Genomic DNA, 72,089 nt, shown 5'->3' on the forward strand with positions numbered 1-72,089 from the left:
TGATTGTAGTATGATACAAGTTATCTACTCTGTCCCCATGTTGACGGTAGACAGCCGTCATGCGGTATTTTGGGGGGTTTGGCTCTCCAGTTTGCATTTGTGCATTTATCATGGTTGATACCGTTGCTTGTCGGCCCATTGTTACCATCATCATTGCTGAATTAGGCATAGATTTTGAGCAACATCGGATCCCTAATTGGCACACACAGAAAAATAGTAAAATAAAGACGATGACTGGAACAAAATTTTCATGATGCTACTGAACTAGGATGGTACCCAATTGAACATGTTGTCAAACCAGCTGCTCGGTTCTATTCCTCCTTCTTCCCGCATTTGTTCCCCCAGGCTGTGTACTGCTGAGATAACGTGAGAGAGGGTCCCATTATCTGCATCCTCAGAAGGTGCGAATGTACAGCACGCAGTCCCGATTTTTCGGGAAACACTGCCGTCCATTGTTGTGAGAAGGTCTAGGATGTACCGGTTCTGCATTGTCATTAGCCGCAAGGCACTGAGTTCTACCTTGATGACATTGAACCCCTCTTCAGTGTCCTTGGCCTGTTGGATCAGCTCCCAGCGGACGATCTGTAACCATTTGGCGTTGGTTCGTGCCTGGAGCCCTGGTGTTAGGAGGGACGCAAAGAATGACTCTGCTGAGTTGAAAAGCTTGTATTTTGCAGGCATCTCAGCTAGAAGGTTGGAGGATTCTGTAGATATGTAGTTTGATGACCTCCTTCTGCAGGATAGTCTGTCTTTCAGGTCATTTTCAGATATTATATCATATGGGTACGATTCTGTAGGTGCTGGTTGGGGCGCTCCCGATGTGCTAGCCGATTGCCCTGCTGACGATATGCCAGCTGATTTTCCTGCTGCCGATTTGCCAGCCGATTTTCCTGCTGCTGATTTGCCAGCCGAACCTTTCCCCCCTTGGATGTTGCTTTGTGGGATCACCATAAGCACGGAGTGTTAGTTGCCGGGGTGCAAGTGCCCCTCCATGATGCCGGAAGGTGCAGGTAAGCTTGTTTACCGCACACCCAATACATGTCCATGAGCGCAGCTGTACATTTTTTCATGTCTGGGATAATGATGGTTTTGTTGCACTGTTTGTTGGTACCCATTGGCACTTTCCCTTCTCCATGGAAGCAAACTTCATGTGGAATCTCTTTTTGTGTTTTGACTTGTTTTTCAAGAGCAGTAACCCATGTGAGTTTTGCAATATGTTCGGACCAGACGGAGGTGCACGTTTCCTTGACCCATCAGAGGTTTTCTTCAGTGAGTCCTCTTAGTCCTTCAGCTTTGCACTCGATTGTCTCATCCTGCCACTTATTTTCTATGATTCTCGTTCCCGTTATGACGAAAAATGGCTCTTTTATGCAGATCACTCCTTGGCGCTTGCTCGTGCACGTTTTCTCATTCTGTAGCATTTCTATTGTAACTGTGTGTGCCTGGAAGGTGCTCTGAATCCTACATAACATGAGATGAATTAAACATTGGGCGTCTTGCAATGGCACTTCCTGAGGTATAAGTATTTTAGGTGTGCCTGATGCGTGTGGTATGAGAGAGCAAATGTAGCAGCTCTCGTTAGTGGCTTGTTTTGCGGTTGCACTCCTGTCTGAATACCATTTATTAGATTGGTCAGGGTGGCGGGGGTCTTCTATTTCATCTAGTCCCAGCCCATGGTAAACATTATATCTATTCCCTCCCGCCCCCCTTTTCCGTCTTCTCCTCCCTCCCTTCTTATCATTAGTCATTTTCATTTTCCGGTAGTATATGGGAAATACCCCAGCCCATGCTGTGTTGTTGGGTTCATTGGCAGCTTCCCAGGCCTGTGGGTCTGGAGTTTCTGGCTCATTACTAGTAACAATGTTAAAGTGCATGATAGTGCTTTGCGAGGTAGGTTCTGCAGTTGTTTGTACATTAGTATCAGGTTCATTTTCCCAAAAATAATCCCCATCATACCGATTGGTCTCATTTACAGTCATTGGTAGTGGGAAGCGAGGCACGAGATTTGTACGATTCTTATGCAGCGTGGTGATATTTGTATTATCAGAGGGACTGTGTCTCCACATTGTTTTTACCCCGGCCCATATTCGTGTTGAGCCTTCTCGTATCAGGTTTACCCCACTCCCCCCTTCTTTTATATCTTCTATAATAAAAGACACAGTGTAATACCGCGCCATAAAAAATAACATTACAGAAAATAAAATAACCGAGTACTTTATTCCACACTCTTAACTGTACCACTTGTTATTCCTAATAACTACCCTATCACTAACTAAAATTGTGTTGTCCTCGGTGAGTGCAGTCCTTTCTGCCATTGTGTTACCTGAAGGAGCGATATAAATTGGTTAAGTAATCTGCATAAGAAACATTTTCATTTTTACAGTTATTATTTTCCCCCTCTATGTTACTTTATTTACTATTGTTTCTCATTTATTATTCACTTAAACCATTTAACACATAAACTTTTTATATTGACAACTTGCCTTACGGAGATAGAGAGGTAGAGAGAGAGAGAGAGATAGAGATAGATAGGTAGATAGAGGCAGAGAGAAAGAGAAAGAGAGAGAGAGAGAGAGAGAGAGAGAGGGGGGGAGAGAAAGAAAGACAGTGAGAAAGTGAGAAATATCAATTGATGAATGCATAGTTCAATTTAATTCTTGATCATTTTATGTAATTTTCATTTGCTCTTTTAAAACTTTGCCCACACTTTTTCTTACCCACTCGCAACCTCATTGCTGTTAACATGTTCAGTTTGAGGGGTTACACTATCACGTGCCTTTCTCACATCTGACAAATGCACCCAATACTTCAATCCCTTCACCTTCACCGCTGTGGGTGTGCAGTAAATGACCTCATAAGGTCCATGAAACCTTGGAGAATTCCATCTCCGTACAAAACTCTGAACATACACATTTTCACCTGGCGTTAGCTTCCCTTTTGGGCTGTCATGTGCTGGCATGGCAGTATCTGTCGCAGCATTCTCTGTGAATGGTGGTGTAATTTGTCTTGCTATGCTACGCACTGTGCAAGTCAAATTGGTGAAGTATTCCTTGAACTCATCGCCCAGCACTGTGGCAGCTCTGTGAGCATCCGAAGCTCCTCTTATCGGGGATAGTGGTGTATGAATGCGCCTGCCCATGACTATTTCATGGGGGCTTAAATGGTGGTCCTTGCTTGGTTGCTTTCTGAGTTGGAACAGTGCTAGTGGTAAGCAATATACCCAATTCTTCTTTAAAGTGTTGCACAGTTTGAAAAGTTTTCTTTTTAGGAGGCCGTTGGTCTTCTCCACCAGTCCGTTAGCCATTGGATGATAAATACAACACAGTTTGTGCTTGACCCCCAACAACATTGTCACTTCTTTGAAGAGGTCATTCACGAAGTGTGTGCCATTGTCAGATCTTATCACATCACAAATGCCCCAGTTTGAAAAGTCCTCCCATACCAAAAACCTTTGTGGCACACTTGGCGTCAGGGTGGGGACACGGTCCAGCCTCAACCCACCTTGAAAATGGGCACACGATCACAATTAAGTGCCTCGCCCCATTGCACCTTTCTCCCATGTCCGCGTAATCAATATGGAGCTCTCTAAAAGGCCCTATTGGTCGTGGCAGTGTTCCTCTTAATGTTCTCAGTGTCATTCCTGACCTGTATGTTTGACATGTAGTACACTCTATTGTGAATTTTGATAGCTGTTCTTGCAAGTTCTGGATGAACCAATGTTCCTGTATGTCTGCAGCAATATGATGTTTTGTCACATGTGTCGGGAAGTGCAACTGCTGAAATGCAATTTCTAGTAGTTCTATTGGCATCACTACTTTCCCTGTTAACTCTTGCCTCCATATCAAATCAGTCGCTGATTTGACCCTCTTTTAGCCCATAACTCCTTCTCTTCAGTGGGTGCACCCTTTTAAAGTTCTATCACTTGGGAAATTGGTGTATTGTTATATCCTTCTCCCTGTATCTCTGCTGTTGGTGTTTTTATAATACATTCTGTTGTTGGTGGCATATTGAAATACACGGCATCTTTCGCTGATGCGTCTGCTGCCGCGTTTGCCAATGAGATGAAGTCTGTATTTCCTGTGTGGGCCTGGCATTTTACCAAAGCTCCTACTGATGGTTCTGCCAGCGCGTCTATCAATTCATTTAACAAGGCGGCATGCTGCACTGGTGACCCATCTGCCCTGTGAAACCCCCTACGTCTCCATTGTGATAGCCCTGAGTGAACCGTGGTTGTAGCATATGCAGAGTCAGAATGTATTCGTACTATGCAGCCTTTAGCAGTGCGCAGCGCTTCAATTACTGCTGTCAATTCTGCTGCTTGAGCCAAGTAATGAGAGGGTAGGCGTTTCTGTACAATGATCTCATATTCTTTCTCTTCCATTCTTACAACTGCCACCCCCACATGTTTTTCTCCCGTTTCACTGTCTATCGATGCTGATCCGTGAACCAAGTATATTTCTCCCTCCTGTAGTGCATTTTCACTGGCCTTGGGAATATCATCCCCTTCACCTTCAAATGTAGCGCAATCGTGTGTTTAATGTCTTCCACTATGCAGGGCTCTGTGATGAACGTGGCTGGGTTTACTGACTTACACCTGAGGACATGTACATTGGGGCTTGATATAATTATTTCATAAGCTGTTGCTCTCTGAGTTGTCAATGTGGATTTTGATCTTTCCAAGATTGCAAATAATGAGTGTTCAGCATACAGAGTTACAGAGCACCCCATGACAATCATGGCGCTCTTTTCTATTGCGAAGGCCGCTGCAGCGAGAGCTTGTTCGCATGCGAAGTGACCCTGCATTACAGAATCAATTGTGCTGCTATAATAGGCCAGTGGCTTGTGGCCTAATGAAGTTTTTTGAGTCAGCACTGCAGTCATAAGGATGCCATTGCTGTGTGAAAAGAGATAAAATTCTCGGTCATAGTCAGAGTTTGCTAAAACTGGAGTATGTGTGATGAGGTCCTGTAATTTAAAAAATGGTGTCATCATTTCATTCGAGGATTTTATTGGGATGTTATTCTTCTGCACTTCTTTTAGGGCCTGTAACAGTGGGCGCGTGTAAGCTGCGTAGTCCAGTATCCATGCACGGCAGTAATTACATATGCCAAGACATTTTTGCATGTCTTTTACTGTTTTTGGTATGATCATGTGACCTATTGCTGCTCTGTCTTTTAAAAGTCTCTTACCATCTTTCGAAATCAATTGCCCTAGGTAAAGCACCTCTGCTAGGCAATATTGCAGCTTCCCTTTGTCCACCTTGTATCCTTTTGTGGCCAATAAATTTAGCAGTGCTCTCGAATCGGCAGTGCACTTCTCTTCACTGTCACTGCAGACAAGCAAATCGTCTACGTATTGTATTATTGTGCTCTCTACATCAATGTTGCCAAGATCTTCATGCAATATTCTGTTAAACATGCTGGGGCTCTCGCAATACCTTTGAGGTAATCTGCAATGTTTGTATCTGTTTCCCCCCAGTGTAAATGCTGTAAGGTACCAGGAGCATGGGTCAAGTGGTATTTAGAAAAAAGTGTTTTTTAAGTCCACCACTGTAAAACACGTAGCATCTTTTGGTATGCTGCACAATATTGATGCTGGATTGGGAACTAATGGGAACTCTTTCTCTATTACGTCATTAAGTGAGCCTAGGTCTTGCATCATCCTCCAAGCCCCTCCTTTCGCTTTTTTGATTGGGAAAATTGCCGTGTTACATGGTGAATTTGATGGCACTATTATACCTTGTTCCAGTAATGCATTTATTGTTTCTCGTATCCCTTCTTCTGCCTCTCTTGATAGTGGGTACTGTTTTACTCTAGGTGGTAGGGAACCTGGCTTTAGTTTTATCCTGATTGGCGTGACCTCTTGCAACAAACCAACGTCATGTGGGCCTGTTGTCCATATTTCTGGCAATACCTTCTCCATGTCTTTTTCAAATATAGTGGGTGGGATGTTAACGCTGGCCATGAGGGGGTTGTGCACCTCTCTGTGTTGAATCATGATGTCACATGGCACACTAATTTCCATTATTATCTCCCCATCACACTCATTATCAGTAAACAGCTCTTCATCAGTTAAATTGCGCAATAAATTGTTTGGGTCTATGCACAACACTGTTCTCCATTCGCATCCATGTGTGGCCACTTGCACCCCTTCCAAATCAATGGACAAAATTGTTCCCGGGACAACATCTGTGTTTAAAATTGGGTGGGAAACAAAATCTGAAGGCACCTTCCATTCCTTTCTTGTTATCTCTGGCACCACCCGTGCCAGTATTCTGATGCCATAAATAAACATGTCCATATCGATAGGTACCTCCCTTACCGCAACTTCATTTGTCGTTGTGCTAATCATCAACATTGGCTGCACGTGGCACACTCCTGGGGTGGAACAAACTATCCCCCTCTCAGTAAAGGATATGGTCATGTTCAACTTGCTCAGAAGGTCTCTTCCCAACAAACTTATCAGTGAGTCTTCATGATACAATATGGGCGCTCGCACTGTTTATCCCCCCCCCACTGTTATGTCAAGATCTTTTGTGTAAGGAACTTTTAAAATAGCCCCAGAGAACCCCTGCATTTCCGAATTTCTGCCCGAGAGCGGAAACCGGCCTTCCATGAGGCACAATTTTTCAGCTCCCAAGTCCACCATAAAGATGAACTGTTTGTTGCCTATCTCCACCCCCACTAGTGGTTCCTCTTCTGCACATAGGGTGTTGGATAGGACTGGACACGCAAGTGCTTTCTGTGGGATGTCCTAATCTGCACATGTCTCAGTTCCTGGAACAGAGAATACATTGTCCCCCACCACTGCCACACCACGGAAAGTTGCCGGTGCACCGTTTGGAGATGTTGCAAAAATATTAGTGTTTGCGTTTGCCATAGTGTTTTGTCTTGCCATTTGCTGCGGCATACCGCTCTGCTGTGCATGTTGTTGTGGTGGCTGTCTCTGCTGCATTTGTGGTTCATTATAGCATTGTTCCTGTTGTCCATTCCCTCCCATAGGTAACCCATAGGGACTACCTGGGTGAGGGTGGCCGTACTGCTGCTCATTTCCCATGGGGGGTTGCCCTTGGTAATATCCCATAGGTCTCATTCTGCACTCCCGTGAATAATGTCCCCACCTTCCGCAGTTCCAACATGATCCTTGTGGTCCTCCCCTTTCCCCAGGCCTTCCAAAATCCTCTATTTCCCATTCCTCCGAACCTACCTCTTGGTCCTCTGTGCCCACCTCGTCCTCTCGTAGGCCTCTCCTGCCATTGTGGCCCTATGTACTGCTCCTCTCCGACCCACTGCTCCTGCCCGTTTCCTGTCCATGTTGCGGCCATCCTAACTGGGCTGGTTCCTCCCCCTTCTTCTCCTTCCTCCTGTCTGGCTGTTGATGTTGTAGCTTCGTCTGCCAACCTTCGTTGCGCTATTTCCTTCTCTCTTTCTTTGATCCTCCTACAATGGTGTACAATTATCCTTTGAATCTCTGGCCAGCCTTTGGCTTCTATCCCAGCTATTTTATCCAAGGCCTTCTGCACCTCCTTCGGGAGCCCTTTTTTTAATGAAATAGAACAAGGCTGTTGATTGGTCCCATGGCGTACCAGTTACACTTCTCCACAGGTCTTGCACCCGGAGAATGAATTGCATAGGCTCCTCCTCCTCTCCCATAGTGCATTGCATCGCTAAGTGTAAATCTGGAGTGTCTGGAAATGTCCTTCGCAATTCATCCCATACTTGGGCCCTAACGTTATTAAATGCCGACCCATCATGGAGGTCGCAATTCATAGTCACTCCTGGAAACCCCACCTTGACACACACTGTGTCTGATTGATCTCCAATAGCCGACACCAACAAGCTCTTCACATCTCCTATAGCTAGAGGGACCCCTGCCGTGTGTTATTCAAATGCGTGTATCCACTTCCCAATCCCACCCGAAAGTGGGGGGAGAAGTTTTAACAAGTTATTCTTGTCCATCTGTGCCCATGGTATGGAGTGGGGACTCCCTGCCCCATTGTGTATCAGAGGTATCTGTAGCTTTGTTCCCCCCCCTCTCTTACTTACCGTTCCTTTCTTCGTTTTACTTACCAGCATGTTTCCTACTCTCTGTCTCAACCTCCCTTGCCACCTGGGTGGTGACCTAGCATCCACCTGATCAAAGTGGAATGGCAGCGGTAGTCCAGCTGCCGCCGCTCCTTCTTCATATTCGTCTAAGTCACTCCATACTTCCTCTACCTCCTCTTCTGACTCCCTTTCTCCTTGTCCCTCTCCTCGCTGGCTGTCTGGGGTTGCAGGTCGTATTATCCTAACAGGTTTGCCATTTGGATGAAACAGGAACTCTCCCGACTGCCACTCTTGTCCTTGTCCCCTTGCAATGGTCGCCGATGGTGGCTTGGAGTGTGCAGACCCCCCCGCGACACTTGCCCCTGCAACACTTGGTGGAGGTGTAAGGTCACCTGTTGTCAATGGTGGCGTTTCCCCTCCTCCCGGCAGCATTTGGCCCTGGTCACACAACACTCTCAATCATGTTATCTCCATCTGTGCATGCGCAAGCTGTCATCTAAATTCCCTGTTAATCGTCCGATGTCCACTGGAGGGGCATTGGTTGGTCCATACAGCCCTCCTGTCTCATAGGGAGGCGGGGCGGTGGGTGATGTTGCTGATCTGGGTGTGGAGGTAGTGCTCACTGGAACATACAGGGGCTCGCTATAACCTACCGCAGGCTTTGTCATTAATGGGTACATTTTTGTGCACTCGTTCTCTTTTGGTGAGTCGCACATTCTCCCCCTGCACACCCTTCTCCCCCCTCCTGTACTTCTTCCTTTTTTATAGTTTCATTCTTACTTCACTACTCGGTGCTGCCTCTTCAAACATCCGCCACAGATCTAGTACCTCCCATCTATTCTGTAACTGCTTACCTCAGTATTTCACCAGCAGATGTGTTGACACTAGATCCAGTACCCTCTTATCAAATGACCTTCCCTCTGGACATATAGGCTGTACACTGTCTCCTATTATTTCTGTCACCCGCTGATCATGATATTTTTGTATTTTTTCACTATATAGTGGGAGATGTTGACGGATGTGCGCTAACGGTGTGTTACTTCCCATTGTGCTGCGTGTATTGCTCTGGCTTGTGTTTAGCTCCTCTTTTTTCTCTTTCTCAAAATCAATGTACGTTCACAACTTTCTTTACCTCCCCCTGGAAACACTTTAACCAATCCCCTTTCACTTACACCTCTTACTCTGGAATTCAATTGCATCGACAATTACCATTAATTGCTCTTCAATTATTCAAAACGCTTTTGGTCAAAAATCACAGTTTTGTCAGCACCTTCTCCTGCTAACCGTTATATTTCTCAAACCACAGATAAAATGGCACTTACTGACAGACCAACATGTAACAGACACACAGAAAACATGTAACATAAACTATCTCCTCGTTATCCCTCTTTTTGCTAGTTTTACTTTATCGCTCCTTACCCTTGCTGTCTCACACACTCCCCCACCTCTAAGCCCCCTTGGGCTACCTTTTTCAAGAATTCTGCTCACATGGAAAAAGAATAATCTAAGTTACTACTCCGAGTCTAATCAGTATATAAGACTCCTACTCTTTTTCCACTTTATCTTCACTTATTCCCTGCACTGGACTAGACAATGCTATGCGGCGCCGCCTTCTACCCCGTTCGGGCTAGGCTTCCTTATTTCTATTGTACTTCTTTTTACCACAAAAACCTAATGGCCATGTAAAAGGATAGATAGGAGAAAGCCTCAGTAACATTCACACAGACCCTATATTTTGTCCCCACTCTGCTATATCTTTACCCAAGCCGTTATCTTGTTCCCCTCTTCCCTGACCCTTTTCCTTCCCTAAAAAGTCTCGCAGAGAGTACTCACGTGTTCAGTTGGGTGGTCTGAGAGCCACCGTTCACGGTTTATCCACAATTTGGTTTGCACCCCAAACAAGCCGTGGCCCACCTTGGCGAGCAGTTTTTAGTTGGGTATTTGGCAAATGTGAACCCTTGGACCCGCTCTTTACTGCGCACAAACTGGTCAACCGGGGAGGCGATGGTTTTGATCGGGGGCGTCCCGGATCTCGCGGCACGGCACAGGGGCCTCGGGGCATCTGTCTCGGTCACGTCGCGGGGGTCACCAAAATTGTAGGCCCACGCCCCGACCTACATGTCCAAAATACAAAGGAATAAGGCACACCCCAGCGGGGAATGAGACCAGGAGAACAGGCTGAAGAGTTTAGTCCTTTATATGAAATTGCCATCCAGAGAACTCTGCTGCCCGAGAGCGCTCTGGCAAACATTACAAATGTGGCATCTTACGAAGGTAAAAACCATCACAACTGACATCATTCTATAGGGGACTACATGGACAAAGGATTGGGTAAAACATTGGGCTACATATGTCTTTGATGACGTTGCTCCCGCTGGATTGGTTGTTCAGTTGGTGGGAGGGCACGTGCCACGAGGTCCAGTTGCCTGTGTCCAGGTGGGGTGAGGGTCTGGTCGTGATGAAGCAGAGCAGGCACTAACTAATCTAACATAACATATTGTTTTGAGCATGCACTAAATAACAGTCACTAAGGCTCCTTTGAGCAAATCATTATACTCTATAAATTCTAGGTTTATGAGAACACCATTATTCACTGGGGGATTGTGGGGTTTATCAGGACTCGGGAGTCTTGGCCGAGGTGGGATCATTGATCATGGGGCGGGTCTGAGCACTTCAGAAGAACTAGGGGGCATGCTGACATTTGTTAGTTCTAAGGTGCAATATACTGTGACAGAGTTTGGCTTTTGTTAGTTGGGGCACACTGGGGTGGGCATCACACCGAGGTTACACGTCTGGTACATCAAGAGAATACCTAGCGGGGCCATGGGGTTATATTGGCAGTAATTTTCCAACAGCGGGGGTAAGAGGGCACAGGCAGGTTTGTGGAGATGGATGGGCTGCAGGGCCTGGTTCGAGCCGGTTCATGCACAGGACAGTGATCTCAGAGGAAGGGTGAGGTGTTACATTTATTCTGTTGCAATTGCCTCTGGCTCAGGCGTGAGAATGGAGCTGCAGAGCTTTCAGGCTCAGGGAGAAAAGGTGGGGGCCTTTGAGCGCGCTGTGCGCGGCGCTGCAGAGGGGAGAGAAGCCTTGTCGTATTATCGCAGTGAGGCCTAGTCCAAAGAGGGAGTCAGGGGTGCCCAAAATAGATGCCAAGTGTCTCTGCAACAGCTCCTCCTATGTAGTCGTCAGCACAAGGGCTGGTTATGCACACAGGGGCAAAGGAAGCGTCCCCACTGTTGGTCGAGCAAGTGATGCATTTTAAACTGAATGGGTGAGAGGGGGCCCGAATGGCCCGCCATTCCCGCACAGCCTCCACCAACCAACAAACGAGGGGAGCTCAGCTGGAGCACCCTGCAATCACTGGTCACTCCACTGTTTTGTTGATTTCTTGTTTTATGATGTCATTTGGAATTGATTATTTATAACACGCTTAATACCAAGGTTTCTAAGCGTGGACCCGGGGATTGGACCTTGGTTGCTCTGCGTCGTCTTAATTCGAAGGCGAGCGCGTTGGCCCTGAGCTATCCTCCCGATGTTTTCAGGAGATGAAATCTTGTCAAAAGAAATAGAATAGAGAGAGAGAGGAGGAATCTCACTAAAACATGGGAGTCATTTTATTTAAAGTGTTCAATGCACTCAGGGGATCGGCAAAGTTTGCATTTACATGCAGTGTGGGCCCCTGTGTGTGTTTGTCAACCTTTGTAAGGCAGAATGCAAAGTGAAGAGCAGTACCTGGCACAGTCACCTTTACACGTGTGTCTTGTAAAAAAGTAAACGCCACCTGCATGTTATGTTTCTCAGATTGCATTTACCAGCAGGTTTCTATGGCACCTCTGTGCCTTCAGCAGAGGAATCCATTTGTTTTATTCCTACGTGAAAATCGAATGCAGGCGTCTCCACCTTGAAAGCAAATGAAAATAGATTGGAGAGGCAAATGGAGGCATAAAAGCCATCATGTATTGCGTCTCCCATTATAAAATGCCCCCAAAACTCAATTGAAGTCTAGGTGTGACTGGTGGTCGTACTGCCCCGGGCACCAAGAGCAGGCTCTCGGTGAGCCCGTAGAGCACTGTAAGACCAGATCATCATTCCTTGTTGTTGGAGTCCAGTGATCTGGGCGAGGCTACCTCTCCAGACATCTTTCACATAGAGGCAGGGCTCTTGTGTATGCACACCACTACCTCTCCTTGGGAGATGTGTATCAGCGAGCTTGATTGGTTCCTCAAGAGGGTATTCTGACTCCCAAGTGTTGGAAATCTGTAGCGGGCAGTGGATTTTGGGGGGGCCAGGGTGGAATGAGCAGCTTGTATGAACTCTCTTGTATCGCCACCTTCTGGCCTGTTTTTACAAGTACATTGTGTAGGCTGTAACTTCGAGCTTTATGGGTGAAAAGGTTCGATAATTGGTTCTCCAAGCTATATGTTGTGTTGGTATTGGGGCCAGGCAGGAAAATCAGGAGAACTTTAGCTTCTGCCATCTTAGCGCCTACTAACTGTCAATTCAGGTCTCCCAATTGGAGACTGGATGCCTGCTAGTATGGATGGGATGGTATTTTGGGTCTGTCTATGTTGTCTATATCTTGTATCCCACCGTTGACACCATTTCTTACATTGGGGAAGGGGATGATTGATGTGACAAACACAGAAAACTTAAGTTCAAGGTGGTTTATTAGGGAACTCAAACAGTGCATGAGTAAAATAATACACAGGGAGCACATCAAGTGCAATGGAAACGTGTGAGGATGGGGTAGCAATTTCTAACTAAAATTGCTTGGCAACTAAAAGTAAAAAATGGCTTTTGAATGTGTGGGCATTCCCTTCGGAGGTCACAAGTTCACTATAAATGATTGCCTCCTTTAAGCAAAGTCTCTGTGTTCTTGGTGCATGGACTTTGTCTTCTCCTGAGATTTGTGGGTAGTCCTCGGCAATGTTTGTGTTTCCAGGGATGTCTCCACTCTCTTGCTTCTCTGCCCCCTTGTCTCTTTCATACTAGTTGATGGTCTCCCCTTCTCTGGTATATCATCTGTACCTCTGTTGGAGTCTCCAAATCCCAAGTGCAGGATGTGTGGAGCGGGTGCTGCATGGTCCAAAGTCCTGCATTTGGGCAGGGACAGCATGTTAGGACAGGAGATCCTCTATACTTTCATTTCCACTCTTAAATATCCTCCTTGCTTTCCTCACCTATTTTCACACCCATGTTTTCACATTGCCAAATCTCTAATTGCCTACTATCTCTCCTAGGTTTGTAACCCCTCAAACACCTTTTTCCTTGTGTTAACTGTTCCCTGGGTGTTTCCCATCTCTCTTCTTCACCCCTCAGAACACCAGCTGTCTTCTCACTGCACCAAACTCAACACTATGCCTTGCAGCTTCTTCACCCATCTTGGCACCGCCCTCTCTCAGGTCCCTTTCCCATCGTTAGGCACCACTTGCTCATGCCTTACCAGAAGCCCCAGATCTCATGGCTCCTCAGTTTAGTTCCCTCAACCTGTCATTCAGCTCCCAGACTCTAGCAAGGCCCATTCTTCTGTTCTTCACTTCCAGTGTCTAGGGGTCTGCTCTCCCTCTCCTGCTCCTACTTTCAGCCGGATCTGAAGCAACTCCTGTCTTCTGTCTCCGGGGTCCTGCTCCAACCTGTTCTGCTCCCAGTCTGAGCGCTTTGGTTTGCATGGGGCTTTAGCTCTGTCTACCAGCCTTTCGCTAGTGCAAGGAGACTCTGTTGTGTCTACCGCACCGGATGACTGCTTCTAGGCCTGTTGTGGGACTTGAGATCCACTTGTTTCTGCCCCTAGGAAGTGCTCTTTCCCACTGTCACCCTCAGACCCTGCCTTCCAGCCTCTTCTGGCAAGAAGATTGAGGTGAGCAAGCTTTGTATGGGGAATTTTGGAATCGTGTTCTCCAGGACGGTTGAAACACTCTTTCAAGACACTGCCTGCCATCTTTTTGCATTCCTAGCTCCCTCGTCCTCTTTAAGTTGGAGGTTGGGGACTGGCTGGTCAGTCCCACCATTGAGGATAGTTTATAAATCTGAAGAGAGACGTCCAGCTGGCTGGCCCCTCTCGTTGGGTGGTCCTCTCACTGTTTTTTTCTCACTGAACCTGTCCTTGGGATGGAGTTGCCTTGCCTATTTGTCCTCAACAGACTGATTGAGTGCAGAATCCTTATTTCAGGGCTGTCTGACTGCCTCTGGGAATCACTGGTCTAGATATAGCAGTTGTTTCTGCACTCATGCGAGGAGAGCCAAGCAAGGAGGTGCAGCTGGCTCTGGGGGACCATTATTTCTCGATTCCCTTGTGTATCTTCAGCAGATACAATGTTTCCAGCTGGGAGTAGATACCCTCTGCTTTGGGTTCGTAGAGAACCTGATAATCGCTGATCCCATATGGTCTCTTGTCTCAGGTGTATGTCCTAAAAAGGGTTCTGTGGTGCAGTGTGGCTATCCCCCATTCTGAGGCAGGGGCTTAGTGCGGGTGACCAAGGGATCCTCACTATACAGTCTGGACCCTACATCCAGCTAGGTTGTGGGAACGGGAGAATACGGCCCCCTTGGTCACCTCACTGAATGTCATCAGATGGAGGCAGAGGACTTTGTCACAATGGTTATAAGGCACACCCACACTTTTACACTAAGCTTTAGCAGTCCAGTCCCTTTTCTTCCTTCCCTGCTACGCGCAGCTCCTCAGTGCACTACTCTTGCATAACAGCCTCCCTATGACATTCACATGTACAGCATGCGTGAGTGTACAATGGAAAGCTGATGAATGCATATCTCAACAAATATGGTTTCATGTGTTAAAATCGCAGCAAAAATGGCTGTGGACACAAAATATTGTGGCTTAAAGGCCGTGGTTTTGCCACCACAATGCATGTAAAGGATGCGGGGAACACCCCCGGATCCCCCTGCTCCCCTTAAATGGTATAATGGGGTACACCTTTACCGGGTCAAACCACGGCATTTTTGCCATGATTTTTTGTACAGGTGACATTTGTGCCGCAATTTTATCACTGCATACCACAAATATACCCAGCAGTATTCTGCATGTAAAGGATTCTATGATTTGCAAGGCATGTTGCAAGCAAATGACTTGAGAGCGAAGCTCCCATTTTCCTACTGAACTGCACATGGAGGACTCCTTCTGCGTGAGACCAATTTGGAGGTTATTGTGGCTATTCATATTGACGATTATCCCCAGGGAAGTCTGTTCCTCTGCTGGTCCATGTCCTATGCCATGTACACCGCCAGGATTGCGCTGAGTGGGTGGGTGGGCAGCGAGTGTGTGGGAGGCTGCTAATGCCTTGCAGCCATTTGGGTCGCTCCAGTGACTTAAAATTAATATCTTAGGCAACGACCGCTGTGATTTGCTCCGGGTTATTTCTGTGACAGAAGCAACAACTGCAGCATTTAAGATTTAAGAACAGTTTTACACACAGAAACAAGACGCCAAGGGACTGAGTGCATGCCCGCGTCAAGTGCTTTCTGTTATTTATACTATTTAATTAATTTATATTGCGCTGGTTGGTGAGGTGAAGTGTACACATGGGCCACTCAAGAAAGAGGAACTCACAAGAGCCAACGGAAACTGCCATTGTAATAACCCTTGGTAGGTACAGCAAGTTCGCACAGCAAATACTCTTGTCATTTTGTTTAGAGTATTAGGTCTCTACAACACTCCACCACAGGGCAGTAAGGCCTATCAGAACACTGGCATATTGGCAGTTTCTCTGCCGACCATGCAGTGGCAGAGGACAAAACATAATCAATGGTGTATCATTCCAAGGTCATTACATAGTGATAACAGCCCTCATGCCACGTGATCGAGGGCCTAGCAATATTACCACCTCGTAATGGCCCAAGGATGGCATACTTGCCAACCCTACCGATTTAGGTGGTAGGATACCGCTTTTTAAGCAGTCCTACTGCCTACCGCTTTATTGGCAACAAATACTGATTTTTTTAAAAAAAAACATGTTTTATTTTTACTTTTTTTTTGTTGCCCACACCAGCTTGGGGGAGTCTTTCAAGGGTTCCCCTGACCTAGCGTAGCGGGAGAAGGCGCGGCATGCAGGCTTTTGATGTCAAAAGGCACCCACAGCGGTGGGCTAAATGCACCCCTCCGCCGCAGGTTCCTTTGACAAAAGGCACCATTAGCCCCCCACCACGCCAGCTCGGGGGAGTCTTTCAAGGGCTCCCCCGAGCTGGCGTGGTGACAGAAGGCGGGGCAGGCGCCTCATTGTCATTGAATGCACCCGCGGCAGGGGGCTCATTCAATGACAATGGGCTGCTGACGCGCCCTATTCCTATCATTACCTCCTCACCTGACTATTTTTGAAACTTTAAGATTCCTACAGATTTTTGGTCACAGAATGATGCATGTATGGGATGGGGGCTTCACTGTTAGTAGAACATTCCATCCGGTGAGGGTTTAAAACAAGGAAAGACAAAGGAGAAAAATTGGACCTTTGGAAATGGACACTTAAACCAGCCAATAGCAACTGTGGTGCAAGCAGCCAATCAGGAAGATGAGAATGTAGACAATAACTGCCGGGTTGGGTCGGTTGGAGGGGAAAATTCAACTTCCTTTTTTTTGTAAACATACTTGTGTTCAGGGCTAGGCATCTGCTCCATCGTAGCTACGCTCAAATGAGGAAGACTTTCCTGCACAATCAAACGAGAAAGGGCTTCTTTTATTTAATGAGTTCCCCTTTGTGTAACTTGGCGGCCATCTTGTGCTGGTGTTTTCACCGTGAAACCTGTCCATGCTGCAAGCACGTTACATTTTGGAACACTAACGAGTTTTCCACAATGAATTTCAAGCACATGGGTTACTGCCCTAAGCACTAATAGTGTTGTATCCCGTATGTATGTGCAGGGTTGGTTCCTCTGAGTTCTTAGCACAGATTATGTGCACACATGCGCAGCTCAGTCTGATAAGTCAAGCATTCAGGCCCAGAGAGATTTGCATTGTGCTTGGTCCTTGGATCTCCAGATGTTTTGGACTGCAACTCCTAATTATCGCTAGCCAGCATATTCAATGGAGAGGGATCATGGGAGTTGTAGTCCAAAACATCTGGAGAGCTGCAGCTTGCAGACCCCTGGTCGATATGGATCACTTCTTTGAAGAGATAACCCTTGCCGATCGCAGAATATATTGATACACACTTTTACTAAACAACTATTTGACTAAGACGAAAAGATTTGGTGCGGCAGTAAAGTCGCGAGAAAGAGAGAGCCTGATGCCTTCTCGTGTGGCTACAGCTGGAGAGTGCAGTGCGCGAGGCCGCACGACTCACATTTACGCCAACACCTGCCTTCTTATATTCACGAAACAGAGATGTGGACTGTAGGTTCAGGGTGAAGCTGGGTAAAGAAGATGTGGCAGCAGGGTCGTCACGCGGGGGGGAGCAGGGGGGGGAACTGCCCCGGCCTCGCGCTTGCGGGGGGCCTCGCGTGCTAGCTCCCAGGGCACGTCCTAGGTCTGGCAGCCAAGACGGCAGAATCAGTCCTCTGTTTCACTGCTGGTGACACCTTCACAAGGACAGTCTCCCAATTGCTCCTTGGTGAAGGTGCCCTGAGGATCCGGCAAGCATGCAGGCCTCTCAGCGTTGCCGCCATGGCACCATCACAGAGAAGCATGCGCTTTCCCACATCAGAGAGAGGGTACCTAGGTTGCCGCCTGGTGTGCCCGAAGACCACATCTGCACAGTGCAAAAGCGGCTGACCTCTGACAGCGCTGTACAGGTAACTGCTCAGGCCAATACTGGTGAAGGAAGATGGTCAGTCATAAGTGCACTCAGTCACCACTCCCTTATGGGTTGAGTCAGATGATTCAAGCTGGCCTAATTCCACACTCACCTTTAGTTTGAACTAAAGAGTTCAGTTTCTGCTGTAAAACTCCAAAGTATTCAGCCAGTCAACACATCTATCACTCAGCAGCAAAGCTGCAAGGTCAAATGCATTTGCTGTCAATGGAAGTGTGGTGCTTATCCTTCATTTTATTGTCAATAGATCTGGCCGCTCGAATCTCAGCATCAGCCTTTGATCTGAGCTCGGCAAACACCTTTCACTACATTAGGGATTTGAGCAGGTTCTGATCGATTCAGAGCTCTTAAGCGGCTTTCCTGCCCTCATCATTTTGCTAAAACTTAAAAAGCAACACACATCTTCCCAACGCGCAGGAACGTAGAAGGGGTACGTGTGGCTCAGTTGAAGGTGATGAGTGTGAGTAGTGTGTGTCAAAGAGGAGTATGGGGAGGAACCCCCAACTAAGGAAAGAAACACTTATTTATGTATGTATTCATGTATGTGTATGCGCTCGAAGCCCACAGGCATCTGGGCGCATTTCTTACATAGAAGGTTACAGATGATACAGTGACATGAATAAAGTTTACAAAGATTGCAAAGAGTACATTTGAGTGAGAAAAAAGAACAGAAATGTACAGAATTTACATAATTACAGTACATTTCTTCCACATCACAAAAGAAATATTTCACTGAGATAAAAAAGATTTACAGAGTTTACAGGAAAATCGTAAGGCAGAAGGATATCTAGGATTCTTGGGCAAGGAGACAAGTTTTGGCGTTCCTTCGGCATGGGTGGTTCTGTGCATGGGTGGTTCTGTGCATGGGTGGTTCTGCATGGGTGGTTCTGCGTGGGTGGTTGTGCATGGGTGGTTCTGTGCATGGGTGGTTCTGTGCATGGGTGGTTCTGCATGGGTGGTTCTGCATGGGTGGTTCTGTGCATGGGTGGTTCTGTGCATGGGTGGTTCTGCATGGGTGGTTCTGCACGAGTGGTTCTGCACAGGTGGTTCTGTGCATGGGTGGTTCTGCATGGGTGGTTCTGCATGGGTGGTTCTGCCTGTTCAGTTCTTAGTGGTAAGGGTAGAGTGTTCCATAAGTAAATGAACATTTGTGAATGAGAAATTTGCAAACGACAAATTCGATGACTCAGCATACATGCTTTAAAAACACCCAAATTACTCTGTAGAAAGAGTTATCAGATTCAAGAATAGTATTTTGTTTTTAATACAAAACAGTTTACATTGCACACACAACACATGATATGTATGAAGTGCACTGTGTCGACCACACTTAAGACCACAGAGGTTACAGCTGGGTGAAGAATTCGGCCGCAGTTACTGCCGCAGACAGGGCAAGTCTCACGAAAGCTTCCGGTTCCAAGGGCACACGCAAACTCTTCAAAAGGAGTCTGCTTTATCTGGGGTACTCAAGGCCAGGTGCCTAGAAAGCGGTTACTGCACAGAATGAACGGGTCTTTAATGCTTTACTGAAGGTGATGAGAGAGGGCCGGGCCGGGGCTGCGAGGCGCGGCAGTTATCTTGGAGGAAGGTTTTTCTGAGGAGGGGACGGATCCTCAAGTGCCTCGTCATAGGGTCTCAGGGTGAGCGTAAGTGCCCGGGGCCCGGGGGTTCATAAAGCCTCATTTTGTGTTTGGAAGTATGGCAGCGCTACACCAGCTGGGATCTGGAAGGTCACGCGACGTATGGTTGCACGCGGAATGCGGGTTGACCAATATTGAAACATTGAAGAGTGATAGCTGTACAACCGCTCATTTATTGACTGCGGCTCTGGGGAAATCCTCATCTCTCACTCACAAAAAGTCTGGTGGAAGACGTATTGTCTTCGAGTGTAAGAAGTTCATCTCCTTGGTTAAATCACATCAAATCCGTCTTGTGTTCACTTGGCCAAGGACGCTTCCTTAGTAACGCACTGGACATCAGTAACTCTGAAAGAATGCAGGTGGTAACTGATCAGGGATAAAGCCAGGTGGGACGATGAAGAGGGGAAACAAACCGTTACATTTTACCACACAAATGTTATTATCAGAGCAAATGCAGCAGGCTACATGCACAGATCCAAGGAGGAGCGCAACTCATTCTACGCTTTAGAATCAATCTTTTGTTCTCAGGTTATAGCGTAGCCATTAGCGCGGAAAACAATAAATGTCCATGCTTAACCCCTTAAGTGCCAAGGGCGAGTATGCTTGTCCTTTTTGCATGGACTTGCATAATAGTCTGGCAGTTGATCATCAACATTTGATGCTTTTTTGCCCAGTCTTCAAGACACTCAGGAAGAAATTCCTTATGCCCTCATTGAGGGCCTGAGGAGTAAGACAAGCACAAATGGCTTCCAGGCTTCTCTTATCAGTCCAGGATTTCTCTAGTGTGCAATGTCTATACTTATATATAGAACATGGGCTCAAATGGCGAAAGTAGTTACTATCTGGGAACGATATGTTGGATCAACGATGTTGATTTTATTCTATTTTAATTGTATCAATTGGATTGATGTTTTAACTACAAATTTCATGTTTATAATCCTGTATAATGTTTGAATGATTTTTAATCGGAATAAACTTGAATTTTGACCTTTTGAATATGCATCGTCCTCAGAAAGGAAATTGGCGGAGATTCTGTGGATGTTGGGATATCGGTTGCATGTAATGAGTTCACCCAACACCACACTCCAATAGCGCAATTGGAAGCGTCGGAAGCGTCTGCCTTGTGTGTTGTGCAAGAGCGAATGTAGCGGTGTGGCATGATGATCGTAGTTACGCATCCCAGTCCTTTCCTCTAACTAGCTGGTCCTCCGACAGTCCTGCGACGACTCAGAGCGTTTCTGAGGTACTGTAGTTTTTAGCCCTCAGCTAAAGTCAGAAAGCCTGAATTGAGAGCCGGAATCGGAGCCGTAGTCTCGAGTTATAGACCGCTTTATGATCTGGGGAAGTTATGCCAGTCCTGGGCATTCAAGCGTAAGAGTGGCTTCTTACTTGTTACGGTAAGCCCAAGGTTGCTGGTTTGTGTGGCCAGCTCCTCTTTCCTTTTCCCGCTCTTTTGCAGTACTTTGGTGGAATTAGTGTGGGTTTGAACTGCTCATTTCGCTCTAGTTAAGGCTAAAGGATACCTTAACATCTAGCCCTTTGTGTTCTGTCTATCTGTATCTGTCTCGCAAACAAGTTGGCTTTTCCGACTTTCCTTATTCCCGATTCCTGATTCCCGACCCGCTGCCTGAAGAAGAGACAATGAAGCAAAGGGCAAGCAGTCCCATTGCAGCATGAGCTGCTAAGCGTGCCGCAGTGGTGGGAGTTACCAAAAAAGCAATCGGAACACATAGTCATACTACTGTGTGCCCAGTATTTCCTGTGATATTTGACAACAACAGGGGTTATCGGAGGAGGAGGATGATGAGCTTATAGTGGTTGATACGGCTCTGAGTGACATTGTTTTGAATGAGGCGTCTGTTATGGAGTCAGCAAATATTAAAACTATAAACAACAATGTGGAGTTCATGGAAGACATCACATCTCCAAACACTAAGTCTAAGGGCGCATCCTCCGGAGGGCGTACAATAAAATCCTGTCCTCGAAAGACATTTCGGTTTGGAAGTCCGACGTGTATGAACTTGAGTATGAGCAAGACAATGAGCAGGACACCCATCAAAACAACAGACATTTTTTCCCAAACACAATCAAGTTTAATCAGAGGACATGGGGGTTGTTAGTATATACCCTCCCACAGACCCTCCCACAGACCCTCCCACAGACTTAGGTACATAATTAATGGTTGAACTGACTGCTGCTGCTCCATGTCTGTTGCGTCTGCACTGGGAGGTAGAACGTATCAGCCTCAGGGTTGTTGCTCAGACATTGGGAGTGATATAGGGAAGAACGTGAGGGTTCCATATTTGATGGCAGAGGAAGCGCCTATGAATGATCCAGCACAGAGTGTCAGCTATTGTTTGGGGGTCAATTTTGAAGATAGTGCATTGATCAGAAAGAATACATAGAACTGATCGAACTGATAGTGTGCACAGAACTGAGCGAGTACATGCAACGGGTGGAATGCTTAGAACAGATAGAGGGCACGGAATGGACACTGTACACAAAATGATTAGAGTGCATGGAACGATCTGAAGTGCATAAGACAATCGAAGCGCATAAAACGATCGGAGTGCATAGAATGGTTGGAGTGCATAAAACGGTTGGAGTGCATAAAACAGAGTGCATGGAGCGGATTTGAGTGCATGGAACGGTTTGGAGTGCATGGAACGGTTTGGAGTGTATGGAACGGTTTGGAGTGTATGGAACGGTTTGTGGGAGTGCACAGAACTGTTTGGAGTGCTTGAAACGGTCAGAATGCATGGAACAGTCGGAGTGCATGGAATGGTTGGAGTGCATGGAACTATTGGAGTGTGCTCGATCTGAAGCAACTAAGGTAAACCACCAAATCACATCTCCACGCTTACTCCATTCTTTACACGACCACTCAGCTAGAACACAGCGATACTCTGACACCATTCGGTATAGCTGTTTTCATACGATCACTTGCCTCATACTCCCCATCATCGTAACTAAACATAGCTGGTTAAACACCCTCAAGCCTAGGCGTTCTCCTCAGGCCTAACGCAGCCAGAATCGGTCTGGATAACAACCGGCCAGAACAAACACATACTCTTGATCTCCCAACCACCACACCTACCCCTAGGAAGCAGCTATCACACAAATGCCACACCAGCTGCACACATATCCAGTGCTCACACGCACCTTATGACTCTCTCTCTTCACTCTACTGACCTGAACTTCGGTTGCCAAGGGCATTCAACCTACCAGCGCTTTGAGATCATACCAATGGTACATAAGGCGCTATATAAGTGCAAAGTACATAACATAACATATCTCCAGCATGGATGCTACCATTGTTTCTGCTTTTGTACCGATTAGAGATACTTGTTTAGTAAATTAAGAGGAAGGAAATGATGAAGTGAGTGCCGATGTACACATCACAGTAGAGTTTAATGTGTTTCCGAGTTCTGGTATCATTGAGCTGGAAGGAAATGCAAGTTTAGTGTCAAAAGGCGCAGCCTTAAAATCCCTACCTGATAGTGTCTCGAGTTGCAACTCTGCTTCGATGTTTGCAGTTCTGGAGTCACTACTGGAACAATTGCTTTCTAGATCTGATGTGATCATGAAATGTCTCACGGAGCAGGATAGAGCGATCGCAAAAAACAGTGGATCATTAATTCTTCTTGAGACCATTTTGCGGAATGGGTCTGTCAACCTCGAGAGAATTAATATTAGTCCTATGACAAAATTAAAAGATTCTATATCAAAACAGAATGCGGAGGCACTACCTTCACCGCCTCCTTTAGAGTTAAACCCTGTAGATGGAGACGCATGGCATGCACGTAGAAAAGGAAAGTTATTTATCAAGCTGCCATGTGAAGCCAGAATGAAGTTAGTAAGAAGAAAGCAGAAAAAGGTACTGATAGAAAGTACTACTCATCAATGATCCAAACTGTTTCCCAAGGAGAAAGTCCATCTGACGGAACTGTTCATATAATATCTGACAAGAAAAACAAAGAAAATAATGGAAACGAAAGAAAGAGCAAACAGGACCGGAGAAAGGAAACACAGCAAAATAAGTGTGTCTTCTTGACATTCTTTTCTGTAGCGGACGATAGTGCACTCTCGAATAATAAGGGTGAGACATTTGAACGTATCCATCATAGAGCAAACAGTGACACATTAGAGACTGTTGGCTTGATGAAAGTGGGCGGGAAAAAAGAACGAGGGAATAAAAACTGCAATCACCCAAGGCTTCTAGCTACTGGAGTGCATATGGGGCGGGCCTGTATATGATCTCGAGCCACCCTTCTCTATCCCAATTGGCCCAGCATCCCTGCCTGTGAAGCTTGTATCCGCACCAATATGGGCAAGTCAGAACGTGGAGGTTCACATGGACGTTTCCTTGGCCATGGACAGTCAACGTGCCTACACGTTGGATTGTATTGAGGACATGAAGGTCAAGGTTCTGGATGTCAGAAGCCTTTTTCGTACTAATAAGCAGAACTATTTGAATCGTTCACACATTATGGAACTGTTTAATCCATTAGACCTTTGCATATCATTAGAAGTAACGTCATTCAAATAGTTGTTGCACGTGAGAGTCTGTGACTTCTCTGGTTCATTGTTGCACTGAAACTATGATTGATTGTGTTGCAGAACTTTGCCAGCTGTTCTTAGGGCTGGGTTATGAGTGCACAGTGGTAGAAGTAAAAGAGCTGAAAAACATGGGGGCCGCCGGGGCACCGTGAAAACAACATGGAGTGCTTTCTAATGCACACCATTTTGCTAACAAACATCTTGCCCCTGATCGCTCAGCCTCGTCATTGGATAACGTTCGCACGACTGATCACATTATTTCAAGGGGTTGGGGTCTTGGTGGTATTGTAGAGGGCACTGGTGGTGACCACAGTCATTGGGAATGGTTGGCTAAGATGGTACAATAGAGAAGGCAACAATGTCTTTAGTCCCCCATTCCTTTTGATATGTTGGAACACTACGGGCCACCAGCATTTGTTTGAACATGAAGACCTTCTAGATCATATTGACAATTTTACTATTGTAATGACACAGGAGTCCCGGGTAACTGAGCCTCTGGTGTTGGACGGGTGGAATGTTATCAACAAACCAGCAGTTAAAGGAGTAGCAGGTCGACCGAAAGGAGGCTTGATTATGGGTGTGAAGAAGCTTCCGGCATTGACAGAAAGTCCCTCTGAATCCCCCCACATCCTTGCCGGTAGATTGGACTATTCAGGCGACACAGGTAGCAGGGAAATTCATTTAATTCTTGTGCATGACCCTCCTTCTGCAGGATCACATGCAATTGTTCTCCGGGAGATGGAGGAATTTGTTGGTAGTTTAGCGGAAACTCTACCAATTGTGATATGTGGGGACTTTAATTCTAGAATTCCAAGGAACACAAACACGGCGTGGTTCGATAATGATCGGACCTCATCTGCAGTCTATTAGACTTGAGGCTGGATCGGGCTTGTACACATGGAATAGGATGGCCAACATACTTCAAGCAGCAGGATTCTTCTTGGTTAAGGTGCAAGATCTTTCTGATCTCCCACCCCAGTTCACTCGCACCTCCCTGAATAGCGCTTGCTTCATTGAATATGTATTTACTGGTAATGCACAGACCTCAATTGAAGAAATGTGTATATTTCATCATTTTGAGAGTGACCACTTCCCTACTATAGTTACTTGAATGTTGCGGGTCTAAATCAAGGCGAACCATCTAAGGGGTGACTTTCGATTAATCCAGCGTTAAATCGGATCATTTGAAACCCTACGACAATTGAAGCAACCAAGGTGGTGCTGCAAAAGGTAGTTGAAGCGTTAACATGTCCAGAGTGTTTGCCCAATGTTGCTTTTTATGCTTTGCTGAGTGGTATTTCCTTTCTTATAAAATATGAAAACTGTCTCATATTGATCAGAGTCTGTCTTTTCCCTCGTATTAAAGCTAATCAAAGGATGGCGACGGTTAAAAATCAAAAACATCAACGTCCTTCTCATAAGGAGGTTAAAATAAAAAAGAGCAGTAACCATAAGGATTTGAGAATGTTAGCATTACACATCACTGACCCGTTACAGTATGCAGTAGAGCATAAGCTTTTATAGAGGAAATACTCAAAATCGTTAAAACAGCATAAGTATGAATTTGAATGCAGGCATTGGAGAGATTTACACCCTGATTCATGGATTATTTGCGCCAAAAAAAAACGGGATTTGTGCGCCATTCTGCCCGCAAATCCCCATTTGTTAAACAGGGATTTGCAGGCAGAATGGCGCACAAATCCCGTTTTTACTATAACGCCTGATAATCCTTGGGAAACCTTCATGTCTGGTGAAAATAAAGGATGCATTGTTTTCTGCACTAAGTCGTGGCAAAGAATAGTAACATTTGCAATGATTTTACATTGCTGTTGGTGAGAATTGAGGAGTATGTCAGAAACATGTGGTGGTTTTGTTTTAAAAGTTAACTGTTTTCATTTTAACTGTACAATACAATAAAACATTATTTTTTTTTAATGAGGTTGATGACGAGGTGCAGCCTCCTAAACCCAGTGAGGATCTGAGTCTTGGCCTTCTTCACCTTGATTGTGCTGTCTGTAATATACTTCTGGAAGGCCACCGGGGTGAAGTCTGTTTGGGTGCTGTGCTTGTTCCCGGTGTTGCAGAACTGGTCCCCTTTGCCTATCAGGAGATTAGTTGTGCTTCTGGGCGGCACACGAGGAATGTGGCTTCTCCCGCCTTTGAGTGAAGCACACTACGCGTACAGCCAGATGAAGGACCCGGGCGAGAAGTGTTCCAGGTTTTCTGTGTCGGCGCTGCCCAGGAAGATGAGGAGTAAGAAGTTAAGGTTCCCGTTTGTCAGGATGTCACTCTATATGTGGCCCACATGGCATTTAAATGCTAACTGGAGATCCCACCAGTGGGTCCAGACTTGCAAAGATTGCAAGGTGGGAATTGCAAGTATTCGATTCTCAAACAAGGCTTATTAAGACTAAATGTACTTGTGTGTTTAACATGTTTAAAATACAGGAGAGCACCAGGAGGCGCAGGCAAGATGGCTGCCCGAATGCTCTGCTCATCCTCTTAACCTCAAACAATGTATGCAGAGAAACCGATCAGTACCTGAGCACAGGGGGCGATACCCAGAGGGTCCACCCCTGCAATTAGAGAAGCCCCACATGAGAGCCTGAAAAAAGGAAATAAGTGGAAACGAGCCCCAAACAGAGGCGCGGAGTGGAAGGGGAAAATCGCATCGACAAGGAGAAGGCGACGCCGGCCTGACATCCTGGTGCATACCACAGAGGGACATAGATGGAGGAGCTGCCGTGTACCGGCTTTGGGCATGGACTAGTCTGAGATGGTCCTTCTGCACTGAGGTGAAGCGGGGAATAGTGAGAGCTCACCTGTCGAGCACCTGGTGGTGGAGGGAGACCAGAGGCGGACGCAACAGGTGAAGGGCTGACAAGCTGTGGCAAGATGGACTCTTCATGATGGAGAGCACTGGATAAGTGGGAGCAAGGCAGAGATTGCTGAGGTGAGGTGAAGGAGCCCTCGGCCAACATACAAGGTGCAGGAAGCGAAGGTGGCACACGCCTTATGGACAAGGCTCATAGAGGTGTTGCTAAGTGGCCCAGGTGGCAACTGCATGGTAACATAACGATGGTACATACGCAGGGAAAAGTGCCAGCGTGTGATGGTGAATGGGAGAACAGGATGTCACAACAGGGATCAATGAACACGTGGTGAGGTGTGGAGCTCAGTGCAATAAAGAGGCAAGCAATTGACAACTGGAGGGGTACACTAGAGGCAAACTGGGAGTTTTGCTGGAAGAGCAGTTTCACAGGCGTTGGTTCCAGTAGACTAGAGATCTAAAAAAAATGTGAATACCAGAGGTGGCATCACCAGAAACAATTCTGGAAGCAAACACTTGAGGAACCAAGAGCAACTGGGGAGGGGCCAGTGGAAGGTGACTTCCTCAGTGGAACATGAAGAGGTGCAAGGCAATACCGGCCTCATGGTGCAGAAAAGCAAAGTGAGACACAGAGTTAGCAGAGGCAACCCAGGTCGCGGGCCAGCTTACAAAGGTTCCAAAAGGTAACAGACTGTGCGGTGGATATGGAAGCAGGCACCAGCAGAGTACACTAGCACTCTACCAGCAGAGTACACTAGCACTCCACCAGCAGAGTACACTAGCACTCCACCAGCAGAGTACACTAGCACTCTACCAGCAGAGTACACTAGCACTCCACCAGCAGAGTACACTAGCACTCCACCAGCAGAGTACACTAGCACTCTACCAGCAGAGTACACTAGCACTCTACCAGCAGAGTACACTAGCACTCCACCAGCAGAGTACACTAGCACTCTACCAGCAGAGTACACTAGCACTCCACCAGCAGAGTACACTAGCACTCTACCAGCAGACTACACTAGCACTCTACCAGCAGAGCACACTAGCACTCTACCAGCAGAGCACACTAGCACTCTACTAGCAGAGTACACTAGCACTCCACCAGCAGAGTACACTAGCACTCTACCAGCAGACTACACTAGCACTCTACCAGCAGAGCACACTAGCACTCTACCAGCAGAGCACACTAGCACTCTACCAGCAGAGCACACTAGCACTCTACTAGCAGAGTACACTAGCACTCCACCAGCAGAGTACACTAGCACTCCACCAGCAGAGTACACTAGCACTCTACCAGCAGAGTACACTAGCACTCCACCAGCAGAGTACACTAGCACTCCACCAGCAGAGTACACTAGCACTCTACCAGCAGAGTACACTAGCACTCTACCAGCAGACTACACTAGCACTCTACCAGCAGAGTACACTAGCACTCTACCAGCAGAGTACACTAGCACTCTACCAGCAGAGCACACTAGCACTCAACCAGCAGAGCACACTAGCACTCTACCAGCAGAGTACACTAGCACTCTACCAGCAGAGCACACTAGCACTCCACCAGCAGAGCACACTAGCACTCCACCAGCAGAGTACACTAGCACTCCACCAGCAGAGTACACTAGCACTCTACCAGCAGAGTACACTAGCACTCTACCAGCAGAGCACACTAGCACTCTACTAGCAGAGTACACTAGCACTCCACCAGCAGAGTACACTAGCACTCCACCAGCAGACTACACTAGCACTCTACCAGCAGAGTACACTAGCACTCTACCAGCAGAGCACACTAGCACTCAACCAGCAGAGCACACTAGCACTCTACCAGCAGAGCACACTAGCACTCTACCAGCAGAGCACACTAGCACTCCACCAGCAGAGTACACTAGCACTCCACCAGCAGAGTACACTAGCACTCCACCAGCAGAGTACACTAGCACTCTACCAGCAGAGTACACTAGCACTCTACCAGCAGAGCACACTAGCACTCCACCAGCAGAGTACACTAGCACTCCACCAGCAGAGTACACTAGCACTCCACCAGCAGAGTACACTAGCACTCAACCAGCAGAGTACACTAGCACTCTACCAGCAGAGCACACTAGCACTCTACCAGCAGAGCACACTAGCACTCAACCAGCAGAGTACACTAGCACTCCACCAGCAGAGTACACTAGCACTCCACCAGCAGAGTACACTAGCACTCAACCAGCAGAGTACACTAGCACTCCACCAGCAGAGTACACTAGCACTCTACCAGCAGAGTACACTAGCACTCCACCAGCAGAGTACACTAGCACTCCACCAGCAGAGTACACTAGCACTCCACCAGCAGAGTACACTAGCACTCTACCAGCAGAGTACACTAGCACTCCACCAGCAGAGTACACTAGCACTCCACCAGCAGAGTACACTAGCACTCAACCAGCAGAGTACACTAGCACTCTACCAGCAGAGTACACTAGCACTCTACCAGCAGACTACACTAGCACTCTACCAGCAGACTACACTAGCACTCCACCAGCAGAGTACACTAGCACTCTACCAGCAGAGTACACTAGCACTCTACCAGCAGAGCACACTAGCACTCAACCAGCAGAGTACACTAGCACTCCACCAGCAGAGCACACTAGCACTCTACCAGCAGAGTACACTAGCACTCCACCAGCAGAGCACACTAGCACTCCACCAGCAGAGTACACTAGCACTCTACCAGCAGAGTACACTAGCACTCCACCAGCAGAGTACACTAGCACTCCACCAGCAGAGTACACTAGCACTCAACCAGCAGAGTACACTAGCACTCCACCAGCAGAGTACACTAGCACTCTACCAGCAGAGTACACTAGCACTCCACCAGCAGAGTACACTAGCACTCCACCAGCAGAGTACACTAGCACTCCACCAGCAGAGTACACTAGCACTCCACCAGCAGAGTACACTAGCACTCTACCAGCAGAGTACACTAGCACTCTACCAGCAGACTACACTAGCACTCTACCAGCAGAGTACACTAGCACTCTACCAGCAGAGTACACTAGCACTCTACCAGCAGAGTACACTAGCACTCTACCAGCAGAGCACACTAGCACTCAACCAGCAGAGCACACTAGCACTCTACCAGCAGAGTACACTAGCACTCTACCAGCAGAGCACACTAGCACTCCACCAGCAGAGTACACTAGCACTCCACCAGCAGAGTACACTAGCACTCCACCAGCAGAGTACACTAGCACTCTACCAGCAGAGTACACTAGCACTCTACCAGCAGAGCACACTAGCACTCTACTAGCAGAGTACACTAGCACTCCACCAGCAGAGTACACTAGCACTCCACCAGCAGACTACACTAGCACTCTACCAGCAGAGTACACTAGCACTCTACCAGCAGAGCACACTAGCACTCAACCAGCAGAGCACACTAGCACTCTACCAGCAGAGTACACTAGCACTCTACCAGCAGAGCACACTAGCACTCCACCAGCAGAGTACACTAGCACTCCACCAGCAGAGCACACTAGCACTCCACCAGCAGAGTACACTAGCACTCTACCAGCAGAGTACACTAGCACTCTACCAGCAGAGCACACTAGCACTCCACCAGCAGAGTACACTAGCACTCCACCAGCAGAGTACACTAGCACTCCACCAGCAGAGTACACTAGCACTCAACCAGCAGAGTACACTAGCACTCTACCAGCAGAGCACACTAGCACTCTACCAGCAGAGCACACTAGCACTCAACCAGCAGAGTACACTAGCACTCCACCAGCAGAGTACACTAGCACTCCACCAGCAGAGTACACTAGCACTCAACCAGCAGAGTACACTAGCACTCCACCAGCAGAGTACACTAGCACTCTACCAGCAGAGTACACTAGCACTCCACCAGCAGAGTACACTAGCACTCCACCAGCAGAGTACACTAGCACTCCACCAGCAGAGTACACTAGCACTCTACCAGCAGAGTACACTAGCACTCCACCAGCAGAGTACACTAGCACTCCACCAGCAGAGTACACTAGCACTCAACCAGCAGAGTACACTAGCACTCTACCAGCAGAGTACACTAGCACTCTACCAGCAGACTACACTAGCACTCTACCAGCAGACTACACTAGCACTCCACCAGCAGAGTACACTAGCACTCTACCAGCAGAGTACACTAGCACTCTACCAGCAGAGCACACTAGCACTCAACCAGCAGAGTACACTAGCACTCCACCAGCAGAGCACACTAGCACTCTACCAGCAGAGTACACTAGCACTCCACCAGCAGAGCACACTAGCACTCCACCAGCAGAGTACACTAGCACTCTACCAGCAGAGTACACTAGCACTCCACCAGCAGAGTACACTAGCACTCCACCAGCAGAGTACACTAGCACTCAACCAGCAGAGTACACTAGCACTCCACCAGCAGAGTACACTAGCACTCTACCAGCAGAGTACACTAGCACTCCACCAGCAGAGTACACTAGCACTCCACCAGCAGAGTACACTAGCACTCAACCAGCAGAGTACACTAGCACTCCACCAGCAGAGCACACTAGCACTCTACTAGCAGAGTACACTAGCACTCCACCAGCAGAGTACACTAGCACTCTACCAGCAGAGTACACTAGCACTCCACCAGCAGAGTACACTAGCACTCCACCAGCAGAGTACACTAGCACTCAACCAGCAGAGTACACTAGCACTCTACCAGCAGAGTACACTAGCACTCTACCAGCAGACTACACTAGCACTCTACCAGCAGACTACACTAGCACTCCACCAGCAGAGTACACTAGCACTCTACCAGCAGAGTACACTAGCACTCTACCAGCAGAGCACACTAGCACTCAACCAGCAGAGTACACTAGCACTCCACCAGCAGAGTACACTAGCACTCTACCAGCAGAGTACACTAGCACTCCACCAGCAGAGTACACTAGCACTCCACCAGCAGAGTACACTAGCACTCCACCAGCAGAGTACACTAGCACTCAACCAGCAGAGTACACTAGCACTCCACCAGCAGAGTACACTAGCACTCTACCAGCAGAGTACACTAGCACTCCACCAGCAGAGTACACTAGCACTCCACCAGCAGAGTACACTAGCACTCTACCAGCAGACTACACTAGCACTCCACCAGCAGAGTACACTAGCACTCTACCAGCAGAGTACACTAGCACTCTACCAGCAGAGCACACTAGCACTCAACCAGCAGAGTACACTAGCACTCCACCAGCAGAGCACACTAGCACTCTACCAGCAGAGTACACTAGCACTCCACCAGCAGAGCACACTAGCACTCCACCAGCAGAGTACACTAGCACTCTACCAGCAGACTACACTAGCACTCCACCAGCAGAGTACACTAGCACTCTACCAGCAGAGTACACTAGCACTCCACCAGCAGAGCACACTAGCACTCAACCAGCAGAGTACACTAGCACTCCACCAGCAGAGCACACTAGCACTCTACCAGCAGAGTACACTAGCACTCCACCAGCAGAGTACACTAGCACTCCACCAGCAGAGTACACTAGCACTCCACCAGCAGAGTACACTAGCACTCTACCAGCAGAGTACACTAGCACTCAACCAGCAGAGTACACTAGCACTCCACCAGCAGAGTACACTAGCACTCTACCAGCAGAGTACACTAGCACTCTACCAGCAGAGTACACTAGCACTCCACCAGCAGAGTACACTAGCACTCTACCAGCAGAGTACACTAGCACTCAACCACTCAACCAGCAGAGTACACTAGCACTCAACCAGCAGAGTACACTAGCCTACCAGCAGAGTACACTAGCACTCCACCAGCAGAGTACACTAGCACTCCACCAGCAGAGTACACTAGCACTCTACCAGCAGAGTACACTAGCACTCTACCAGCAGAGTACACTAGCACTCAACAGGGGAGGTGGTTGCCACAAAGGAAGACATTCACCTGTTATTGAAGGAGATATAGTCAATTTGTGCAGACATGCATGCGTCCATGAAAGATTTGAAGGGATGGTCTACACAATGCAAGGAACTATTGAGATGCTGGAAAACAATCAGCTTTCACTGGATGTGATGGAAATGAGGCTAGATGCAATGATAAAAGAGTTGGAAGAAAGAGATTGTGACTTTTCACTAAAATCGACGACTTGGAAAACAGAGAAAGGAGAGCAAACATTTGCAAATTGAGAGTCCGGGAAGGTGAAGGAGAAAGCATTAAGAGCCGGAACAGAAGTTCAAGGTGCTATTCAGGTCTATGCTCACAGAGGACATAGTGGCTGCTCGAGAATTCCACTTTGACAGAATTCATAGGGCGGGAGGTCCAGCGGGAGGCCCACGATCGATCCTTGCGAAATACCATTGCTACAGAGACAAGGCGGATATACTGGAGAAGGCCACAAAAATCAAGGACTGGCCTTTTGAAGGTACAAGGGTCAGTATATATCAGGACCTGTCCTCTTTCACCCCAGCAAAACAGGGAGATTTCAGGGTGCTCACTCAGTGGCCGAGAGAACATGAAATGAGATCTCAATGGCGGGTTTCATTTTGCTTTGACCTTTGAGATTGGGACCGAGGAAATTCAGAATTAAGACTAAAGAAGAAATGGATGGAGCGCTGGCCCATCTAGAAGTTGGACAGGAGATGACCACCCCCCGCCCCAGCCAAGGAAACATGTGTGCTGCTTGTAGACTTGTCGGGTCAATAGATCTTGAAGGAAGGGCGAAACAGGGAGGGGGAAAAAATTCAGGCAGCCGAACACTCTGTTGCCAAAAACGTGAAGGCAGTCTCAATGTTTGGGAGGAGAATGAATTTGAAAGAGTGTCATTGGAAGGGATGGATGGCTAGAGGGACACGCTACAGGGGGTGATCTGTTGGGAACATGATCTGTGATAGGTTGAAAATAATGGGGCTTGGGAATGTACAACTCGTGGAGAAATGGGCAAAAGAAGAGAGGGGCAACGAGGAGGAGAGTGATACCTGAGTGGCCCTGAGTTTGAATCAGGGTGCCTCAAAAATTAAGAGGGGGATAGGAAGGGGTATAGGAGGGGGCGGCCAGGAAGTGAAGGGGGAAAGCAGAAGGGTAGGAGGGGTATCTGTGATATTCTTAACACTAGAATATGTGTTTGTTTAAAGGTTGCCTACGTTTACTAGCGAAAGGATAGTTGAGGTATATAGAGAATGTTTTCTGCAAATTCCATGAAGGGTGAAGATATGAGAATAGGTACATTAAACATGAATGGACTAGGCTCACCTGGAAAGATAGCCATGTTGGCGAGCATGTTCATACAGGAGGGGCTAGCAATGCATGTTTGGACAAGAAATGAGATACAAAAAAGGGGAAGAGTTTGCAATAAAATGTCAACAGTTATAAAAATTCCCTAGGATTGGAAGTCCACAAGTTGAAGAGAGATGTGGAGGTTAGATGTGTGGTAGTACAATGCAAAAGAGGGGCTCGGGCTTTAACGCTATATACACCCAACATGGGGGAAGAGGGATTTTGCTCAGGCACCCTACAGATGTCGATGAACTAGAGAAAGGGAATGTTGATATGTGGGGTGATTTTAATGCAGTTATGTATCCCAAAATTGATAAGTGTTCGGTTAGGGAAGGTGCCAGACACTCAGATGTCAGGACGAGATACACACTGCAGAGTTTGCTGGGAGACCACTTCCTCTTTGACACTTTGAGGATGGGGAACCCTGATAAAAGAGAGTACACACTCTACTCCATTCCCCATAACACTTATTCGCACATTGAACATATTGTGATGGAACTAGGTCAGGAACACTTGAAGAAAGGAGCCTCCATACACACGGTCAGAGCATGACCAGGTGAAGACTACGACCATAATAGACAGCAAAATACGGAGAGAATAGCGGTGGATCTGTAATGATAGACTGTCACGGATAGGGTTTCTGATGCGGAGAAGAAGGAACACATTAAAAACTGCTCGAGACAGAATGACACTGGGGAGGTGAGAACGAGCATAGCATGGAGGCAGAAAAGGCCACTTTTAGGGTGTTGGTAATGTCTGAAGGTACGGCTAAGGAAAGTGAGATAATCTTGATAGAGCAGAGGTGGAAAGAGGACATTCTAGCAGTGGATGAGAGAATGAGAGGTCAGACAAGGAGTCACTGATTCAGGACAAACTGGCTAAGAGGAAGGCCCTGAATAATCTATGGAAAGACCTGATTTATGCGCAACTCAGATTCTGTATGCAGGTATACTTTGAAAAGGGGGATACGGCGAATGCAATGCAGGTGAATAGGTTAATGGTACAACAAGCAGAGAGAAGGGAGGATAACTCAGGGTCTCAGGAGGATAACTCGGGGACAACGCACTCGTCTTGGAAGCAAGATGACGCAGAGCAACACAAGTTCGATCCCCGGGTCCGTGCTTAGAGACCTCTGGGTATTAAGCATGGTATAAACATCCCATTGCAATTAGACAAAGGATGTGCAAGGGGGGATATAGCGTGAAGATGTGGTGATTATTATCTAGAGCAGATGAGGAAGTTGGGGAGGTTAGAGTGACGGCCTTCTTAGACAGTTATGAGATATCAGTGTTGAGCACAGCCGAAGAAGCAGCACTTCAGGATCCCATAACATTGACGGAAACCAGAAGGGCTCTGGGAAGTTATGGGTTTACTTCTACTTTCTATAAGAGAAATGCAGAGGTGCCAGCGCCATCTTTACAAAGGATGTTTAACTCAATGTAGAAGGGGGGGGGGAGAAGCTCCTACATCTTTTTTGGAAGCACGGATTGTTTTGGAAGGAAGGGAGGATTCGGAATCTGTGTGGTTCTTATAGACCAATCTCCTTACTGAATTTTGTTGTCAATACATTCACAAGTGTGCCAGTTAGGAGATTGGACTACCTTCTCCCCAACTTGATCCACCGGGACCAGGTAGGCTTTGTGTGTGACCGGCATGGTGCAGATAGTATTAGGAACACCCTAGACCTGATGGTGGCTAAAAGAGATAGAATGGAGGATCCTATGCACCTGTAGATTGACGCTAACAAAGTGCCTGATAGTGTGGGGAGGCGGTCCCTGATTGGGACCTTCAGAAGAATGGGCTTCAGATCAAAGTGGATGAAGGGGATGGAGCACCTATGGTGTAGTGTTGGAAAGGTTCCTTCTGAGACAAGGAAATAGACAGGGCTGTTTGCTTTATGCAAAAGCGATAAGAGAAGAGGGATACATTAAAGGATTTGTAGTGGGGGGGTGAACAGTATACACTGGTCTTAGTTGCAGAGACACATCAGTTCACTTGATGAGACCAAGATTCCCTACCAACACTGACTAAGATGCTGTGGATATATAGATCTCTCTCAGGTTTTAAGGTAAGTCTGAGCAGCTCATTGCCCTTCTGCTGGGAGAAGAAGCAAAGGAATTGTGCTAGACAATGGCAGATCGAACAGCAGATGAACAAATTAAGTACCTGGGTTTTTATTCCAAGACAGACTAAATGAGGCACATTTTCCAGCCTTGTGGGCACATATCAAAGAAGACTTGAGGAGGTGGGCAAGGTGGCTCTATCCTGGGGAGGAAGGCTGACCACGATCAAGATGAACCTGCTTCCCAGGTTGTTATTCTTGTTTCATATGTTGACGGTGGAAATCCCAACACTTTTTGTGAGGAAGTCAAGAGGGCATTAGGGCAGTTTGTGCGGCAAGCCTAGAAAGTGAGAATTTCTCATGCGAACTTGACTCGAAGTAAAGACGAGGAAGGAACAGGTTTACTGCACTTGGGAAGCTACTATAGGACAGCACAGATGAGAGTCCTAGCACATCTGCTGAGAAACAACACAAGAAAGCAATGGGTGCAATTAGAAAATGTAGTGTTAGCACCAGTAACAATGGGGGAATGGCAATGTGTCCTGCTGGATAAAATAGCGGGAAGAATCCATTGACATCCAATGCTGAAAGTGCTCTGGGGAATTTGGAGAAAACTGAATGATATGGAGAAGGTAAATACATGGCCATTGTAGCTGTATCTGGGTGTTGCCACTGAGGTACATGATCCATGAACCTCTAGGATTCCAGCAATGGTAGGAGAAAGGGCTAGTGTGAAACTAAGCAGCTGCAGGAGGGACTGCATTTGGATTCTCTTTACCCATTTATGTTTATGTAGTTAAAGTGGGTGCTGATAGACCCGAAGTGGAAGAGGATGCCGGACAGACCATTGACAGCTTTTGAACAAGTATTGGATAAGCCGGCGACTATGAAAAGATTGGTGTCTAATCTGTATCTGGCACTAATGGAGACACAGGGGGAGGATACGGGTACCCACAGAGAAACAATGGGAGCGAGAAATGGGGATGGAGTTTAGAGAGGATAAGTGGAGGCAGCTATGTCGAGGAGCTTGGAAATCTTCACTCTCAGTGCAAATCAAATTGCATGACTAGCATCTGTTATACAGGTGGCAGTCCCCCCCCCCTCAAGAAGTTACCATGGGTCAGTCCAAGAGTGCAAGGGTCAGTCCAAGATTGGAAGGAGGTCTTCGGATGGATAAGGGATGTGGAAGGACACATGAGGGCTCAAGTACCAGTGTTGGTGCTGTTTGGTATGGAGGAGGAGGGGAGTACCTAAAGAATAGTCCTCCTATGCCCAGAAATGTATCGCTGGCAACAATAGTGCACCTAACCATCCACTGAAGAGGCCGAGTCTACCAACCTCTAGGGAATGGGTTGCTTAAGCGAAGGAGATTCATGAGATGGAAACTCTCACAGTGTAGCTTCCGGAGAAACCCAGGGCATTGGTGATGGAATGGCTGGCCTTCATAGGAAAACCTTCAGGGGAAGAGGGAGGCAGGAGAGCTTTTGGTGTAGGGGAACTGGATAATGCTTCATGAGGGTTCCATTCCTGTTTGTAAGGGGCGGGAAGGTGATGGGGGCTTGAGGGGAATTGAGGGAAGGGGGTAAGATGACTAAATTGGAGGTCGATAACGCTTTTTGGCAATAGATAAAGATGGGAGGGAGTCAATGATAGCAACAACAATGCTTTTTTCATTATTTTTCTTTGTGCATTGAACTAAATGTCACTAGAAAGAGGCATGTTATTAAGCAGTGAAAATATCATCTGTTGAAAACAAATTTAAAAAAAGTTAACCAGAAAAACAAAGATGTAGAGAAAAAAGTGGACTAAGAAAGCAAAGGATTAAAAATTAGGGAAATGTATTTCAGTTCCACCATATTTCTAATCGGACATATACAGATGCTGAACTTGTTTCAAGTATAATATGCAAAAAGTCTCAACAAATCTGGCAAGAGCAGTAATTCAAGAAATAGCTGCCTTTGGGCTATCCTACACTGATCTCCGTCTCTGCCTCTCTCCCTCAATCCCTCAATCCCTCTCCTTGTCTATTCCTGTCTATCTGCACTCACCAATCCCTCCTGCATCCTGAGGCATTCTGTGATGCGAGGGAAGGAGGAACATAGTGGGGTAGCTGTGCCGTATCTATCTAGAGACCATTGCAGTGCGTTAGTGCTCATTTGTAGAGTAAGAAGCAATTCAGTCCACAAGAATAGATATGTTTACATGCAGAAAAACTCAGAATATTAAGAGACAACAACTTAACACTAATACTGCAAGTCAAAGGAGTAATAAAGAAGTGTTTTTCCACCCACACACAATGAAGTGGATATCGCCCCTCCTCACATTCCCACATTTGCTGTCATCTTCCTCTTCATGTCAACAATAGACTACGCCAACATCATCTAACTTGGAATGCCAGACAACCTCACCAAAAATGGCAGTGAACACAGAACGCAGCAGCCAGGCTACTCCTCAGACTCTCTAAGAGAGAGCACGTCACACCAACACTGAGAACCCCACATTGGCTTCCAGTTAAAAAATAATTTGCTTCAAAACGCGGAGCATAAGCCACAGACCAATCCATGTGCAAGTAGCAGAATTCATACAGGAAAAAATCTCCATTGATAAACAGAGCATTAAAGTCCTGCAATGGCCTTTTCCTCAAACCAAAACAGTACTCAAAGCTGACATGTGGTGGATCAGCGCTCTCCTGTATCTCAGCAAATTGTGCAACTCACTCCCGAAGGAAATGCGAACAACAGAAGATCACCTAAAATTCAGAAAATTACTAAAAACATGTCTCTTTAACTCACTGGGATGAACAAGAAACACTGTTGAAAAGAAACAAAGAACACAACACAAGAGAAACACCCAAAAGAATCGAAACCTTATGAACCGAAGCCTGGATACCCCAATCAAACAAAGCATTTTACAAGACCAATCTACAGCCACAGGTCCACCACCTCACGCTTTAGGCTCCCTAGGGCTAGGTGCTCCCGCTTCCAAGCCACTGCCGGCCCGCCTGTGGAACGCTCTGTCTCTACACCTGCGCTCCGAAACTGCTTATTGGCCGTTCAGGAAACAACTCAAAACCAGACTATTCAAATGGCGGTGGACCGCTCAAGAAACCAGATAACAGCATTCTCGCCAACCGTCTTCAGCCCTCTCTGCTGTCCCAACCCCTCCTCTCACCCTTCGCTTCCTACCTCTCTATGCAACTAGCTCTTTGGTGCCTTTGGGCTTTTGTGCGCTTTACAAACGTAAACATAAATTAATCAATAAATTCTAAAAACGTTCTAATATCGTGTATATTAACCCTAAAACACAAAACACACATGTACCTGTACCGTATCTGGAACCTGAAACCTCCACAAGCTGCACACACTCTGCAACACCCAACACACTCCAGAAAACGAACCACTAATGTTATGTTATGTTATGTTACTTTGCATTTATATAGCGCCTTATGTACCATTGGCATGGTCTGAAGGCGCTGGTAGGTTGAACGCCCTCGGGAACCGAAGTTCAAGTCAGTAGAGAGAGTAGAGAGAGTCAAAGGTGCTTGTGAGCACCGGATATGTGTGCAGCTGGTGTGGCATTTGTGTAATAGCTGCTTCATAGCGGTAGTTGTGGTGGTTGAGAGATCTGGGGGGTGTGAAACCAGCAGTGATTAGTTAGAGTGATGTGGAGTATGAGCCAGATGTTGGTATGAGAACAGCTGTACTGAATGGTGTCATAGTATCTCTGTGTTCTCGTTGAGTGGTGGTGTAAAGAGGAGAGTAAGCATGGTGATGTGATAAGATGGTTTACATGCTCTTTCAAACGTTACATGCATTCCAAACCATTCATGTATGTTGCACACTTCTATGCACTCCAGTCAGTTCCACGCACTCCGAAACCAGTTCCACGCACTCCAGACAGTTCCACGCACTCTGAAACCCGTTCCACGTAATCCAGACCATTCCACGCACTCCAGACCGTTCCACGCTCTCCAGACCGTTCCACGGACTCGGATCTGTTCATGTAATCCGATCATTTCTGTGAATTCTTAGTTGTTTTATGCACCCCGTCCACATTTTTCATCTGTACCTTCCACATATTTCACCCGTACCTTTCACATATTACATCAGTACCTTCCACTTACTTAATCCGTTCAATCCACATACGTCCCCATTCCATCCACATACGTCCCCATTCCATCCACATACTTTGCCCGCTCCATCTGTTCTACGCACTCGTCCATTCTGCGCACTCATCCATCCACATATGTCACTCATTCCATCCACATACTTCACCCATTCCATCCACTTTACGCTCTCAGCGGCTCTACGTACTCATCCGCTCTACATGCACTCGGCACTCATCCGCTCTACGCAACTCATCGGCTCTTACACAACCTGTCCACTCTTACGCAACCCGTCCGCTCTATACACTCATCCGCTCTATACACTCATCCGCTCTACACACTCATCCGATCTACACACTCATCTGCTCAATGCATTCGTCCACTCAGCGCGCTTCATCCATTCAAACGATTTCATCCGCTCCATTCACTTCGTTCGTTCATCATGCATTATCGATTCAGGCCATGTCACTTGTCATACGCACTGGATCCGTTCCGTGCTCTATTTCATGTACTGCTCTTGTCTCATGTACTTGAATCTTCTATTCTGTACTTTCCATTTATGCCATGCACGCATACAGTCGGAGTCATCTGTCTGTGTACTCATCAGTCTCTTGTATTCATCTTTCCATCCTTTTCTCTTCATCCATTTTGCCTGTTTTTGTTCATTTCGTCCATTGCACTCATTACATCAATTTCATTAATTTAAACTTCATTACAGTTTCCGTGCAATTTATTCTTTTTACCCACTTCACTGCTTTGGTCTACTTTACTCGTTCTATTCTGTTTGTCCTTTTAGTTTACATTAGCGGTTATTAGTTGTCGATTTCTCACTTGGATCTTGATGTTGTTATTTGTCTTATTGTTATTCAGGATCCACTAGTTTGTTGGATTGGTGTCATTGAGATGCTGTTAGTCTGTTTGGGTTAGTTTGCGTATGGATTGGTTTTAGGGCAAGAGCCAAGTTTTCAGTAGTTTGTAAAAGGACTTTAGATCTTCAGTTAGGCGGATGTGGGATGGGAGTGCGTTCCACAGCGTGGGGAACATGGCGGAGAATGATGATCCGCCTAACCTGACTGAGTTTGTTTTAGGTATGACTAGGAGGCCGGCTCAGCTTGATCTTAGATGACGTGGAGGGTGATTGGGTTTTAGCTTGTCCTGAAGATATTGAGGTCCTGTTTTATGCAATGCTCGATGAGAAATGCATAAGGTTTTGAAAGTCACCCTTCGGGCCACTGGAAGCCAGTGCACAGTCTGAAGGTCTGGGGAGATGTGGTCTCTTGGGCCAAGCGCAAGTAGAAAATTGGCTGCAGCGTTTTGGGCCCTTTGAAGTTTATTCAGTTGGTAAGCGTGGACTCCGAGGTAGAGGGGGTTTGCGTAGTCCAGTCTTGATATAACAATTGATTGGACCGCGGAGAGTCTGTTGGGAAAGGAGAGATATGGAAAGATGCGACTAAGATATTTAAGGTGGTAGTGGCAGGACTTTGAGACGTTGTTGACTTAGCACAAGAGTGTTGGCACTCCGCTCTATGCTGGAGTGCCTGGATGGAGAGGGAGTCGCAGTAGAAACAGGAATCCCAATGATGTTCCGGGCCAAGGCTCGCCAAGCAAAATGTGGGGATCCGCCCTAGCGAAGCAACATTCGCAGGAAGAAAAGGACACAAATCCCAGACGCTCCCGCATAGACGGAGGACTAGGCGACCAAGGAACTGGAGCCAGAAGAAAGGACAACAGGAACAAAAATAAAATTCCCAGTGATACTAGTGTGTCCAGCCCCGACCGCACGGAGAAAAGGACTGAAGGGCGATGCAGAATGCAGGAGGGCAGGAGGACAGGGTTACGGCCATGTGCGATACCCCGCATAAAAATAGGACAAACATTTTCTTTTTTTATTCTTTTTGACTAAAGTGCACCGGTCCCGCGCCGAAGGACAGAATGTCCCACAAGTATGGAGGAAAGGGGACGGAACATAGGAGTATATTTCTTTCAGAAGAGAGGCGGGCCAGGGTACGGGGGGGAGGGAGATCTGAAGGGTCTGCTGCCAGATAGTAGATCTAAGAACTAGTCTCCCGAAAAGCATCTAGGCTGTCATTGTGGTCGTCGGGGCAAGGGGATCGGGAGGTATAGGTGTGGGGGTCAGGGTGGAGAGTTTGGTGTTAAGGGTTGTCACCCCGTCAAGTTCAGTGTTGTATAAATTTAGCGAGAGGGAGTCGCAGAGCATTTGCGTGTGGGTGGTTTGGGAAGATGTAGGTTTTATGAATTCTGAGATGACCTTGTGGAGTTCTTTGCTGCTGCTGCCACAGTTCAGAATTAGTTTATTGCAATAGGCCTTTATGGCACCTCAGATTTCTAATTATGGTGGTGGTGGGCAAACAGATCTGCTGAGATCGGTATTAGATGCTCGCCATTTGTGCTCAAGAGAGTTATTTTGACTTTTGAAAGTCTTAAGGTACGGCGTGAACCATTTGGGGAACGCTCCTTTCCGCGAGGATGCAGGGCATGAGGGAGTGAGAGGAATTAGTGATTCTTTAAGCGAGGAGTCAAAGGATTTGAAAGGGTTTACCACAGGTCTGCGTCGCTGGGGGGACTGAGTAGCAGGGGTTCGGCTAGGTCAGGGAGTACCTTGACATTGTTCCAGCATTTGTGATCAAAAGTGAGGGCGGAGGGAGGAGGGGAGCTGTGGGAGCTGTGGGAGGAGGGGCTGATGTGTCGATAGAGAAAGGGATGGCAGAGTGGTCTATCCAGATAAGCAGTTTGGGATTGGATATAGAGATGAGGTCATAGGAGCTGAAGATCGCATCCAGGGTGTGACCGCCTGAGTGAGTTGGACCAGTGGTATGATGGGAGAGGTAGAGTGCCTTAAGACTTTAGGTCAGAGGTTGGGTCATGGGTTGTTGGGCATATCAAACCAGATATTGAAATCTCCCAATAGTGTAAGGGTTGGGTGATTTATCCGAATGGTAGCAATTGAGTCACAGATTGTTGGCAAAATGTAGGTAGAAGGGGTGAGTGTTGATGGTAGCGAGAATTTTACTAGAAGGGATTTACAGGTAGCATTGCATGTCTGGGTTTTTCGACGAGTGAGACAGAAATGAGGTGTGTAGAGGATTGCCACTCCGCCACCTCTGGAAGGTCCGTTGTGGGCAATAAGAATAGCCAGGGGGAAGGCCTCATGTGCAACTGGTGCAAAATTGTCAGAGAACCAGGTTTCAGTGATAAAAATTAGGTTGGGATTGGGTCAAAGATGCTGTGTCTGTTTCTCGCCACGGAGCGAGCATTAAAAAGGATGCATGCGACTTCATGAGGGGAGGTGATTTTTATGATGCTTGTCACAGGGAGAGCTCAGTGTACATTGGTGACCTGTGAGATGAGGTGGTAGATCAGTCTGGGGGGGGAGGGGGCAGACGGGGAATGGGGGAAGAGTTGAGACAGACTGAGGGGTTAAGGGGGGGATCTGGATGCATGTACTCTGAGGGTTGGGTGAGTGGGTTAGGTCGATGGGGAGCGGAAAGAGTAGGCGGGCTGTGGTAGGTATGCGAGAGACATGGTGGGAAGCATCGGGGCGAGGGAGGGTGGTGAGTGATGCACTTGTGGGTGAGGAGTTCCCGAGTGAGCGCAGAGATGCCACAGTAGTGGCAAGGGACTCATGATATTTTGAGCACCACAGAGCACTCTGGCTTGTGAGTTTGAGATTGCGTGCTGTGTGTATGGACTGGGAGTATGGGGGCGTTCTCAATAGATGCCAGGGGATAGAGGGAGGATATGTTCGGGTGGGTTGAGATGTGCTGTATGAGGGTTTGTGGGGTGTTTGGCATGCCAAAGCGCTCCTCTGATCTTAGAGTTAGAGACAGAATGATTTGTGGGTGGGCAAGGGGGGGGTCAGAGTATCAGTGTTTGGGGGCAAGGGCCGTAGGTGGCAACCCAATGTAGGATTATAAGGGGTGGGGGGTAGGGTGGGGTTCATGAAAATATGTGCTAGAGTAGAGGTTATGTGACTAGAGGGGTGAGTTATGGGGGTGTGAATGGTGCAGAAGGGGCAGGGGATGAGCAGGTCAGAGAGGTGGACTTTGTTGATGTGGTATCTCCATCCGGGAGGGGAGGTCAGGGGCTGTACTGAGTGGTAATGCAATAGCAGTAGCTAGGTTTTGAGTCACCTAGATAGAGGGAGACAGGGCTTAACACGGGGAGACCGTAAATGCCATAGTAGCACCTATATTGGTAATTAGTGAGGCATACAGGCTTAACTTACATAGCGATCCATACTTGTAATACTGTACAGTCAAAAGGGAGATCATACGCCTACATTTAGCAAGGTGATGGAGAAACAGGCAATAGTAGACACTCGCAGAGGGCGGACAAACCAAACCCAGGATATGCGACCTCCTCTTGACCGTGGACCAAGCACGGAAATGGCAGTGAGACACATGTGGGAGGAAGATCTTGGGGCCCCTTTCCCTGATAGACAATGCAAAGGCATATTGGGTTACCATAGGAGGGTGTACCGGAACGCTAGGCTACAACTGATGCAAATAACACAGAGCATACCTAAAACCTTTGAGAATCTCCCAAGTTCCCTGGCGCAACATTGCCCTAGTTGCAAAGCCACAGATGCTGGGATCCTACATAGGTTCTGGGCTTTTGCACACAGAATATATTGGGAAGAGGTGGCAGACAGGATGACCAAGGGAGGGCTTAAAATTGATTGGCACTCCCAAGGTGCGTGCCTAGTGGGCCGATCTGTGCGTCCTAAGCATACAAAATGTGCACAAAAGATGCAAGACCTGGCATATATATTGGCCAAGCACAGAATCACCATGCATGGAAATCTCCCGGGGTGGGGGGGGGGAGCGAGGTGGGGTTCTAACATAGAAAGCTGGTGGAGAGATTTTGAAAAAATGGCTGATAGCCGAGGCTGCTGCATGGAAAAGGGCAGTACTCCTAAACACAGGGGACACAAGTGACAGCATTCAGGCATGGGACACCCTCGTGCCCCCTATGTTCACATTTGCGTGCACTGCACCTGATCAAGAGGACATGCCCAAACAAACAAACACCATAACCAACTCATGCTTAGTGTGCCATCATAAGGGTGAGTAGGAAGCAGTATAATAGGCAACAAGCGGGGGTGGGATGGTTTGGAAATGAGGCAAACACAGTGAGAAGATTGTTTAAGGTATAGCTTTATATGATTCCTAAGGTTTATTATGTAAAACATTTCTTTTTTTAAAGTATGGAGAGAATATCCAGTCGGAGCCCAAAGACATTATTACACACCTTTGTGATCTTTTTGCATTGGAGCATACGCACAAAACCGTCCATCTGGTGCAATTGCGACCCATGTTGCTTGGATCAGGGCAACACCTGAAGTTCTTACAAACATTAGGAAGTCTTAATCATCCATTTAGGAGACCTGCTGGCTCCAATTGCCAGCAAGGAGAACCGTTCGACTCCATTAAGGTCCACTCACTTCAGATTTCCATGTTGACGCAGTCATTCAATGTTGTCCATGTTGCTTAGTTCCTCACACCTGTTTGAGTACGGCACCGCTACATGAGAGCAAACAGACCATTCAAAACCAAATATTGGCTGCTGACCTGGGTGGACAGATTCAGCATGGTCCTCAGGCCCAACCAGTTTGGGTGACATTAAAGAGCTAGACAAACACTGGTCCTTGGGAACATGCTCCAGAGTCCTCACCCCATAAGTTTATTTCATAGGCCCTTCTAAACCCACCTGATGCAGGGCAGGTTACGAATTGGAAGAAATAACCTGTACTCACTGGGTACCACAGATAAAATCCACACGCTTTTCACAAGGTTGATACAACCTACCACAAAATGACTCCTAACGGAGATGGGAGGACCCAAACAAGCAAGCCATTTTGCTTCACTGTGAGGGTGTGGTTGGTGCATGGACAATATAAACCTTTGGTCATTAGGCCTGGTCTCTTCTAGGTATGCTTGGAGATTCATCCAATTGTCAGTATCCTTTCAAGGAACCCTCAGCAGCCATCTGAGGTCAGAGATCTAAAGTCTTCAAGCTAGACTGGAAGGTCTATCACGATCAGAGATTTGGCTGCAACGGTAGACTTCATTGTGAGCTCCTAATCAGTTAACCCATGGAAGTGTACACCAGTCTGCACCACTGTGCCCTGAACACACCACCAATGGAGTTTTCAACATCTTGGACTGAATATCACGTGAAAACTTACGAGGTAAATCCACACCATGCTTTGCATGTCTTTACCAATACAAATATCACATGCAGACCCTTCCAGAAATCAGAGCTTTGCATCTGCCAAACCAACCCTTTTCTCTGTTGGGCAACTCCCCTAAAATGTACTGGCAAGCACCTTCCAAAAGGGCTGGACTGGCTGCTGCCAGTTAGACATCAGCATTAGAATGCCATGGTTCAAGAAGTGTTTGCATATAAGCTCTTTCTTCGCCAGAGGGAGGTGGCCAAGAAGACATAGCAGAAGGGCCCTTTGGAGGACCAGGGCACAACCACAGAATACATGGAGGCAGATTACCATTGATACAGATAAACCATCAGGTTGATTGCAGATCCATATTAGCAGTGGTCAATGTGTATTGCTCAGGGTGGCAGTGTGCGATTCAAACAAAAAATAAAAAAAAGAAATTGCGCGACACTTCCAACATGACATCCTTTTGCTAGGGTATGCCCAGGAAGACCGAGGCTAGACATCTTTGTTCACTGGGCAGGTCTGTTGGCATCCAGAGGTTGACATTTCTCAAAATGTATCCTCTCCTGGAATGCCAGAGGATGTTATGGGATCTTGTACTGTGCCATGTTGCCACTTGCGTGGTCCGAGTTGTTAGTGGGATTGAGACAGAGAAGAGCAAAAGAGCTTTGATGTGGAGCCGGTAGGTCTATGGCAGTCTTTTCTAGCCTGGGTGAACCCATGTCCTTTGTGCTTAGTGCCACGATGGAAAGAATGTGCTTGCTTCAGTAATATAGCAGACTCTCTACTGCGATTATTCAGTTGGTTCCTTAGACATGACCTTTGGTGGCATGACGTCGACCACTCGTGGTTTGATGGCCTAGGTTTTGATTCCATCATTGACGAGAGGTGAATCTATTAGTCGACCTGACCTATGATGACCTATGATGTTGAAGGCGTCGATCGCGATGGCTGCTGTTCCATGGCCTTTTTTCTGGAGCTAGTCAACAACCCAGCAGGTGTTGATGGCCTTTGGATGATCGTGGATAACCCAGCCATCGTTCAGGTGCTAGTTGATGACATGTGTGCCGCAGGCGAGTCTTTATCCCAAGGTAGGTTTTTAGCTCCCATTTCTTCCTTCTGTGGTCTCCTCGTACCTAGCCCTGCGCCGAGAAGGGATCATCTTCACCGAATTTCTTTGCACTGCCACCTGCCACTCTTGGAAAACTCAGCTCCTGACGGTGCATATTTTCCTTAGCTTAACCAGCACGCTAACCTCCTGTGCCGGTCGCTTTTGCACTGAAACCTTGGCAGATATCACTCCTCAATGGTTTGGTTAGGATACAGGAAGGAGATGCAATCCTTGTTTGTGTACCCTTCAAACACATTTAGCCCACAAATGGAGCAAGCCCTAAAGAATGACTTTTTAGATTGCCTCCCATTTGTTAACTGATAGGAACTAGAGGACTCAGCACATTGTGTGATTAGAATAAGAACATCGCCTCCAGGGGAGGGGCTTAGACATCTAATACACAACCCAATTTCATGCACTCACTCCTGCACCCAACACTGCATAACCATTACCAAATGAAAACAAACCAAGCACACAGTGACCGTTTTTTCGGAACCAAAGTGACCAACAGCACAACACAGCGCTCCTGCGCTTCCCCTCTCCATGCAAATAACTAAACCTCACGAGCCCTCCGTTCCTTTTCAGATCCACCAGAGCGCCTGGAGACCATGGAAATGGCAGCGGTGCGCTGTATGAGTCACAATAACCTAACAAATGAAAACACTAAATAAAATATCTTCACACCACAACGGTGTGTGACAAACATGTAGCGCCACTAGCCTGCCACAAAGTGGGCCGAGCGCTGCCTCTGTGTATTCCTTTTGGAAACCAATGCAATTAAAACCCAAAATATGTCTAGGAGCTTTGTGAGATAAAGAGCGGCAGAGTTCCCCTGGTACGGTTACTTGATGGATGCAGTCGAAGTTACTTATCAAAGTCACATTGAGGCACGAGTAGTTCGAGTTGTGTCTCCGATGCCATAAATTGCCTCGTGGAGTGATGGGTCGTGTAAAATGAACAGCCAGTGCCACCAGAGCAGACAACACGCCATTGATTTATAAACTACACCCAATATATGCAGCTTCTGTCTGTCACTGTGGTGTGTGCCCAGCTCGCCTCTTCTGCCCTCTCCTGCTTTATACCGGGGCCCAGAAATGTGGTCGCCTGCAGCAGGCCTCAAGCATAGCGGGGCTTTGAGGAGACTGGTAAATGTTCCTGAATGTTCCAAAAGCGGTAATAGCGCTTTCTTACACACCTCCCACCCTCTCGTATGAACCTCAGAGGGGCACGTCATTGCAAGGAACAGGATATTCGTTCTCCTTAAGGTTGCCAATGGTCTGAAAGTTATTTATAATAGAAACACACAGATATCAAAGGTATTATTAATGCTTGTAAACCTGGGGATGGGTCATTAATGCGGGATAACGACCTGCCCCCAAGCTATTGCACAAGACGAAGTCTGGGGTATACGTTTGGGGAGCCTCATTGCCACAAGAGATAATGACCCCCTACTCATGTCTATAAGGACATTCAAATATGGACTTCAGCTACTAAAAATAAAAGTGTCGTTATAGTGAGAAACAATTGATTGAGTTTGGGGAGAGCAGAATGCACCATGTGATAGACACAGATGACTTTCAACTTGTTACGATCCCTTCATGCCGCAGTCATCTGCAAGGGTGGCTAGCTCAGGGGCAACGTGTTAGTCTGGGAAGCAAGACAACTCCCGATCACTGTTTAGAAACCACTCAGCGCTATTAGGCGGATTATCAATGAGCTGGACCCATACATGAGGGCACAATGGACAATTAGGGATGTTTGCCCTGTCATAGGGGCTTATAAAGCTGGCTGGTGTGGGGTGGGGTGCCTCGTTCTTCATGTGGAACGGGCATAGAGGAAGATCATGAGGGATTCTTGGAGTTATACTCTGAGCAGAATTTGAACCATTTATATGGTATGCTGCATTAGTGGGGAGGATAGGTCAGTGGGTCCAGAGAGGATAGCTCAGTGGCAACGAGCTCGCCTTGGAAGCAAGATGACACGAAGCAACACAGGTTCGAGCCCCGGATCTGCGCTTAGAAACCTCTGGGTATTTAAGCGCGTTATAAATATGTAACTAAGATAACAACAAAACAAAATAATTCTGTAACAGCGCCTCGATGCCCTGCTCTCTGAGCACAAAACCCTTGAGAGAAATGCTGTCAGTAATTCCTCCACTTTAATTTACCGCCAAAAAAACTGGATATTTTGGCGGAATTATGGCCGGTGAAATCCCCCAAAAGTGGGGACTAACACAGCCATACCACCGCTTGTAATGCGGCTCTAATTTCAAGTGACGGTAGCTGTAAATACATTTGGTGGTATCTCTTTCACTGCCGAGACACCACCAAACTCATAATGTGGTTTTTTGTGGGATAAACGTTCGAACAATCGCGGCCCCTTTTTGCAGAGGAACGGGCGGGGTCAAGGCAATAGATTATGTGTCAATATTTGCTGGGTATTGCTGTTGCACAATGCCGTTGGATGCTGACACCACGAGGCGCATGCTGCCTTGTCAGTGACTGGTGCCTGCACATCACGTGCCCATGGTTGTATATTTCGGGATGGTGCGTTGCATTTCACTGTGTCAACAAAAGCATCCATGTACTAGTCTGTTTGTGATTGCCACGGCTGGCTGTGGTTCTGCGCCGCTGGGCAACAGTACTGGCGACTAAAATCGAGCCAAAATGCTACATTATGCAGTACAGTACATATACTAGCTGATCCCAGCAAAGCATAGACTGATCTAGGACTACGGGCCTCATTACACGTTGTGCGTTAAAAATCCACAATTACCGGCATGGCGCTCTTAACGGGTCCGCCCTCGCAAGAGGGCGCTAATAGCGCACCATTACGAGTACGCGGACACGAGCATAGCGCCATGCCGGTAATGACCCAACCGCCATGCCGCTAAAGACCCCAAAAAGTCACTTACCGCCCTCGACGAAAGTGCAGATAGCACCTCCGCCCTCACGCTGCATGCAAATAGCGGTCACCGCTATTAGCGGTGACCGTTAAATTGCGGAACCGGAAATAGCGTCATCGCACAGGAACGGGAAAGAGCACGGCGGCCATCTTTAAAAACACAATCCATTGCCATCCTCTGCCCCCTGGGCCTGTTTGTGGTACTTTGCTGTCTGAGATTCAATGGAATACCCTTACCATGCCCAAGGCACTGAAAAAAACAACTGATCGCCAGAGGAAAGAAAAGTTTTCTAATGAGGAGTTACTCATGCTGACCCAAACCTTAGCAGACAATGCTGCAGTGGTCTTCGCTAACGACATGCGGCGGGAGACCCTCCTTAAGAAAAAGGCTATCTGGGCCGAAGTGGCAATGAAAGTAAGTGCCGTGGGCACCTGCACCCGCAATGTACGCGAGTGCAGAAAAAGATGGGATGACCTGAGACTCTGGGTCAGAATGATCCTGGCAGAGAATCATAACACTGCCATCGCTGGCAGATCTGGGTCGCCAATCAAGCTAAAGGAATGGGAGGAGACATGGCCAACCTGATCGGAGTCGAATGTATCGAGGGAGTCAGGAGGATGGAGCATGGCGTGGCAGACACGTTAGATGGAGGTAAGTGTACTGATGAAAGCATGGAATGTGTATCTACAGGTCCCCACAAATGTCAGCCCTGGCTCACCTCATGAATGGCCATACATCCACACATGCATCCCACCCTGCCCATGTCAGTGCCAGACCCATAAACACACACATGCACACATCAACAGAGTCAAGTGCCACACACAACACTGCATGGATGAGCCACTGAACTGGCACATCACCTGCACCCTTCACAATGAATTGCAAATGCCCACAACTGCATTGATGATGTATCCTGCATTAAGTACATCAAACCCTAACCAATGCCATCCCCCTTCTTGTCCCCGACAGGGTCACATACTGACAGTGAGGATGCATCCCAGGCACCCCCTGCGCAGAAGAAGAAAAGGTCACAGCCCACCGAGGACACCCCCACGACATCAAGGGGAAAAGGCGCAAGGCTCCATTTGCAGAGTTCCAAACATCATTTGAATGCCACTGCCAAGGCCACACCAAACCCAACAGCCCCACCTCACGAGGTTCACTCACCACCACCACTCACAGCCACCGAGGGACCACCCTCAGCTACTGCTAGTTCGGCAGGAGAGGCGGCAGCCACCGCACCATTAACTGATGTGGAGGACCCAACTGAATTCGAGCTGGGCATGCACACCCCAAGCCCACCTGGAACCCCCAAGCCATCACCCCATCACACACCTGGCTCCAACATCACTGGTGACGAGACCATGGGATCCTTCAGTAGCCCCCCGGTGCCTCCATCTGTACACCTGCCAGCATCACAATGCACAGCAGCCACACCACCAGAGGCCGACACTGCCCTTGATCTGGCCAGCATCATCCAGCGGCAACAGGGTCTCACTGTGCTGGTTGGTCAGCATGTGGCAGAGGCTGCCCGTCTCAGGGCGGAGATTGGGGAGACATCCAGGCACTCCAGGGAGAGTATGAAGACCTGCACAGACAGGCTGTGTGGGGAGCTCATCAGAGTTCGTGAGGTACTCACACGCATTGCGGATGCAATGGACCGTCAATTTCCACCAGCACCAGGACAGTCTGCCACTTCTTCGTCTGCCGGTTCGCGGCAGACAAGCCCACTCTGACGCTCCGCACGCACCACCAGGCGCTCCTCCCGGCAGCCTCCAAATGCTGGATCAGGCATTGACCAATAGGGAGTGAATATCCATGCTTCCACGTGCATGGCTGGATGCAAAAATTGTGGAAGACACATGAGGGACAGTTGTGGGGGGGTGTAGGGTGTGATGGGACAGTTGTGGGGGCTAGGGGGTATGGTGTGATGGGACAGTTGTGGGGGGTGGGGGGAGGGTGTGATGGGACAGTTGTGGGGGGTGGGGGGTAGGGTGTGATGGGACAGTTGTGGCGGGTAGGGTGGTGGGATGTTTGGGTACATGCACATTTTCCTGTTGGAGTTCATAAATACACTGGTGTTAGAGCAAAACACAGGCCTGGACTTGTTCATTGTGTATGTTTGATTTATTGACGCCAGGGTCCATTGTGAGCTAACAAACAGACACCAGTGCACCACTAGCCATATCCAGGTGACAGTACGAGAACATGTTACTCAGAATATTTGGTTGATCAGATGCTGCCTCACAGCACGTCCCTCCTGGCCACCCCCTCCTGCATGACCTGCATCCCCTTCACCTCCATCCTCATCACCATCATCATCCTCATCAGGTGATTCTATTTCAACGTCAGGGGGCAGTGGCACATTCCGTCTGATACACATATTGTGCAGCATGACACATGCCATGGTGATCTTGGCCACCTTCTCATGGCCATACAGGAGAGCGCCACCAGACCTGCTAATGCACCTAAACCGTGACTTCAATAGGCCAAAAGTCTGCTCAATCACGATGCGGGTACGGGTATGTGCACGATTGTATTCCTCTTCGTGCCTGTTCTGTGGGTTCCGTAGAGGTGTGAGGAGCCACCTCTTCAGGGGATAGCCGGCGTCACCTATATGGAGGAAGGATTGGGGTCCTGTTACTGTTCACCTCAAGTGTGGCCTGTTCATTTCATTGACTTACATCTGTATGTGCATTTGGACGATGGACTACAGGCTACACCCAGTTGGAGTATCTATCTCTCCCCCCCCCACGCACACTGCCATGTGCTTGGCATGCTATTCACCAAGTAGCCACGAACGCTGTCCCGTTTGTCGCTCCATGTAGCGTGGGATAGTTGAGTTCCGCAGGACCATGGAATCAAGGGTAGATCTGGGAAATTGGGCACAGCAATGTGTGATTATCTTGTTGGCGTCACATACCATTTGGACATTGATGGAGTGGAATTGCTTCCTGTTTCGGTACACTACTTCATTGTGATGTGGGACGACCAATTCCACATGTGTACAGTCGATGGCCCCGATGAAACTTGGGATGCCTGCAAGTGAATAGAAACCGACTTTGGTGTTTGCAATCTCCTGGGCAGTCCGTGGAATGTATATGTGTTCGGGTGCATGCTTCAGGAGGGCATCGAGTACCTGGTTCAGTGTGCGTGAGAATACTGGTTGGGAGATGCCATGCATCTGCCCCACTGTATGCTGGTAGGTGCCTGTGGCCAGGAAGTGGAGCACAGTCACCACCTTCAGTAGAGGGGGATGGCAGTTCTGATGTCTATGAGGCTCACAATGTCGTGGTGTATCATGTCCACGATGCTGGTGATGGTATCCCGGTCCAGACGGTACAGGGTGTGTATCGGCTCAGGTGTTAGGTTAAATGGACTGGCTCTGATCCTGGGAATTGGTGGGTGCCTCTGTAGTATGATTAGGTGCCGTGGTGGTGCTTGCTGTGCCTGTCTTGCCTTCCTCCTCCTCCTGCTTCTCCTCTTTGCTGCCTGTTGTTGTTGCAGCTGTGCTGCTATCAGGTCCTCCAAGCCATGTAATGCTGCTAGTATTGGAACCATATTGGTGTGGGAAGGGGTGTGGGAAGGGGTGTGGTGTGCTCCTTTTGAGCAGCCACAGTCTCCATTGCCTCCACCTGTGCTGATTGTGGTCACCTGTGGCAGGTGGTAACACTGCACAGCTATTTTAATGGGTGGTTCGTGATGGCAGTAATAGCGGCATGCCGGTAAGGGGTTTTGGGGGCTTTACCATGCCGCTATTGGCATGTCCGCTCGCCTTGTGATGGTGTGCTATTAGCGGCATGGCGTTATTTACGGGATGGAGGGTCGCGCGCCCGCGGACTGGTCGCTAATAGTGGCACTGTACTTAGCGGTGCCACTAATAGCGGTGAGCCGGGTCGTAATTAGCATAGGGATTTAACGTTACCAGTATTCCATTACCGGTAACGTTAAATCCCTACTGCTTACCGTGTAGTGAGGCCCTATGTCTCTCTCCCTCCCTCTCTCTGACTGTGCTTTAGAGTTACCGCCTGCTCAGCTCCACCCACCCCTCTCTCCCGAAACACGCTTGGATGTGCGGGAATCAGAGGCTGAACAAGAAAGCAGGGTCTGTAGCTGTCCCTACAGCCGGGCTGTCTAATATTCTTTGTTTGTGGCACTGGAATAACTTTGATGAAAATGTTGGGTGGACCTGACATCTAAATGAAAGGGGCCCCGGCCAAATGAGTGGGACAAAATGGGGTGCCACCAAAGATACGGGGCACAAAGACCCTTGTTCCCTCTTAAAATTACACACATTGTATGGACCCCCGGCAGTGCAGCTCTTCATTTTGTAATGTTGGAGAGGAAGCCCCATGGGATACCTGTTTGGAATGAAGATCCACAACTTGGTGAGTTCAAAACAACTCTTTATTTGGGTAAAGCCCTCAGCAATGAGTATCAGAATAAGCTGCTCCCGCCTGCTGCTTCCGCCGGTCAGGTCCGGTCTCGACTACCCATCTTCAATCCAAAAGATTCTACATAATGGAATCTTGCCAGTCAATCCAGAACCATTAGGAAGGGACATTCTAATAAACTATGTGCATATTTACACAGCAATATTGCTCCACTCCATGGAGCAATGTTTTCTAGCTTAACACATATAACACACTGCCTTCCCTTTCCCAAGGGTTATCATTGCTTCAAAATGACCACTCTTTCTTTTCCCCATTTTTCACCCTTCACCCATCTCACAGCATTTCCCAAATCTTCTTTTACCTCCATCGGTCTGGAAAACGTCATCATGCCCTTTTCCACTCTCTTTCCCAACTTCACGTTTACCATGGTTCCTCTAGGCATCGCCCTCTCGTTGGTGCAATTCTTCGAATCATACCTCTTCTTTGCCATTGCCTGGCTGGCCACCATTATTTTACTCAGCACCTCCTCATCCACGACAGGCCTAACAGGACCATACCGTCTCATCCATCCTGGATGTAACTTATAATTGGTTCATCTCCTCCTCACAACTTTAAATGGTGATACTCCAGTTACTTGATGGGGAGCAACTCCATATTGCATAACTCATTCCATAACTGCTCTCACCCAGTCACCACCAGTTGCCGCGGCGATCCTCACGGCATCCATAATGGTCCTATTGAAACTTTCAACAACTGCATTGCCTTTGGGATTGTACAAAGAAGTAGTACTGTGTTGTACCCCATTTCCCACACAGTACTTGGCAGCTCTGCCACCTTCCTCGGTGGAATCCTAGTTACCAGCACTTTATCACTAATACTGCAACCCTTGCAACCTTACAGCATCTCTTCCATGTTCTGGTCCATATTGGGCCACCGATATTCTTGACGTATTAGGCTCTTGGTTTTGCATAAACCCAAATGCCCTTCATGTGCGACATGCATCACATTTCTTCTCATCCCATCGGGGACTCCCATGCAGTTCCTTCTGGTTAACACACTTTTAATCACACTCAGTCCATATTTCATCCTTCTGAATGCCTTGTACTTTTCCTCTACCTCATCATTAGGCCCCCCTTTCTACACAAATTCCACAACGTTTTGATACATGCCATCTCCCCTACACCGTGTTTGCCAATTTTCTACATCTCCTATACGATAATTCAAAATAATCTCACCATCCTCCTCCTTTTCCTCAATACCCACATTCTCAACCACATTACGAGATAGGGCATCCACAATCACCTTCAACTCGCTCTTTATATGTCGCACTTCAAAGTCCAACCCCTGCAAACTTGTTATCCACCTCACTATCCCCCTGGACACTCCATCGAGTCCCTTTCTACTAAATAGGCCAATTAATGGTTTGTGTTCAGCTGCAATGGTAAATCTCCTTCCCCAAACAAGAATTTTGAATTTTTCAACAGCCCACACACACCCACACACATGCCAGTGACTCCCGCTCCACAACAGAATATCCCTGCTCCACATCTTTCAAAACCTGTGAGGCAAATGATACTGTCTGCACCTCCTTCCCTTTCTCTTGCATCAACAAACAACCCAATCCTTTTTCGCTGGCATCCACATACAAATACACTTGCCAGTCTTCTTTAAAACCCTTCACAGTTAGGGCATCAACCAAGCATGCCCTTACTTCCTCAAATTCTTTCTGGCATGCTTCACTCCACACAAACCTGGAACCCTTCTTGCACAGGACCCTCATCTCCTTGGTCCTTTCTGCCAGGTTCTTCACACATTTACCAAAATACTCCACCAACCCCAGATATGAAGATAACTCTCCTGTATCATTCACAGGGTTAATTTCTCTTATGGCCTCAATGGCAGCTCTCTTGGGCCTAATGCCTTGAGCAGACAATTCATGACCTAGATATTGCATCTTTAGCAGCCTGAGCTTACACTTCTCCAATGATATGGCCATTGCCACATCACACAACTGTCTAAGAACGTCTTTTAATCTTTCATCATGTTCATCCAAATGTCTTCCCCATACAAGAATGTCGTCTTGGTAACAGTATACCCTACCATTCCTCTGAATAGTTTACTCATGACTCTTTAGAAGACACTGGTTGCCAAAATCAAACCAAACAGCATCCTTTTACAATGAAACAAACCAGGCATTGTAATAAATGATGTTAGGTTCATCGACTCCTGATGCAAACGTACTTGGTGATAGGCTGCCTCCAAATCTATTGTTGAAAACATTTCAGCCCCTGTAGTCTCAGTCAAGAGATCCCCAATTTGTGGCAATGGGAATCTATCTGGCACCACACATTTATTCAATACCCGGAGATCTATACACAGTCGAACACTCCCATTGGGCTTTCGCACAGCTACTATGGGACTAACCCATCCAGCGGTCTCTGCCTCTTCTATTATCCGTTCATTGAGCATTCCCTTTAGTTATTTTTCAATTTCAGGTCTCACCACTAAAGGCATTGATCTGGGTTTTTCTCCAACAGGACAGGAACCACCCCTGATTTCAGTTTTATCAGGTGCACAACACCCTTTAAACATCCTGTTTCAAATACACTCGGAAACCAGTTCTTAATGTCACTTTCAGAAACACTTATTTTACTGACTTCTCCATTGTTTTCTTGAACTACCGCCACCAGGGAGGGATGATCAGGATCTAACCTCAAACCTAAATCAGCTTGAGTGTCCCATGAAAAAAGATTGCCACCTTTTTGGGTGTAAGTGTAATGGGTTATTTATAACGCTCTTAATACCCAGAGGTTACTAAGTGCAGACCCGGTGATTGAACCTGTGTTGCTCCGCGTCATCTTGCTTCCAAGGTGAGCGCATCGCCCCTGAGCTCTAGCCTCCCGTGACTCACCATTTCAGTGGCTTGTCTCCCTTTGTAACCAAATTCTGCCAGAAACTCACCCAAAATATCAATTGGTACTACACCATATGCCTGTGCTACCACAGTAGGTTCTTGCAAATCACAACAATTAAGTTTTTGTTTCTACATGTCCATGTTCAACAAGGTGAAGTCGGCACCACTATCAATGAATAACCTCACACTCACATTGTTTACTTCTATCTCTGCTTGGGGCTTCACCCTCTTGGGTTTGGCATCCAACGCATTTACAACACAAGTTTCATCCTCATTTTCAGAATCTCGCCACTGCACCATCTCCTCTTGTACACACTTCATGCTCCCAAATTCAAACTGATGCTTACAACATCGAGCTTAATGACCCTTTCTCCCGCAATCTCTACAAACAATATGTTGTGCAAAGCATTGCTTATCATTCACAAGGTGATCAGAGCTTCTGTAGAGGTGGAGCCAAGTACCCCCACCCAAAGCTCCTCCCCCATGCTACCTATATGTTGGGAACCAGAGTGTGAGACACGTGCAGTACCAGTGAAAATACCAATACTGAAAAGGATCTTGGAAGTAAGATTCCCATTGAGGAAACCATACAAGCATTGACAATATGATGGCCATTTCAATGAAATCCCAGAAGAAGTGTGAAAACTGAGCAAAAGAGAAGCCTAGTGGTGTCATACAGAGCAGAGCTGATGCACTCAGAAGAGGAGGCCGAAGAATATAGATATTCTGTAGAAACAAAGGAGGAGGTGATAAAGATGAGCAACATTTCGGGCTCGAGATGAAGATGCTCAGGCTGCAGAAATAATGAAGAAGATATCAAGTAATTTTACAAGTGTACAGATGCAGTAACGCAAGTAGACACAGTATTCTTAAAGGCTGGCTATGTAGTGAATAGAATGCAGCGATGCGCCAACATATATGCAAAGGAATGTATGGACTATGGATGATTCCATAACGTATTTTAGCAGAGCACAAGAGAGGCTTACTTGGCCCAGCCGTGAACCTGAATGTTCACACAGTAGTTACAGAACATGTGAAAAGAACAAACTCCTTTCTTGGATGAGTAGTGAGAACATTGATGACATCAATTTAATGGTAAATAGTATTTTAAATACAGAAAGACTCTGAAACATGGTCTGCAGTCACATGGATGGATGAAAATAGATACTGAGTTGAGCTGTATCGAAACCAAGAAACAAAGTATGTCTATACTCACTCTTATTCTCAGGCGCAGAGAACATTTCCAAGGCCAAGTTCAAATCCTTAATTGACTGGACTGGCAGACTGCAAGAGTGATGATTGACGACAGGATAATTGGTGGGAAGCTATGGTTATGACGAGCACACCAGCACCTGGATGTTAACCTGCGTGCTGCTTGCGTAGGTGGAATATTATAGAGTGGTACAAGGGTGCCAACCAGTTATAAAGGGCCACGTAGCCGAGAGCCCTATAGTTTGTATAACTAATGGGATGTTGGTATTTGATGAAGTTCATTGAGACCTGCACTAGAGGAGGGCTTAGTTGCCCCCACCTAATGTTAGAAACCCAATCACCTTCCCAACAAGTATGGAACGTATACGTAGATGTTCCTGTTAAGCCATCACTTTCCCAAATAGGTTTTTGTAGTTTGCAACGTAGACTGATGTCAATTATGACAAGGTTTTAGTATATAAGCTATGTTTTTTATGAAATGCATTGAGTGAGAAGATCGAGTGAGTTCGTTGATGTTCGTTATACTCCCTGTTTTAGATAATTGATATTAAAACAGACACACTTTGCCAACTTCCTGAGTCAGTTTGATTATCGATGTTTGAGTATATTCTGCATCCCCATCCATCTCAAAGTATTGTTACCTCATCGTAAGGAGCTTGTATATGTGCACAAGTTCACTTCCAACACAGAAAAATGTTTCTTTCATTTATCCTCGTCTCTCCCCTCTTTACTTCAGACTTCTTTTTGGAGGTCGACTTCCACACCTCTTTCTGTCCCATATCCTAGGGACCCTTTACTTTCTCTATGGCATTGGTATTACCCTCATGTGTTTTTCCGGAATCAGCATCTAGTTCCTTAACATACGACTCAGTATTCTCCATCATTTTGGCAATTTATATTGCTCTCTCCAAGCTTATGTCTACACCAGTACTGCCTTCTCACCACACTGCTTCCCTAACCTTGTGGTCACAACATCGTATCATACGTTGGTCTATCGGGTGCCCATCCCTGCAATGATCGTATTTGATCGCCAATCCACCCAATATTGTCATATATTCCTCAATAGATTCTACTTTCTTCTGGTCTCGGGTGGCAAAGTGACATCTAGCTAGAAACGTATTCTCATTTCCTATAAAATGCGTGTCCAACTTTTCAAGAGTGATCTCGTAGCTATTAAATCCTTCTGCCTCAGCGTTAGACGAGTTTGGCAATTCTCTGAAAATGGCTTGCCCCTCCTGACCCAAACAGTGATACAGAAGAGAGTATTTCCTGTCAGCAGCAAAGGAGGATCCATAAACACCATGCAAATATTGAAAGAAATCCTTTTTTTCCAGCTAGCCCACTTGATCAAGGGATCACCTGGGGTTGCAGAGCCAGGGATATTCATTGCAAAATGCTGTAAAGGGTAGGGTTCCAAAAACACAAATTCACACACAATTGTCACCTTCTGTGGAACATGCAGAGGAAACGAATCTGCAGCAAGTTCCAAGCGAGTCTTTATTGAAATTCAGAATTCCTCCACTCTAAAGACTGTCCCCGGAGCCTCGCCTGACCTTAAATGGTGCCCCGGACGCTTGCGGAGTGGATCTCTCGGCAACCAATGTGTGTCCTATTCACAGGCGTGCGGGGCGCATGCGCTCACTCTCATTGTGTTCCCAAAATGAAGGAAACCCAAAGCAGTGTTGCTTCTTCGGACAGGGAAGACACCACGACTAGGATGCAGGCAAGGCAGGGCTGAAGCTGCTTTTCGAACGGTCCAACTTAATACTTGTCGCCAATATTTGGACTGAAGATCTACAACTCGGTGAGTTCAAAACAACTCTTTATTTCGGTAAAGCCATCAGTAATGAGTATCAGAGTAAAGCAGCTCCAACCTGCTGCTTCAGCCTGTTAGCTCTAGTCTCAACTGCCTTTTTTCAATCAAGATCTTGTGCCCAGGAAGTCCACCAGTATCGTCTTGGGTCCTGAGGCTGTCTGTGACCGTTGTAAGGCCAGACTGCAGTGCATCGCACAGAAGAGGGGAACCATTGCTTAGTGCTACCTAATGCTTCCAGCTTGACAAGTTCCAAATAACTGAAGACATATTTGAGTGGGACTGCAGGCCCGACATCTGTTCACTTTTCCATGGCTGAGGAATGCCAGTGGCGCTGCCTGTGGCCGCCGGTGGGTTTTTTGCCACGCCGCACTGAAGAACGATTCCTGAGGGTCCAAACATAGAGTCCTAGTCACCAGAAGCCATCCTGTCATCTGTGCTGTGGCTACAGTACTGAAGAATCAAATGGCGGCCACCCGCAAATTACCTAAACCTGACACTGGCTTTGATCACTGCATCTGTCTCCACCGGTGGTCATCGACGAAAACCAAATGACTCATCCTCACTTTCCAAGCCTTGTCAAGGTCCACAGCCAGAGTAGTAACCCAAGCAAGGAGACCACTGCAACAGACATGCACTGCTGCCTTTTCAACACCGCTTGGTTTCCTTCTCCTTCTGGACAACAACGACCCAACGACTTCTTCCAGAGGGGGTCCATCCTCGAGGGGGACCATCAAGTTAAGCTGAGAGACTCCACTACTTGGACTTCCAAGGCACCCAAGGTACTGTGACGATGAAGGGGAGCATCCTACTGCAGATGAAACACCGGGCTCGCTAATTCGTCCTACGTCCAGCTTCCTTGCTGCTTCCTAGGTATTTGGTGGGTGGTGGGACCTGTAGAGACAAGAACATACAATTAATGAACACATAAGGACTGGGCATTGATATGAAAGCAGAGTCTAACTAACATTTCCTTACAGGTTGCCTAGGTGGGGGGATCTCCACACAGTCTTGCCCTTGCCCTCTAAAAAGCATTCTGCCAGCTGAAGTAATAGCCTGAATTTCTACAGTTGTGCTTTGAGGTTCAAACTGTGCTTAGTAAATGTATTGCATTTTCTGATGCCAACAATACCTGTGGTACCACATAGTACTGTATATATTCTGTTAACTGTTGGAGTAGATTTTCCTGAGTACAAAGTGACCCTTTTTCACCTAAACCTAATCTTTATTTAATAAACCGTGTCAGCATATAACATAGGATGTAGACATTCCTTTGTGGGGACTTGGGGATTAATTCTACCAGTGGGACTGCCATCTCTCCTGCCATTTCTAGTCAGAAACACAGAACTGCTCCTCAGGGGGATGCCCTGAACGTGAGCTACTCATGTTGGAGCTGAAAAGAGAAAAGTCAGCCTTTCAGTATAAGAAGCTAGAAACAGAAGCTGAGTTTAAAAAAAGGAGGAATTGGCACAGCAAGTGATGCTTAAAGACAAAGACACAGAGTGAACGTCTCCAGCAAGAGAAAGCTAAAGTAGAAACCACAGCTAGGCCAGTTGAAACTGCCAGGTCTTCTGCCATCAAATTCATGAAAGATTTGGTGGGTGTGTATGTGGAGAGTTCAGATGTTCTTCAATAGATTGAGGCATTTGAGATCGCTTGTGAGATCCATGATGTTGGCCAGAAGGATTGATCTAGGTGTTTGCTGAGTAGAGTACCTCACACTAGTTATGACTGTATTCTGAAACTAACTGTGGAAGAAGGGGACCTGTATGAGCGTAAGAAAGCTGATTTGATTGCCACGTTTATCAAGGAACATAAGAAGAGAGAGAGTAAGTCTTGGGATTATTGGGGGAGTGCTGCACATATGAACATGATGGGGTGGATTGATGGCTACTAGGTGAACACTTGTGTGGATTTGTGCCACCTCTTGTTTTTGGAACATTTCTCTGAGGCTTGTTCACCAGAGCTGGGTCAGAACATCTTAGACCCTTTAAAGTTAGTCAAGTTGGCTGACAAATGGGTCTATTGAGAAGGATAAGGACAAGGACAAAGGGCCTTCTCAGAGTCCACAAAGAAGCCACATCAGAATATACCCAAGAATCCCTCCTCCAAGGTCCACAACTCTAGTGGGGATAAGCCACATGGGGGTAGGAGTAAGAGTAGTGGTCTGCCCTGCTGTAAAGCAGGCTCGCAGTGGTCCTTGTCCAGTTACTCACCTCCCTGGTACTTGCTGCTATTGTGGGGCAAAGGACCACAGGAAGGGCGACCCCAATTGTAAATGTAAGGTGTCCAGGCTGTAGGTGTTCCTCTGATAACCACTTCATTAGCTGGTGGGGCCTCCAAACTTTCCCCTGTAGCCCTAGTCCCCATCCAGGTGGATAACAAGACAGCAGAACTTCCTGCGATCGTATTTGATCATTTGCCTACCCAGGTGCTGCTGGGTAACAACCTAGCTGAGTTTGGGCTGATTTCTGATGGGCCAGCCCTGGCTGCTGCTGTAGTCAATAGGTCTAAGGACAAGAAAGATTTGACTGATGGTCAGTTACCCAAGCCAAAGGGGAAACCCAAGGCAACTGGGAATAGCAAGAAGGCCACCTCTGGGAAGAATGGACCTTCTCTACCTGCTGCATAAGCAGCACCCACTGTGGACCAAGCATTGGACGGGCTAGACCCAGTGGTGACCCTAGATGCAACTCCTCAGGGAGGGGAGCCAGAGGACTCTCCCCAGGAGTTGTACTCATCCCAGAGGACCATCCTGACCTTCAGTGCCTGTTGGCTGAAAGTGGGCCCTCTAGGGCAAATTTTTGTAAGGGTCAGAGAGAGTGCCACTCTCTTGAGGCTCTAGGGATGACAGACCCAGGCTCAGGGACAAGACGAAGTGCCTAGCTCCTTAAAGATTTATTGGGAGGCTGAGCTCCTTTATAGTGAGTCCCCTGAGTCAGAACCTGTTGCAGTTAAAAGGTTGGTTGTGCCCAAGGTCTACAGGTCCTTCCATCTGCAGTTGGCAGATGAGGTGCCCATAGCTGGTCCTCTTGGCATTAAAATACCAAACAAAGGCTCTCACCCCATGTTCACTGGCCCCGGATGGGAGTAGAAGTGGAAGCCTTCTGCAAGACCTGCCCCTCCTGTCAGCTGTCTGGTAAAACTGTAGGCAAAGTCATTGCCCCACTACAGCCTTTGCCAGTGGTTGGCACACCATTTGAGATGGATGGCATCAACACTGTCAGTCCCTTAGACCCTCCCGTATTAGGTGGACACAAGTTCATCCCGGTTCTGGTTGATCATGCCACCACGTACCCTGAGATAATACCCTTTCGGACTATCACTGCCAAGGTGGTTGCCAGAGCCCTCCTACGCATCTTCACCAGAGTGGGTTTCCCTAAAGAGGTAGTCTCTTACAGAGGAACCAACATTATGTCTAACTGTATGCAGGCAATGTCCTTTTGTTTACCTCTGTTGCCGGTATCAGCTTCACATAATAATCAGAGTTTAATTCGAACAGGTCCACATGGCGCCTGGTTGCTGAGGCTAACAAAGGAGACAGGCAATACCCAACACCATTTTCATATGCACTGTGCCAACCAAATGCCAGCTCCCGCCTTCAGTAACAATTGACAGGGAAATGTCATGGCCGGGACGGCATGCTTACAGAAGTCATCCCCAGAGGGGGACCCCATTCAGACGATACGGATATGTGGATTTATGTAGACAGAAAGTCTGTTCTCACTGCAGCTTCAATGCAGACCTGCCCCTTTAATCAGGAACCACAGAGAGTTCCATTAACCAGAGGGACCATTTGAGCCACAACAGACAGGAAGACGTGTGGTTCATAGTATTACATGTTTTCACCCCTTCACCTTTTCTGTTGCAAAGCAATCTGGTTATGACCTCATGCACACAGGAGAATGTTGGTGGGGACCCAGGATTGATTCATTAAGGTAGGCGTAGCCTACACTAATCCTGATGGTCCATTTGGCTTTAAGAGAGGGCTGAGCAACTCTTTAGGGCAGATCATCTGAAGACTTTGAAAGGTGTAGCAAGAAGAACTCCTCATTGGATCCTGACGGAAGGTACAGTCATACATCTTCCAGAAGTGAAGGAAGGCCAGGACACTCAAGTCGGAAGCGAGATCCCTCCCCTAAATTTCCTCCAGGGAATAGAGGAGAGGGAACAGAGGGAGATACTGAATCCAGAGGACACGCCAGCAGCTCCAGAACCGGTACACAGCCAGCCCACAGCGTGCCCTGCTAGGCTCTTCAGCAAGCTTCTTAGGTGGGAAGTGCTAGAGAGTCTCTAAACCAAGGACAAGGCAGCTGCCTGAAACACTCTCCTTAGCTTTGAGCCATCCACCTTAAAGCACAACACAAGCCCAGTGAAGAAGCTAGGAGGAGTGCATCTAAAATCATCTACCAGCATCTGCCTTAAAGGACATTTTCGAGCCAGTCAAACCCCTCAAGCTGCAACTGACTGTACAATTGATAAATGTTACGCCGCAGTCGCTAATGCCGTCTGAGAAGCCTCAACCAGTGCTTCAGAACTGCCAACCAGCACTGAGACAATGAGTCATGACCCTGAGCAGCTGTGTAGGCCAGCCTGCAGCCGTCTGTCCAGCCTTGCTCACAGAACTGCCTAATGCCCGATACCGACAGCTGTTTCCCGTCTTGAACTCTGTTGCAGAAGCTGCAGAGCGCACTTAAACTGAATCGACCCTGTTGAGCACCAAGAACACCTACAAGCACCAGGTACATTGTGGTCCTGTCCCCTGGTCCTTCTCAAAAGGCCCATAGCAACATGTTACTACCCATTGCTCCCTTTGTGTTGAAACCAAGCATCCTTGAACTATTGCAATGAATTACTAAACTGACTACCCGCCTGTCAGTATCCAGAGTGTATCCCTTTTCCTTCTTTGAAACTGTCTGTCTTCTGCATTCCTTTACAGGGTGGCTTGTATTTCATAGTGTGCTAGAACCGTCTGTTGGGATAATAATAAAGACAATATTTTTATACAACCTTGACTGGACAGTACCTTTTATCATTGTGTAATAATAGCATTTTCGCTGTGTAGCAACTAACCAATGATCCATGACCTTTTGGAGACAATCCTGCCGTTCCGTCCACGTTTACAAAATTGGACAATGAGGTTTATAATGTACTTGTTTCCAATCTGATTGGATCCTTTCTGATGTACTAGAGGTGTTGTGCTGATTGATGGTTTAGAAACTGAGATTCATCCCTGGAACACTGGTGCCCCGGAAGTTGATTCATCACATTGGCGACATGCGGTGGGATCTAGTTGGAGCCTTGTGCACAGCCTAGTCACTCAACCATAAAATTACTGTTGCAGGCAACATTTAGACACTGTTAGGTATTTGTAATAATCATGGATCTTGACATAGAGACTGTGAAAAGCATGACCAAGGATGTCCTGCACATCCTATGTCAAGAGAGGGGACTTCCTCCACAGCACTAAAGTTAATAAAGCTGAGTTGCTGACCAGCCTCCAAGCTTGTATAGAAGCGAGGGAGGTTGGGGAGAAGACCCCTGGGGATGGGTTATACCCCGTGTACCAAAATGAAGAAGACCTTCGGGAAAGGATAGTGGAAGAGGGCGAGGGAGACAGCATGAGCAGTGTTTCTCGCCAAGCATCCTGCCGGGGGGCAAGCATGATTTTCTCAACACTCTAGGGTGTCCATGAGGACAGGGGCTAGTGTGGCATCCCGAAGGTCCCAGGCCTCAGCACAGTCTCTAAGTGGCCCAGTAATTGTTCCAGCTGGTAGAGGCTAGAAAGCTCCTGCTAGAGGAGAGGAGACTAGCACTAGAGGAACAGAAACAGCGGGACAAGTTCACCATAGAGCGGGTCAGGGCCACCATAGAGCTGCACAAGTTGGCACTTGAAGAGAAGAAGGAGGCCAACAGATCCGCCTCTGCCAAAAGAAGCAGTAGTGGCTCAAATCAGAGTGCCTGGATAATCACAGACGGCACATCCCTAAAGACTAAGTACAGACATATGAAGTGGTGAAGGATATTTTTGACTGGTTTGAAGCGCTGGAGCTGGCTTTCCAGCTACAGGAGGTGGATGAGGTACTGTGGGGTGGAGGCCTGGTGAATCACTTACGGACCCCAGGGACTGATGCAATTCTTCCATTCACTCCTGAGGAAAGGCCTGTTTATGACAGCATGAAGGCAGCCCTACTCAGGAAGTTCTGTAAAACCCCAGAACAGTATCTCAAGAGCTTCTGAGAGCTCAGAAAGAAAAGTGGGCAGACATCTGAAGCATTCACACACTTGTCATTGAAATATCTGAGTGGGTGGGTGGGTGTCTGGTAACAAAGTGATGGGATGTACAATTTGATTGTGTGTGAGCATGTATTGAAGATTTGTGAGGTTGGCCTACACCAGCATCTTGTGGACAAGACTATCCCAGACCCTAGGAGCTTGCAATGGCTCCCGACAGGTTTGTAAGTACTTGAGTCCAGAAACAGTCTCAGGTGAGCACATCTAAACCAGAAGAGAAATCGTTGGACAAAAAGGTTAACAAGGATGGGAAGGACAAAGGGCCAATCCAGTCCTTTTCAAAGTCAGGTATCCCAAAAAATTAAGGGAAATCCCAAAACCTTAGTTCAGCTGTACACACTTAAAAGGAGAGCGCAGGCCCCCCTAACACTGGGAAACCTGAGTTCTCATCACCCAAAGGTTGTTTCGTGTGTAAGGAGCTAGGCCATAGGAAAGGGGATCCTGCATGCAAGGGCGTCCCCAAGCAAGCCATAGTGAATGTTGGACTCATGGAAGAGCCATCATTAGTGTGGCATCACAGAAGAGGATTTCCCACTAGGCCAGGGAGTGGCCGAATGTGGATTGGTTACACTGAGTGGGAACAGTACCGGGTCTCCAGAAGAGAGGCCAGTTCCCAATAATACACAACTTTATATAGAACATGTGTATATCAATGAACACAGAACTCATGCGGTCTGAGAGACTGCGGCTAGCCTCACTGCTGTCACCCAGCAGTAAGTATAGCCAGGCCAGTATACGGATGGGCCGATTGAAGCATCAATGGGTTTTACGGAAGGAGTAAGTGCCCCTTGCCGATAATAGAATTCTGCTGGCGAGGTGAAATGACCCAGTGCTGTGTAGCGGAGAAAGACTCCATCCCTGTCCCATGTCTGTTGGGTAATGATCTTCCTGATCTCAAGTTTCTGCAGCTACGAGATTGAGGGCCAAAGCGGCCACCAGATTGAAGACTCTCAGAGCCTAAGGGCCTTGAGTGCTTCCAGAGGGCTTATTGGAGAGACCGGCGTGGCCGGTAGCTTCTAGTCCAGTTCCACAGACCGCTGAGTTTCCTACTCCTGCGGGAGAGGGGACAGTAGCCACTGAGGACACTATTTTGGTAGCAGGGGACTCAGTGACCTCAGAGTTGCCTGGCGCAGCACACGAACCTGAGGTGGAGGACCAGGTGAGCGCAGATGAGAAAGGTCTGCCCAAGCTGGATGAGATTGCATCAGCTGGGGCGTAGATCAGACTGAATTCTTCAAAGCCCAGAAAGAGTCACACTCACACTCACAAAGCCACAGACAAACTCTGGCAGGCCTTAGCAAGCAGAGGAGCAGGCTAAGGGTGAGGCCCGTGGCCTGTTCATAGTATACTGGGAGGATGGACTCCTGTACAGTGTGCTAAAATACTGTGAGGGTGAGGGCACCAGAAGGTTGTGATTCCCAATCCCACATAAAGTTCCTTTTGGATTTGGCTCACCAAATTCCTTTAGCGAGTCACTTGAGAGCGAACAAGACATCAGACCGGTTGTCTGCACACTTTAACTGGCCTCAGTTTGGCATGACGGTAAATTAATTTGTCCGGTCCTGCCCCACTTGTCCAGCTTCTGGCAAGTTAGGTGGTGCCAGAAAGGCCCCCTTAATTCCACTATCCGTGGTTGAACGGCCTTTCGTGAGAATAGACATGGACATCATGGGTCCTTTTGATCCTCAAACCAGCTCAGAGAACAGATACATTTTGGTGGTGGTAGACCACGCCACAAGGTACCCTGAGCTTTCCCTCTGAGGATCATCAAAGCCCCTGTGATTGTGAAAGCTCTGATTGGGATATTCTCCTGTGTTGGATTCCCCAAGGAAGTCGATCTGACAGGCGATCAAACGTCATATCAGCGTGTATGAATGCTATGTGGGAAGAGTGTTTAGTCACCTACCGGTTCGCTACATCCTTCCGTCCAAAAGCAAACAGGCTTGTTGAGCGGATCAACAAGACCGTGAAAGGCATGATAGGTGGCTTGGAAGGTCACCTGAGGAGAAAATGGGATATTCTCCTGCCATGCCTTCTGTTTGTTTATATGGAGCTGCCATGGAACAGAGTAGGGTTTAGCCCCTCTGAGCCTCTGTTTGGACATCCTGTACGAGGTCCCCTCAGTCTAGTGAAAGAGGGATGAGAGGGCTACCACTCATCCCATACTCAAGATGTGGTGGGCTATGTCCTTGGCCTTCTGTCTAGAATGGCAAAGAACATGGAACGATTGACGAAAAACCTAAAGGTCGGTGAGGAGCTGATGAAGCACTGGCACGCCCAGAAGGACACACTGACAGTCCATTCTCCAAGCCAGTGGGTGTGGATTATGGAGCCTATCAAACTGAGTGCCCTTCCGGAGAAGTGGACTGGGCCTTACTTTGTGCTGGAAAAAGTCAGTGAGGTGAATTATCTCATTGACGTGAAAGGGCCTAAACAGAGGTGCTGGGTCTTTTCCGTCAACCGGCTAAAACCCCTTTATAGCCGGGATGACTTGGTCATGGCATTAGTGACTGATGGAGAGACTGAGGAGGAAACCGATCCCCTCCCAGACCTCCTGCACACTGAAGCCACAGATGGGTAAGTTGAAGTTATCAGCCTTGCAACGCACCTGTCAGAACACCAACTGACAGACTGTCACCGGTTATTGGTACAATTTGCCATTCTCTTTTCACTTACTCCAGGTGATGCAAATTGGAGCACCCATGATTTGGACACTGGAGACAGTAATCCATTGAAGAGCAGGATTCACCGGATATCCGATAAGGTCAGGGATATCATCAGAGAGGATGTTTCCAAGATTCAGTCCTTAGAAGTGATAGAGCAATCCCAAACCCCTGGGCTAGCGTAGAAGTACTGGTCCCTAAAAATACCAATGGTGGCTTTTGTGTAGACTACAGGGGGCTCATTTCTGTCATGAAAACAGATGCTCACCCCATTCCTCGGGCAGATGAGCTCATTGACAAACTCAGTGCTGCCATGTGCTTGAGTACCTTTGACCTCACAGCACGATATTGGCAGGTCAGCTTGACATATGGAGCGAGAGAGAGGTCAGCATTCTCAACCCCAGGAGGACCTTATCAGTTCACTGTAATGCCCTTCGGATTGACGATTGCTTGTGCCACTTTTCAGCAGATGGTTAACAAGGTTTTTTCTGGCCTGGAAAACTTCAGTGTCGCCTATTTAGATGACATTGCTGTGTTCATCCACACCTGGGAGGATCACTTATCCCACCTGAAACAAGTGCTTCAGGTGTTGCAGAATGCAGGTCTGACTATCAAGGCCACAAAGTGCCAGATAGCGCAGGGCACAGTGACTTGCCTAGGCCACGTGATTGACAGAGGTAAGAAACAACCTCTCAAAGCGAAGGTACAGGCTGTGAAGGATTGTGACCTCCCCACCAGACCGATGCAGGTGAGAGTCTTTCTCGGTCTCACCGGGTACTGCTGGTTGTTCATCAAGAGGTATGGGACCATTGCCATGCCCCTGAATGATGTAACATCCAAGAAAATGCCAGAGAAGGTAACTTTGACCCACGCCTGTCAAACCTCCTTTTAGGATTTAAAGGATGGATTGCGCAGGGCCCCAGTTCTGAAAAAGCCAGACTGTGGTCATGAGTTCATTATCCAGACAGACGCCTGTGATTTTGGGATTGGAGCAGTGTTAGCGCAGCTGAACTCTAAAGGGGTAGAGCAACCTGTCGCCTACATTAGCAGGTGATTGACAAAAAGGGAAAGGAACTGGGCCATCATTGAAAAAGAGGCTTATGCGGTCATGTGGGCAGTAAAGAAGCTGAAACCCTACATCTTTGGGTCGCACTTACGATCCAGACAGACCACCGGCCTCTTTGATGGTTAATGCCCATATAAGGGGAGAGCCCTAAGCTTTTGTGCTGTGCCATATCGCTAGAGAAATTAGATTATGGGCATCCAGAACAAGCCAGGCTCTCTGCATGGAAATGCAGATGGCCTCAGCCAGTTATTTAGCCTCCATGATGAACCAGACCCTAAGTAGTGTGGTGGTTTACATGTTGAGGCTGGGGGGCATGCAAGGAATTCGACCATCCACACTGTAGGGGTTGCGCTCCCCTGTGCTTTTTTGGAATTTTAAATGAAATTGAATGATGGTAGATCAACATCTGTAAAAAATGTGTGGAGCTAATCCGCACACATTTGTGTATGCTAACAGCACAACAAATACATAGACCGGTGTATTGTGGGTGGACACAGCCTACAGACACAATCACCTCTGTGATGTTTAGTTGGGATATGACAGCCAGAATTAAACCATGTCATTTCAGAAGGGGAAGGGCCAAAACATTCCCCCTGCCATGGCCAGCCTAATTAACTTATAACGGCTCCATGGATCTTCCCTGTCCTTTTGTTTTCCCCTGTTGATGGTGGCAGCTTTGCATACTACTCAGAGTTTAATTCAAACAGGCCCACTCTGGGCTTTGCTGCAGAGGCTAAACAACGGAGACAAGAAACCCCCATCATCCTTTCATATGATGCCAGTTCCCACCTTCAGTATTGATTGACAGAGAGACCTGCCGCTTTAATCCAGAACCACAGAGAGCTCCATTAACCAGACGGACCATTTGATCCACAACAGAAAAGAAGATAGGTGGGACATAGTATTACATGTTTTCACCCTTTCCCTTACCTTTTCTGCTGCAAAGCACTCTGGTTATAACCTCATGAATACACAAGAATATTGGTGGGGTCCCAGGATTGGTTCATTAAGGTAGGCTTAGCCTACATCAATCCCTGTGGTCCATTCAGCCTTAAAAGATGGCTGAGCCCCTCTTTTGGGCATATCATTTTAAGACGTTGAAAAGAGTAGCAAGAAGAACTCATCATTGGACCCCGGATGAAGGTACAGTCTGCCTTACATCTGCGCCAGTGAAGGAAGGCCAGGACCTCCAAGAAGGAAGCAAGATACCTCCCCTAAACATCTCCCAGGGAACAGAGGGAGATA

At 47.5% G+C, this 72,089-nt stretch overlaps 1 protein-coding gene across 1 annotated transcript; it reads left to right on the forward strand.

Annotated features, from left to right (window-relative positions):
• Window positions 1-17,633: 17,633 nt before the first annotated feature.
• On the forward strand, window positions 17,634-33,019 carry LOC138492792 (ice nucleation protein-like). The gene is made up of 2 exons (XM_069620150.1): window positions 17,634-17,786; window positions 27,551-33,019. Exons 1-2 carry the CDS (start codon window positions 17,634-17,636, stop codon window positions 33,017-33,019), a joined length of 5,622 nt encoding a protein of 1,873 aa, XP_069476251.1.
• The last annotated feature ends 39,070 nt before the right edge of the window (window positions 33,020-72,089 follow it).

The sequence above is a fragment of the Ambystoma mexicanum genome, chromosome 10 (genome assembly GCF_040938575.1).
Source record: "Ambystoma mexicanum isolate Mex_15411 chromosome 10, UKY_AmexF1_1, whole genome shotgun sequence".
Taxonomy (NCBI): Eukaryota; Metazoa; Chordata; class Amphibia; order Caudata; family Ambystomatidae; genus Ambystoma; species Ambystoma mexicanum.

Coding starts and splice junctions, on each gene's coding strand:
- LOC138492792 (XM_069620150.1), top strand. CDS start 17,634: ATGCAGGCCTCTCAGCGTTGCCGCCATGGCACCATCACAGAGAAGCAT. Junction 17,787..27,550: donor CCTCTGACAGCGCTGTACAG/GTAACTGCTCAG, acceptor ATATGGAAGCAG/GCACCAGCAGAGTACACTAG.